Source organism: Paroedura picta, chromosome 5, assembly GCF_049243985.1.
Source record: "Paroedura picta isolate Pp20150507F chromosome 5, Ppicta_v3.0, whole genome shotgun sequence".
Taxonomy (NCBI): Eukaryota; Metazoa; Chordata; class Lepidosauria; order Squamata; family Gekkonidae; genus Paroedura; species Paroedura picta.
This window is the reverse complement of record NC_135373.1, coordinates 82,038,463-82,104,316: the sequence shown is the minus strand read 5'-3', so window position 1 is coordinate 82,104,316 and position 65,854 is coordinate 82,038,463. Positions and strand designations below refer to the sequence as shown.

Sequence of the window (65,854 nt, the reverse complement as noted above, 5' to 3'; positions counted from 1 at the left end):
ATGGCCCCACCCCTGGCCAAGCTGCTCACCCTGCTGCAACCCCTATGAAAGAGTTGTTCAACCCCCAAAGGGGTCCTGACCCCCAGATTGAGAAACACTGTTCTAAGATCTAACAAGACTGAGCTATCCTGGGCTATCCAGGACAGGGCATAGAGGTCTTAAAGTCTTGTAAAAATACTGTAATATATCATCATATATAATCTATCATTATATATCATATCAGTAAACATAAAGCTCAAGTTGACAACGCACTTCCTACCCGATTGGCCCTCCCTGGGGGTGTGCTGCCAATAGGGAGAGAGCACTGTCCCAATGAGCACCAGTCAGTTCAAATTGCACGCAGATAGGGAAGAGCACTATTCCAATGAGGGCCAGTCAGTTCAAATTGCGTGCAGATAGGGAGAAAGCACTCTCCCAATAAGGGCCAATTGTAGGGCTTAACTGCCTCTCTTCCTGATACTTGCCAGGTAGCAGAGATGCTGTCCTCTCTGAAAGGCTCTGCTGATGGTAAATTATCCCATCCTCAGCCTCTTCCTACCTTCCATCTCCCCCAGGTAAGAGAGAGAAGCCAGCTGCTTACTTTGCTGGTCTCAGGTTTCAGCTCTCTGCTGGAAAGAAGCACAGATTAGCTGACACAGGAAGGCAGAGAGAAACAGCCTTTCAAAATCAGAATGCCAAGGGACAGACAGAATAAAATGAATAACTCAGTCCAGGGAGTCAAGGGTTCATTCTGGCAGTCCAAGGGAATCAACAGAAGAAGCAGGTCTACAACCCAGGCCTCTCATCCACAAACTAATATAGGCTGCCAGCAGTCTCTGAGTCCTCACTCTGTGAAGAGTCACAGTTTTCTGTAGGCAGCAACTGCCTTCTTATATGGTGTGGTGCCTTTTAGACCAGAGCTCTCTTCCAGCACATAGCTGGCATTGCTTAATTGGCTCAGGTGAGCCAGATGAACTGTCAATGCAGGGAGCTGGAGCTGGGCAGAGGAATGAGGCTGCTTCCCCCATTCATAATCCTTGTTTCCAAGCCACCACCTTCTTCTCCCTTCCATTCTTCACTCCCAGCTTCTCCCTAAGCTTATGTTACCCCCATATCACATTATTCTCTATTTCCCTTTCCCTATCCCATAAAGCATGGCAACAGTTGACCCATCCATTGTTAAGTATTGCACTGTTAGAACCTGTAAATATCTCTGGGCATTGAGTTGTCTAATTTGTGGTTTAGCCTTGCAAGTTTCACCCACTTGTACATATCAGACTTTGAGTTCAGTGGCACCTTTAAAACCAACAAAGTTTTATTCAGGGTCTGAGCTTTTGTGTGTATGCATTCCTTGAATCAAACTTTTTTGGTCTTAAAGATGTCACTGGGCTTAGACTTTATTCAGACCAACACAGTTACCCACCTGAACCACACTTGTACATAGTTACTAGATTCCCCACAAAGTCAATCAGCAAGGATTACATGTGTCTAACTGAGCCCCAAGCTGCTGTTTTAATATTGTAAAGCTGTTAGATCTAACTCATGCAGCAAGGAAACTTTACTGTCTATGCTAGACTATAATGTAAGGTATATCTATTATTTACGAAGCCAGTTGGATGCAATTTTAAAGGTTTGACAATGGAAGCTAAATATCAAATATTTGTGTTTACAGAAGTTTGCTGGGCGGGCGCTGCCTGCGATCACGGCGCCGCTTCCTCCAGTGATGGCGGCTCTTCCGGCGCCACCAATCACGGCGCCGCCGTCGATCGCGTCGCCGCTGCCGACCGCATCTCAGCTGGGTTTGCGTTGGTGGGCTGCTGGGTCGGGCAACTTGCCAGCAGTCTTTCGGCGGCGGCGGCCTGACGTGGCGAGAGGCGCTTCGCTGGGGCTGGGAATCAGAGAGACCAATCGGCAGGTGATTGTCTGTCATGAGGAAGGGTCCAATCCGGACCCTTCCTCATCCCGGAAACATCCCGCCCCAGAACAGCTTACTCTTTTATTTAGTCCATGGCGCCCATGGCGCCACGGGCGGTGTACAGATAATCACAACATTCTATTCTAAAATACAAGTTTTAAACAAATGCATTTCCTTCATTTGATTGGCCAGACAAATCTCTCTCTCTTTCTCTCTCTCACACACACTTCTTGTCAATTTAAACTGATCAGTTGTCTAGGAATTGATGACCTTTAGTAAGAAAAATCTACTTTGAGGAAAAAGGTTATTGAAGAGCATCTCATGTCACAAGCTTTAAGGGCTCTCACTAGGATTGTTTGATAAGAATTGACCATGGGCACTTTACAGAAGGTGTGATTACTGGGAAAGGAATCGGACTGGCTTTCAAAAAAATTGTCATAGTTAGGATTCCTACTTGTTTGGGTGGGAAAGTAAAAACCAGAGTTCAAAAGGAAATGTCAAAAATGGATAAGAATTATTTGAGTGCATATTTCAAAAACAAAGAACTGCAAAGTCTGAACCATGGACTTTAGGCTGTTGTCTATTGGAGGAGGTTATTTTTATGACCAAGTTAGATATGAATCAATGCATATTTCTGTCATACTCCTATGATGACATTTCACTGTTTACATTCTGCATAAAACAAGTTTTCTGTATTCATTTTAGAAAACTGTAGGCAAAGAATCCAGAGCCATAAATTCAGGGAGGATATTTTCACGAAGACGTCTGCCTGAGACACTGCAAATTGCCTCCAACGTAAGCTGGCTTCCTTCATTTTTACCAGCTTCATTGTTACCTGCATACGGACCTTAATGATTATAATAACATCAAACTAGACACTTTCCTGATTGGATTAATAGTCTTAAAGTACTATTTGCTGTGGTTATAGCTGATAAAATCTGTGTGCATTTAAAAAACACAATGAAATCTTTCATGCATGACAGAGATGGAGAAAATGAAATTCAAAAGAGTGGGCATTGTTCCCCCACCCCCTAGATGTAAATTCACTGTGAATTTGGGTCAAGGAATGTTTCAATTTTCCCCTCAGATTAAAGAATCTGCGCTTTTGGATATAAAATACAACTATATATCTGGATTTTACAATGAAGGAAATTCAGGCAACATTTGAAGAGACATTCCCAGAACTGTTGCATAGTTGTAGCAAATGTTACTGCAGCTGTTGATGTATTTCCCCCTAATTCTAGGTTGTATTTGCACATCATAAAGAAGCAATAAACATTTAACTCTTATTAATTACTGAGACTGGGAATCTGTTAAAACTGATCAAAGATGACTTAATTTTGATGATCATCAATGATATTGGTCTGCCCTAGCTGTCTATACTATCATAGCTTGGTCCAGTTTTAAGACATTTCCCATGTTGCAAACTGCCCAAGTAACTCCCACAAATCAACCTGCATTGAGTTCTTCAGTTTCTAATAGCCTGACACCACAGGCTAAAAATGTACCCAGTCAGATTCTCCAAGAATGTTAACCCCCCCCCCCCCCCCGAGGAGGAGGCTTGTTAGCTTGTTGGTTTTATTATTTTAAACTTAAATGTTTAATATTATAATTTCATTGTATTTATATTCCATGTTTAAAATTATAGTGTATTCTTGCTTCTATTAAAATGTGTTGTGATGCCTCAGAATACAAGTGGAAAATTACCCCTCCTCCCTGCATTTTCTTGGTTATCAGTTCTCCCCTGGGCCGAATATCACCTGAGATCAACTATAGAACAGGGAACTGAGAACGGGAGAGTTAAGGGTAGAGTGGAGGAGAGCATATGTTTACCGCCATCAGTGCTGTTGTAAGTCACTTTAAATTGTAAATTGTGTTTTGGGAAATTGTATGGGTCAGTTTTAATGTGGGTGTTTTTAATGTAAACCACCATGAGCTGGCTGGGCCAAGAGTGGCAATATATGTCAAAGAATAAATAAATAAATAAATTAAAACAGGTAGTTGTGACAAGAATCTTCAGGTCATATTATTCTTACAGCACTGCACTCAATTTTATTTTAATACATCAGAAACCCACTACATACTTTTGATTTTGCACAGTGGATCTGATTTGGGAATAGGGATGGAACCCAGAGGCCTGGGTCATTTTGGGGGGCTGTGGCACAGAAGGAACAGTATAGTTAATGAAAACACAGGCTCCTAGAGAATGAAATACAAAATCTCACTAGTGCAGCAAATAAAACTGCTCTCCCTTGAATCTGGGGATTTTTATCTAAAGTAGGCCAGATATCCCTTTATGTACACCATCTTCTAATGACAAACTAATAGAATCTTCTTCCTGGCCAAATGCAATGCCCTACCCTCAGCAATTGTTTTAGGAAGATAACAGAAAGTGCTCCATTTAGATAGATATTGGCCATGTAAAATAAACAATTTTTAATCTGTCCTGCATGTCCTTTTTGATCCCCTTTCTGGTGAACAAGTGGGAATTTTCTGACCTTTTTAAAGTTTCCTCTTTTTTTGGTGATAATTCCAATACAGAAATAACAGGAAATGTAGCTAAATTTCTGCAAGGTGCCATCATGTGTCAAGACTGTTGTTAAGGACAATGTTTATATACTTCTTAATTGTTGTGGTTTCTTTTTAGTTACTCTTTTGTTTCAATCCATTTGTTCTTATTTTTACCCATTGTAATTCTAAATGTGATATAGTTTTAGATGCTGATAAAGTATTTGGATTTGGAAAGTATAGTCAGTGACCTTTTTATTGATTGGGAATAGGCTTTCCAGGTTGCCTCTGGCTCCAGCTGGGGATGGGGATTTTGGGTTGTCAGATCTAGTTTGGGAAACTCCTAGAGATTTGGTGCCTAAGGAGCACAGGGACCCCTGTGTGGAGTCCATACTCCAAAGCATCCATTTTCTCCTGAGGAACTGATCTCTGCAGTCTGGGGATGAACTGTAATTCCAGGGGACCTCAGGTCCCACAGGGAGGCTGGCATCCCTAATAGGGAAAGAAAGAGTGAGCTTGAGCTGGTGACTCTCTTTGACCCTTACCTATTGTCGTGAGGATAAAAATTGCACTGCTCTGAACTGGAAGAAGGTTGGGATAAAAATGTGAAGCACAGAATTCCCCCACTTCTCTCAAGGACTCTCTCTCACATGTTAAGCTGCCTTATACTGAACCAGACTCTTGGTCCATCAAAGTCAGCACTATCTAAGACTGGCAGCAGCTCTCCAGGGTCTCAGGCAGAGGGCTTTCCCATTAACTACTGTCTGGTCCATTTAGATGAAGATGCCAGGGAGGGAACCTGTGCCTTTCTGCATGCCAAGAAGAGGCTCTTCTAATGATCTACAGTTCCTCCCTCAGGTACACCTAGCCTATGAATGCTAAAATGAAGCCAGGTGTCTTGTTTCTGATGTTTCGGTTTGTGTCTATTTTGTGTGTGTGTGTGTGTGTGTGTGTGTGGCTATGGGGACTCTTGGCAATCGTGCTAGGAGCGCACAGGATGCCACCATGCAGACAGTCCATGGTTTATTTTTAAAATGAACAACATTGTTAAAGTTACGCTTGATGTTTCTCTTATTATTACTTTTTAAAAGAATGTATTGCATTCTAATTTGTTAATGTATGGTGTTAAATCAAAGTGTAGACGTATCCAGCAGAGAAATTCTTTAATGAATTGGGAGCTTTTGAAGATGTAAGGAAAGTGCATAGAAAGACATCAAAGCTGGCGGAATAAAAATAGCTTAAGGAGGAGAACCAGCCTTTTAAGAAAAGACTCGGATCTTGCCGAATGATCCAGGCGTTTGCAGCAAATAAGTGATAACAAATAGCATCAGGAACTTCAAGAAAGTGCAATGGAAATGACTTAACCATGAAAGCACATTAATGCAATGCTTACCACAGATACCATTATGTAATAATAGATACTCAGGAAGTGGCTGGAAATTGGGCAGCGTATGGCTCATATCTAGTTATGTTTGTCAGGAAATAATGCAGTGGAAACATTTATATGTTGGTTCCAATGGGTAGTTAACCTTTAGTTGTGAATAAATTAATTATTTGAATTTTAAAACCCCCAAACATATATAGCTAAGAGATTTGCAGAAGCTGAGACTCACCAATATTTAATTCTAGTTTGCATAAACATTTTCTAAAAGCAAGTCATCATAGTTTTGTTTCCTAACTGTCCTGTACCAACATTTGCCTGTATTGCTTCTCCTCTAGCTAAATAGGGTGGGAGGAAATGGGGGGCAGAATAGTTTCCCCTGTGTTAGCAATGGGTCTAGAATTAGCAAGGTTGTGGAATTAGCAAGGTTTCCAACCACTTTTCATAACTGGTATCTTGCTCCATGTTCTGCATATACTTGCCTGGCTGCCAGCATATAACCCATTATTAGGGTTGCCAGCTCTGGATTGGACAATACCTGGAGATATTGGAGGTGGAGCGTGACAAGTGAGTGGTTTGGAGAGGAGACGGACTTGGATGGGATTTAATGCCATAGAGTACATCTTTCAGAATGGCCATTTTCTCCATGTGAACTGATGTTGCCTGGAGATCAGTTGTAATCCCAGGAAATTGGGATTTGCTGCTGCTAAAACGATGATTTGCTGCTGCTAAAATGATGATTTATCTGCACATTATTTCTAGTGGGGGTAGAGATGGGCATGAACTGGTGGATGAAGCAAAATTCATGCTGAACTTGGGTTGGTTTTTTTTGGGGGGGGGGGTTGTAAAGCTTTACGTATGAAAGCATGTGTGTCCCAAACATTTCATGAACTTGGAAGTTGGTTTGTGGTGGTTTGGAAAACAAATATGTTTCCTAGACAACTCGGCATTAATCAGTCAAGCTCCAAGATAACAGTGTTGGCAAAATTGTCTCCAGCCTTGGAAACATCAATAGGGGACCACCAAAGCTTGATAGACATTTCTGACTGCCAGTTAGGAGAAGAAGAGTTGGTTCTTATATGCCACTTTTCTCTATCCGAAGGAGTCTCAAAGCAGCTTACAATCACCTTCCCTTTCCTCTCCCCATAACAGTCACCCTGTGAGGAGGGTGAGACTGAGAGAGCCCTGATATCACTGCTTGGTCAGAACAGCTTTATCAGTGAGCCCAAGGTCACCCAGCTGGCTGCATGTGGTGGAGCGAGGAATCAAGCCCGGCTTGCCAGATTAGAAGTCCGTGCTCCCAACCACTACACCAAACTGGCTCTTCTTTACAGAACCCCCACTTGGCTCCATGGGAAAACTCTATAAAGCCAAGCTACAGTCTGGCCTTCCTTAGTTGGATTGTGGAGCAAGTTGGAGAGGATCGAAATATAGAGAGATGGAACGAAACTGATCAGCTTTGCTGGGCAGGGGATTGCTTTTTGCTCTGTGTTTGCCACTCAGGCTTTCTGCTCACATTGAGTAAAGGGGCATTACTTCTGGTGTGGGTTCCTCTGAAGAAGGCCCACATATATACACCCATCCCTCCTTTTTGTGATTTTTGGATCTCCTCTTTTTTCAAGTTCTCAACACTGTCGAGTCTGGGTCATCTTGGGGCCCTGAGTCACCTCCATGTCTATTTTCACTTTTCAGTGTACTTTGTTTTGGGGCCCAAGGAAGGATGGGGTTTACTATGCCTAGCTGTCCCCTTGTCCATGGACAGTGAATGGAGCTCAGGAATGGGTTCGGGGAGGAAGGGAGTTGGCCATACCCAGCTATCATCTTTTCCATGGATATTGAACAGGACTCAGGGACATGGCCACCCACAACAATGCAGGTGACTCCTGGACCCAGGGGAAGAGGTGGATTGGCCATGGCCAGCTATCTCCACCATAGATAGTAAATGGGGCCCAGGGATGCAGCCACTTGAAACAGTGTGGGTGACTCCTGGGCCTAGGAAAGGAAGGGGTTGGCCATGGCCAACAATCCCCTTGTCTTCAGGTAGTGAAAGGGGCCCAGGGATGTGGCCAACTGCAACTGTGTAGGTGACTCCTGGGCCCAGGGGGGAGAGAGAAGGGCTGATCATACTCAATAATCAAGTCACATTTGTGGTGGGTAATTGCTGCAAGAGCCTGGATGACTGCTGGGGGGGGGGGTTGTGCTCCTCTGGGTGGCGCAGCTGCTTTTTAGCACCAGGCTGGGAGGGGACATGATGGTGTTCTATGTAAACTGCCCTAAGCTACAAGAGAGGGCAGTATAAAAATGTAAGAAATAAAATAAATAAACTATGTAAAATGAGGCAGCCACAGGGAGTTGGGATATGGAAGGGGAAGATGCTTCACCTCTCCACCCTCTGGATCACTGCTGCCATGCGTGTCTCAGGACAGTGCTGAAAACTCTGGGCCATTCCGCACCGGGATCCATGTAGCAAATTGTTTGCTGAACGAAAAATTGCCATTTTAAATAGTGGAATTCGTCGTTATGCATACCTGCCTTTGTAGTGGCATCCAGTTGCGTTTCTATTGTTTCCCACAGGGTTCCGGTCTCGGCAAAAATCGCTAGAAAGGAAGCGCTATTGCTGAGCTGTGTCCCGCCCCTGGCCGTCAAGCAGCCAATGGGTGGCCGTTATCATGCTCCCAAACAGCCCCTTTCCCTTTAAGAAAGATTAAAAAACACCCCCCCCCATTGCAACGAATATGTGTTGATTCGTTGCAACGGAGAGACCCATCCAGCTAGCAGGTGATGTTTGAGCTGCCATTTCATCGTTGCCACGCTCCCCCCCCGAGTGAAAAAAAAAATCCCCCCCCCACGGGCGCGATTTTCGGCCGAAAACAGTGTGAAAAATAAAGTGAAAATAAACCAGCAAACGGGCCTCTGCGATGCTTGTGCTTGGTGACTTTAAACAGAGGGACTGCAGCCGGGGAAGCCTCACTGGGTAAACGGAGGCTTGCCGGTGCGTTGATCTCCGCTCGCTCGGAGAAAAAAAAATGGCAATCGCTTTGCCGGAAGATCAGAGGAGAGAGCCAGGGGGAGGGACTTTGCAGAAACCGCAACAATGGTAACGCACATAACTTTCCCGCTAGTGTTGCAGATTGGTTGCAGGAGTGTAGCGCTTTCCGGAGGGTGAATCCACTTTTTGGGATTTCCCTGAAAGCGCTACAATGAAGCGCTTTTTGCGGATCGGTTTCAGGAGTGTTGCAGATTGTCAACGACGTTGTGGATAACGGCAAAACTGTAGCGATTTCAATTAGTAACCATTGTGCTATTTTGGACGAATGTGGAACGGCCCTCTTTTTCCTCTGTGGAAAGCCCCAGGAACTGATCAGTGGAATGAGGCTTTTAGTTCCGTGGTGATGCCCTGCTAGAGCTGGCCTCCATTAGCTTAGCAAGGTTGGTTTGGTGTCTGTGGACTGGAAGCCTGTGACATGGGGGTTGGTGGTCTTAGAGGATTCTTTCCCCCCACATATTGAACTACCTTTGTACCTACTTTCAACCTTTGCTCACAGTAGGGTTAATTCAGGAGGGATGGATAAAAGTGAGAAACTGTTTATTTTTTTGGGGGGGGATTGGTAATATTTCTATTCTACTGTAAACTGCACTGTGTCCCATGAAATATGGTGGTTAATAAATAAAATGAGAGATTATAGAGGAGCAAGTGGCAGGATGAGATTCCCTGTGCATTTTGTGTGTAGCTTGCACAGGGTCCATTCTATACAGTCCTGAAGTTGTGCCTGATATTTCCCCAAAAGCACTTTCCTTGGCCACCTTCTTTGGGGAGCAGTAACTTGGACCCCAAGTCCACTCCATACATAACTTGGATAGCACATAGGGGAGGTACTCTAAGAGTCTGATGTCTTTAGTTTGTACAAGGTCCATTCTATGAACTCTGAAAGCTGTGCCTGACATTTCACCAGAAGCACTTCCCTGGGAGCACATTATTTGAAGGGCTATAACTCAGATACCCCCCCTATAAGTCCAATCTATACCAGACATGATGGGATGGTAGAAGAAAATCAAACAGAGATCACCTGCAAGTTTGGAGTTTCTAGTACACTGGGGGAGGGAAAGGTCTGCTTAATTAACCGGTTTAATTTGTATGAGGCCATTTTAGTTCAATTTTGTTTGTGGTTCAGTTCATGGTTTGGCTATGAACGACAAACTGAACCAAACAACATTTTCTTGGTTCATGCCCATTCCTATGCATGCATACAGAATGCAGCTTTCCCCTTTGTAGTTTTCAGTTCTAACAAGCATGTCCTTAAAACTGGATGTTGCATTATTATGTAGCTGCCCAAAATTTTATTTAGGTTATCAGCAGAGGACCTATTAAGACACGAATTGGAGATCACCGATCCAGAATTAAGACATGGACATTTAGACTCTCCTCTTGTTCCTCACTTCACAGAGGCAGGACATACAGTAGATGAACTGAAGTTCTTCATTATCTATGTATTTCAACCTTAACATGATATCCATTACAATGTTACCAAACTACTCTTACAGCATCTTTAATTCATCATCTTGGAACTTTGGTTCCCCAAGGACTTAATGCAGAGATTGATTTAAGTTGTTTTTTGTAAATGGTATGTTATTGTGATGTCTGCTTCTTAGTTATAAATATCTTTTTTTGCAATATTGGAGACCTGTTGAAGAAGATCTAAAACCTTTGAAAATAGTCCTGTATCTTGACAGTGGTCAAAGATGATCTAATGACAATTGGTCTGACAATTTGATTGCAGTCAAAAGATCAGGTAATTGGCATCAACTGTTTACATTTACTCTATACAGCTGGGAACTATTAGCAAAGATGTATTTTACTATGGTGGCTTGTGGGTCCATATAATGCAACTGACTGGAACCATGCAATGCAGGTTACTATACCTCTTGGAAGCTACAATTTTTGTCTGTGCTGTTAAGCATTTGGAAGATATTAAATGCATGGGGAGTTGTTCTTTTAGATGTTATATTGACTCTGTATTTTCTGTATTTTTCATATTTCATATCTTTTCAGATGAAATATGCTATGACAAAGTTAAGGCGAAACAAGATATTCAATATCAGAACCTTGTCGCATTTTGGAATAAAAAGGAAGACAACTTTTATATGCACCTTTGAAATTTTTGGGGGGTTGGTTTCGCCAGCTATGCCACAGCGGTTTTTCATTCACTGATGTTGAAACCATTTCCTGTGGCTACCTATAATTATTTGCTTATGCTGGAATTTTGTACACATGGTTTTTCTGTTTTATAATGTTTTGCAATGGCCTAAGATAAGAGCAATAAAATTGATTGATAGATTGAACAAAACTTTGGAACTCTCTCCCCAGGGAGATTCACCAGTCCCCTTCAGCTGCTGTGTTCCACCAGCTGGTAAAGACCTTTTTGTTTATGGGCTGTGTGGCCATGAAATGGTAGTTTTAGTTCCTGATATTTTACCAGTAGCTGGGGCTGGCATTTTCATAGGCAGGGAACAGCAAGATGGGAATATCTGTGCAAAGGTGTTTTGTTTTTTTGTTTCATTTGGCATTCACTCAATGACCACCCTTCCCAACCAATGTTTTATGTTTTGTATGCATTTTTTACTATTTCATATGTATTTTGACTCTTCTAAAAATATGTTTAAATAAGGTTTATTAGGGAGGGGCATTATTTTGATTGTTTTATAAAGTGCTTTATCATGTATGTTTTAAATTGTTAGTAACCTTGGTGGCCTATGCAAATAAATAAGTAAAACAATATTATTTACTAGCCATGCAATACAGTAAAATTGGTTTTTCAGAGGCATGCTCTTACACAGCCAGTTTAAAAGAACGCTACTGGTTTCCTATCAGCTTTTGGGTACAAGTCAAAGTTCTGGCTATCATCTTTAAACCAGTAAGTTTTCTGGAATCAGGGTACTCAAAGGGCTATTTATGTCAATATGATCCTTTCCAACAATGTTGAGCCAGTTTGGTGTAGTGGTTAGGAGTGCGGACTTCTAATCTGGTATGCCGGGTTCAATTCTGCACTCCCCCACATGCAACCAGCTGGGTGACCTTGGGCTCGCCACAGCACTGATAAAACTGTTCTGACCAGGCAGTGATATCAGCGCTCTCTCAGCCTCACCCACCCCACAGATTGTCTGTTGTGGGGAGAGGAAAGGGAAGGCAAATGTAAGCTGCTTTGAGACTCCTTCGGGTAGGGAAAAGCAGCATATAAGAACCAACTCTTCTTCTTCTTGAAGAATATGTATTGAGTACTCCAATTTCTGCAGGCAAGGGAGTGGAAACTGAAGACAAGATCTGTAGTGGCACCCCAATTGCAGAATACCCTCCCCCCACTGCTATAAACCCAGCACTGTGCCTTCTGAATATGGTTCCATGTTCCATGCTGTTCACTTAGGTTTCCAGTTGTATGTGTGTTATGGTGTGTGTGTAATTTTGTTTTGGATTTGGGGCTCCTTTAACATCTTGAGATCTTGGTGTGTGTATGTTTAAATGTTTTTAACGTTTGTTCTTCCTGTGTATAGAAATTGATTGGTTCTTCTTGATGTATTTGTAATTGTTAGTTGTTCAGACTGACTTTAATAGTTTTTAGTGATCGTTTGCATTTTAAATGAATATTCTGAACAGCCTTGAAAATCTGAGATGGATTATACATCAAATAAACAGAAAAAGTGACTGTAACAATGTTATTGCCTGATAATTATCATTGCCTAATGCTTTTGTAACGCACTGAAAGTCAAATATGAAACCCAACCATGATTCCGTGTCAGTAATATTGCCTGGCCTTTCTTAAGACAAGTTTCAAATAAGGGAACAAACCATAATCTCTGGACACTGAGTGGGAAAATTTTAAGTCTGAATACACTGATATGTAGCCAAAATAGTTTGTAAGGAAATGACAAGGCATGTGCTCTCTACCATATGGGCTCCTTGATTATCTTGAGTTTTCTATTTTGAAGCCAAAGATGTGAGTGAGGCAGGCTTGTGAACAAGAGACACAGTTGCTGCTATCATTTCTAGCTTGGGCCTAATGTCATTAATTGGGTTTTTGTCTTGCTTTGTTAAGCTGTATAGTTACATCAGTGTAAGTGTCAACTAAGTTGGTTTCTGCTCATTCTGAAACAATGGTCTTCAAATTTGCTACCTTCACATCCTTGGGTATATTTTAGGGTGGGACTGTTGGATTTAAAATTTCCCCACACAGACTGAGAATGCTATCCTGATTGTGCCTCCCCCCCCCCCCCCCATGTTTGTACATTGGAGGGAAGACCAATGAAAGTGGGGGAGTTTCAGGGAAGTAACTATTTTTTCATTGGAGAACGTATGATAAGCTTCCAAGGAACCCTCAGTTCCCCACTGGAATAGTCTGACAACTACTGAGCTAGGGAATTTCCAGATGATCCTAATTGTGGGGATCAGTTAAACAGCTTGAATGCTTTTTAGCCCCACAGTCCCAGTGTACGTGTGGCTGTGTATGTTTCACTGAGCATTTAAAATTGCCTTAAATCAAGTCTGCTATTGATCTTTCTGCCCCAATACAGTCTGTTGATTCTGACTGACAGTTGCTGATCACTATTTTAGGCAAAGGTTTGTGGACAGATGCATGGACCATTCACATGACACACATGATTAGAACAGGTGTATGACTGGCACAGGCTCTTCAATCCGCATGGTTTGCACTTTGTGATTTGAGAATTATGAACTGGATGGCCTAGGTTAGTCACATCTTATTAGATCTTGGAAACCAAACATAATTGTCCCTGGTTAGTACTTGGCTGGGATACCACTGAGGAATTCCAGACAGGAAATTCCCATTTTTCTTTTAAAGTTTGGTGATCACCATAATAAGATGCACTTTTGAAGTCTCTCCAATATGATTAGGAAATAGAACTCAATATAATTTGGGAGATAAATTAGATTAATTTTCTTGAGAATATAATTGCTTGCAAAAAATCAAACATCTACACTTTTATTTGGAATTTTATTTTTTAATATTCCAAAGAACAGATGTTGGCAGAGCTGTACAAAATTAGAGTGGGACAGTACTGGAACTGATACTTAACATAACATTTCAAACTAACAATAAAGTTTAATTTTTTCACATGGTTTTTCAAAATAACATGAATTTCAAGCGTTCTGAAATTTTGCTAAATGATGGATTTGTGCGAATTTTACTTCAGTTTGAGCAAGTAACTGCAATATAAAGGTAAAGGTATCCCCTGTGCAAGCACCGAGTCATGTCTGACCCTTGGGGTGACGCCCTCTAGCGTTTTCATGGCAGACTCAATACGGGGTGGTTTGCCAGTACCTTCCCCAGTCATGACCGTTTACCCCCCAGCAAGCAAGCTGGGTACTCATTTTACCGACCTCGGAAGGATGGAAAGCTGAGTCAACCTTGAGCCGGCTGCTGGGATTGAACTCTCAGCCTCATGGGCAAAGCTTTCAGACTTACCACTCTGCGCCACAAGAGGCTCATAGTAACTGCAATATTCAATAATAAAATAAAATAGCATTTGTAACTCCTAAGTTGCCTATAAACAATGGTGGCTCCAGGGCCTTGATGGCAGAGCCGCATTTCTGGGTGGCAAGGGAACCCAGCAGAGGTCCACGTCTCAATGGGTTCCCAAAATTCTGCCACCTCCCTGATAAACAGCCGATCATTGGGAGCACGGGGAGCCTGATGGGGTGCCAGAGGGTCCCTTGCTAGCCTGCTGGAATAATAACTTGGCTGCCTTGTGGCTAGAGGGCCACAAGAGGGTTGGTTCCTTTCCCCCATGCTGACCAATGCCCAGCAGTTATTAAAGTTGTGGCTATTTTAATGCCAAAAGAAGTTGACTCCACGTCTTTTGTAGCGAAAAAGTGTTCCACTGCAAGGCAATAGAATAAAATAGCACTGTGACTCCTAAGTTGCCTATAAACAATGGTGGTCCCAAGTAATGATGATGAGGAGATAGCCCAAGGCTGCCATCTTAGGCACACTTTTGGGAGAGTAAGCCCATTCAACATAGTTTACCTTCTAAACAAACAAGCACTGGTTTGGAATGTATAGTTTGAAGCAGGGGTACAATAAATAGAACAATAGTTATTTTGTGTAATCTTAAAATAGTATAGTATTAGATATGAACAACCAAACTAAGTACATTCCCTCTAGAATTTCTTTTACATCTTATAAGCAGTTATATCTGTGGCAGTAAGTGTGGAAATATAGAAAACTACAATTTCATTACTTTCCATTTTAATCTGTACCGGGCAAAGTGGCACCGAAACCTAAGCGAGCAAAAGGAAAAGTGATAAAATAGTGACATAAAGAGTCACAGATGCCAATGGCATAGGATGAATTTTAACAAGTGTACACAGCGGAATGTGAAAAACTAATAGATTAAAGGAGCCAGAATAATTAAAATGTGTTCAGAATTTAATGAGTTATTTGGTTCAAGGAGCATGTCCTAGGTATCCTCTGTTAGAGGGACTTTGTGGGAGAGGACAGGGACATATTTTGCCTTTTCCAGAAAGGCCACTAAATGGCACTGAATTCTGGTCAATGCCAGTAGCATTGGCAGAGAAGAAATACTGTGCTCTTTCTACCTATTGAACATCTACGCTAGTGGGCATAACGATGGTCAGCCTTTAAAAGCGAGTTAGACAGATTCATGGAGAATAGGCCCCTCAGTAGGTACTAGCCATAATGATGAAAGAGATCTCCTGCATCCAGAGTCTAAATATCAGTGTTAGGATGAAGGCAACATCAAAAAGAAGGTCTGGTCTCTACATTTTCCTTGTTTGGCCCTCTAGTTCAACTGGCGGGTAACTGTGTGAAAAGGATGCTGGACTAGGTAGGCCACTGATCTGATCTAGTTGGGTACTTCTTACATTCCCATGCCAAGTTGCAACAAAATAGCTAATTAACTGAATAAGCCATCCTTACACTGTGATTCTTCCTTTTTGCCTTCTTTCCCTGACCAAACTGTAATTATTATTGAAGCCAAGATAAATCAGTACATGTAGCAAAGTGAGAAGGACTTAATGTTTAGTTGCTACTGAATACACTGAATTGTTCTTCAGAATAGGAATAGAATTTTAAAAACTCAACAGTTTGTGTATGTTATACCACAGTACTTCAGGAACATATGTATGTTATACCACATTAGCAATCACCATCAACAAAAACAGCTGCATGTACTCTTGTGGGGGATATTCTGGGAGATTTGGGATTGCAGCCTGGGGACAGTTCAATTTGGGGAGGGGAGGGAATTCAGCAGAAATGTAATGCAACAAAGCTGCCTTTTTCTCTATGGGAACTGATCTCTTGGAGATAAATTATAATCCTGGAGGGTGGCAAACTTTGGTGGCAATAATTTGCCAATACAAGCCTCGCTGTGAAAAGGACTTGCTCACTTTCCTGAAATATGGGGCACGGTGCCTGAGAAGACCCACAGGTGTCATGTCAAAGTGCCATATGTGGCTCCTGCACCATTGAGTCTCACTGGGTCACACTAATTTGTTCCACTTAATATTTCTGGTAAAGCCTAAGAGGAGGAGCTGGTCTCATGGCTTAAGTGCCACTCACCACTGAACACCCACACAGGGTGGCTATCCCACCCCTGAGTGCCTCCTCCAACCAGGTTGCCTGTCCAGCCACCAGCCAATCACCTTCCGTCCCCTTCCCCTCCCCTCCCCCTTCCCTCTGAGGCTCAGTGGCTGCAGATCCCTGCTGTGTGAGAGCTGCCCCTGCGGGTGAGTTCCCTACCTGGGGATTTCCAGCCTGCAGCCTTTCCAGGTCCTGGGGGGAGGGAGAGACAATCTGCCGAGTTCTTCCACCCCTCCTTCCATCTTGCTCTCGTTGTATTCCTGATTGAAACAGGCTTTGTCCCTAGATAAATCTAATTCTGAGCTCAGTTACTATATAAATTGGAATCATTTTAAAATTCTGCAGAGTTGTCGGGGAAAGGAGGTGTAATAGGGTGGTACCCACTGCTTGAGCTTCTTGTGGCGCAGAGTGGTAAGGCAGCCGTCTGACAGCTTTGCCCATGAGGCTGGGAGTTCAATCCCAGCAGCCGGCTCAAGGTTGACTCAGCCTTCCATCCTTCCGAGGTCGGTAAAATGAGTACCCAGCTTGCTGGGGGGTAAACGGTAATGACTGGGGAAGGCACTGGCAAACCACCCCGTATTGAGTCTGCCAAGAAAACGCTAGAGGGCGTCACCCCAAGGGTCAGACATGACTTGGTGCTTGCACAGGGGATACCTTTACCTTTACCTTTACCCACTGCTGCCCCTTTCTGTTTAAGGCCAAGGGAAGGCACTTCAATCAAATTAGGCCTTGGTACTTTTTAGCTAGAGCCTCTTGTGGCGCAGAGTGGTAAGGCAGCCGCCTGAAAGCTTTGCTCATGAGGTTGGGAGTTCGATCCCAGCAGCCGGCTCAAGGTTGACTCAGCCTTCTATCCTTCCGAGGTCGGTAAAATGAGTACCCAGCTTGCTGGGGGGTAAACGGTCATGACTGGGGAAGGCACTGGCAAACCACCCCGTATTGAGTCTGCCATGAAAACGCTGGAGGGCGTCACCCCAAGGGTCAGACATGACTCGGTGCTTGCACAGGGGATACCTTTACCTTTTTACTTTTTAGCTGGGGTTGGATTCCTACAGTTCCTAAGTGTACCTTGATTAAAAGTCTATTGTCTTCAGTTCCACAAGTTCTATTACAACCAATACTGATTAACTCAAGTTTACTGATTAAAAGTCTAAGGCTTCTCTGCCTCATCTAGCCATGAGTGAAATGTTACAAGTATCTACTATATGTTTTTTTTCCCCCTTTTGAGTGTCTCCCTGCAATAAACCAAACCCCGGTAGTGATCTTGAATGATTTAGACTTCCTTGTGATTTCAGCCTTCCATTATGTTAATGCCTTTTGACTTAAAAATACCTGGAATAATTTAAGTAAAATATTAACTCATGGGTAAATCCTACTGATTTCAACAGAGTTTACAATGTAGCTCAGAATGGAAAATAAAAGAAGCTGGATGAATAAACATTTGGTAATCAGGTTATCTTGGCAATTGTTCTGTGGATACCAATAATACCTCTCAAACTCCTTTGAATGTTGGAAAAAATGAATGGTGAAGGTATGTTGCATAAGTTTGGCTGCCAAATACACAATTTGGACTTTAGGCTTCTTAAACCAGAGATTCTTAACCAGGGCCAGTCAGTCTTAACGAGGGGTGATTTCAAATTTTGAGTAAATTTTAGGCAGCCCTTCCTTCTTACGAACAATGATTTCTAAGGAAGGCAGTTTGTTTTATACTGCTGAACCTGCCCAACGAATAAAATACAACATCCTAGATTTCTCATTCAGATCTTTAAATAGTGCCCCACAGTAAATAGGAATCAAACCTACCATTAAAGATGTGCCTGATGGTCCCCAGGACAAAGGTCTGCTTGAATATGTATGGTCTACCTATAGGAGTATCCCCATTCCACCATGAAGATTAGCTAGTCTCTCTCTTTTAACTGAATTTTTTTACTTCATAAAAAGAAAGCATATGCCATCCTAGACTCTTTGAAGGAAGAGCAGAATAAAAATATGCTAAACAGTTGCCATAAACCTTATGATGTAAATAAAATGGTCTTTTAGGGAGCACTGTTTTATGTCCTAATTTTTTTAAATTATAGCTTGATAGGAAAGCATGTGATTATAATGTTACATTCTTTGGGGGGAGTGATGGATTATGGTGAATGTTAAGAATCACCATCTTAATAAGTTTAAATCTTCATTTTTGGCTATTTTAGTTCCAAAATTGGAATTATTTCTGTTAATAGCCCAAAATCTGCTATTGCATCAATAGTCAATATTCTTGATAGTTTCTTTTATTTTATTCTGCCCCTTATTTAATAATGTAGCGGTTAATTGGTCTGGGTAAGAACCCCATTTTTGGAGCAGTTCCTCCCTTGTCTCTTCTTCTGTTGAGGGTTCTGTTTCTCTGAGGTCTTAAAATAACTGGGAACTTTGAAAAAGCATAAAATGAGTTGTGATGAACTTGGTCAGATTTGTTCTGGGTGCTTTCATTAATAGAAGTTTGTAGGCACAGGTGAGAGTAAAATGTGGGCGGACAAGCAACTGCAGGTCACCAATAAGCAGACCTCCATATGTGAGATGATGCACATAAAGCAATTCTATGGGAGATTAATGAGACTTGGGCAGAGAACAGCTTTCAGTGGAGTTGAACTTGTTAAGACCCCACCCGTATGTTCAGATTTATAATCCTGGGTGGGCTAGTGGATCTTGTTTTTGGGGGGAGGAAAAAAACTGCCTGGTTGCCATTAACCACCCAGAAGCATAAAATTTGGAAACACTTCTTGTGCATCACAGTCAGTGTAATATATACTGTGCCAGCATCTTAGCAGTTAAGAAAAGGAACAGTGAGATGAGCTGTTTCACATAGCACCTCAGGCATGGCTATCATGAAGTGTTTTTAAAGTGAAAAATAGTTTCCTGAGGGAAAATAAAAACAATAATAAACTCTCGCTACTAAGGCAACAGCTTTCCAACAAAATGTCTACATGTATTTTTAGTGCAATCATAAAACTAAAGCTAATTTTATTTATTTATTTATTTATTTATATGGGAAATGCATATATTATTAATACTACAGTATACTTTATAAATTCATTAAAAACTGAGTCTTTAGGCCACTATGTGAAGGAATCTATATCTTAGTTTGCAATGTAAGTTGGATTAGAGAATTTCAGGATGAAGCTGGGAGTGGGTGGAATTTGGAGTGGGGAGTATAATGTAATGGAGTCCACCCTCCATAGCAGCCACTGACTCCAGTGAAACTAATCTCTTTAGTCTGGATATGACATAATTCTAGGGGATCCCCAGACCCCGCCTGAGGACTGCTTCACTACACGTAAGATAGAGTGAGGGTATTCCAAAATGCTCTCAAAGTGGAGAGCAGTCATCATCAATATATTTTAATGTACAGCCAACATATGCTTTGGAATTGGATACCTAAAAAGTTGAGATTACAAGCACACATAAAAAAGATTAATAATGCAGTGTAAAAATTCATTAAAACCAGAATGAGCTTTTAGGCCATAGAGGTCACACACTGTGCAGTACACATTACATCCTGAGGGGTTTTAGTGGGGTGTAATGCTATGGAGATCACCCTCCAAAGCAGCAATTTTTCTCTAGGGGAACCAATCTCTCTTCTCTGGAGATGAGCTATAATTCCAGAGGATTCCAGTTCCCACCTGGAGGTTGTTGTTGTTAGGTGGGTGTCCGACCTATCGCGACCCCATGGACAATGATCCTCCAGGCCTTCCTGTCCTCTACCATTCCCCGGAGTCCATTTAAGTTTGCACCTACTGCTTCAGTGACTCCATCCAGCCACCTCATTCTCTGTCGTCCCCTTCTTCTTTTGCCCTCGATCGCTCCCAGCATTAGGCTCTTCTCCAGGGAGTCCTTCCTTCTCATGAGGTGGCCAAAGTATTTGAGTTTCATCTTCAGGATCTGGCCTTCTAAGGAGCAGTCAGGGCTGATCTCCTCTAGGACTGACCGGTTTGGTTGCCTTGCAGTCCAAGGGACTCGCAAGAGTCTTCTCCAGCACCAGAGTTCAAAAGCCTCAATTCTTTGACGCTCGGCCTTCCTTATGGTCCAACTTTCCCAGCCATACATTGCAACTGGGAAGACCATAGCCTTGACTAGACACACTTTTGTTGGCAGGGTGATGTCTCTGCTTTTTAGGATGCTGTCTAGATTTGCCATAGCTTTCCTCCCCAGGAGCAAGTGTCTTTTAATTTCTTTGCTGCAGTCCCCATCTGCAGTGATCTTGGAGCCCAGGAAAATAAAATCTGTCACTACCTCCATTTCTTCCCCATCTATTTGCCAGGAATTGAAAGGGCTGGATGCCATGATCTTCGTTTTCTTGATGTTGAGTTTCAAGCCAACTTTTGCCCTCTCCTCCTTCACCTGCATCAACAGGCTCTTTAGTTCCTCTTCGCTTTCTGCCATTAGAGTGGTATCATCTGCATATCTGAGTTTGCTATTTCTCCCTGCAATCTTGATCCCAATTTGTGACTCATTTAACCCTGCCTTTCTCATGATGTGCTCCGCATACAAGTTAAATAGGCAAGGCGATAGTATACAGCCTTGCCGAACTCCTTTCTCAATTTTGAACCAATCAGTGATTCCATGCCCAGTTCTCACTGTTGCTTCTTGACCTCCATATAGGTTTCTCAAGGGACAAATAAGATGCTCTGGTATTCCCATCTCTTTAAGAACTTGCCACAATTTGTTGTGCTCTACACTAGCGATACCCAACCTGTGGGCTGCGGACCACATGTGGTCCTTCGACTAATTAGAGGTGGGCCCCGAAGGACGCCTTCTCCCCCCTGTCATGAGTTAAACTGTCAGTTTAACTGTCATGTGTTAAAATTTCCATGAAAATAAAATGTTCCTTATGTTCATTGTTGTGGCGTGTCTGTATCTTATTTTGAAGGGATGTTTAAACATTACCATAGCGATCAGAGAGCGTTAGGGCAGTGGGTTGAGAGTAGAGGAGTAAACTACCCCCCCCCACCGGGCCTCAGTAAAAGGCGTTGAGTGGTCCCCAGTGAGTGGTCCCCACTGCTTGAGTGGGGACCACTGCTCTACACAAGCTTTAGCATAGTCAATGAAGCAGAAGTAGATGTTCTTCTGGAACTCCCTAGCTTTCTCCATGATCCAACGTATGTTGGCAATTTGATCTCTAGTTCCTCTGCCTCTTCAAAATCCTGCCTGTACTTCTGGAAGTTCTCGGTCCACATATAGCTTGTAGGATTTTGAGCATAACTTTGCTAGCATGAGAAATGAGTGCGATGGTGCAGTAGTTTGAACATTCTTTGGCATTGCCTTTCTTTGGGACTGGAATGTTAACTGACCTTTTCCAATTCTGTGGCCATTGTTGAGTTTTCCAAATTTGCTGGCATATTGTGTGTAGCACTTTTACTGCATTGTCTTTTAAGATTTTGAATAGTTCAACTGGAATGCTGTCACCACCACTAGCTTTATTGTTGGATATAGGTATAGTCGTTATCAGAAGACAGTACATTATATATTTCAATGTGGTCTGTGAATGCTGATGTGTTCAAAGTCTGTCCCCCCACTTTAAATAACTAGCATGATTAATGCATATTTTAAAATCAGGATGTGTTGATTGGCTTAAAAATAACATAATCGCCTACTTGATTGTAACACAAAGACTTCTGTTAAAACCATCATATTTCCAGTTATTAATATACCTTTTGGCCGCTATAGCAAGTTTTCAATGTCAATTAAAAGGAACCAGATAGTAGCAGGACTTGTGAATGGCATATATAAGTAAATAAAAAGTCCTGCAGACATGTCAGGAGGGATGTTCATAAGACAGTGTTCCTTTACTCCTGCTGAAATAACAGAATTATCACCCACTGGCTTCTGTTCTCTTTGTGACTAAAGCGACAATTCATTTCACTGGGGTGCCGGAATTTCTCTCTCAACAGATTGATCTTTTTGTACAGGATCAGTTCAACATAATTTGAGTGGCTCACTTTGATCACAGTGGCTTGTGCGGAGCTGACTTCCAAAATGCCAACAAAATATCTGCACAAGAGAATTCTACCAGGTTGGTGACAGAGGCAATAGACTGCCAGGACCTGAAGTTCAAAGGTCAGAGACAGTAAGAAATGAGAAAATGGCTGCTTAAGAACTGTTTAAATAAAGAGTGGATCAAAAATGAAATAATAAATAGTTGGCTGTGATCACCATCAAAGCAAGAGGCCCTGTTATTTCATAGCAAGGTACCTTGAAGTGGGACTTCAAAGTCCAGAAATTAAAGTGTTTACTGCAGAATAATACTGAAGTCTTTTATTATGTAAATGACTATGCCTAAATGCAGATGGTAATGGCACCCTTCGAAAAATAAGTGCACCCTTTAAAATAGACTCCAGATCAGGTCATCAGGGACCCTGATAAATTGAAGCCCATCTCCATGCAACTACAATACAGCATAAATATTGCTTGGGGTTCCATGGTTCCTTTTCCAGTCAAATCACACATATATAAATGTCACTCAGTTCATCACTTGATTAGTTCAGCCCTTGAAAGATCTGTGGAAGACTGAGTGAACTGCCTTCATAGAGAGTGTTGTGCTTGAGATGGTGTCAAGTAATATAAAAACTGTGTCTACAATGTCACTCGTCATCTGATGTTGCAGCTCATCAAAGATGTGAACTATCTCTTGGAGTTTCTTTACATGCTTATCCTGGCTATGGGCTTTACTAACAGCTGCATTATTGTTGCCAAATTGCAGTCATATAGCCAGTGATGCTGGAAGTGTTTCTTTTGGGTGAATTAGACTTCAAATATACATACTGGAGACACAGAGAGAGAAGAAATTGGGCAATAAAGAAATACTGATAGGTACATTTCTTCTCATAGTGTAATTTCCAGACGACCATATAGTTGAAAAGCAAATGGTACCCTCTTTCTATTTAATTTATATAGCATGAATATCTGATAGAAGGAGAGGTTTGTTTTCATCAGGGACCTGCCAGTACAGCAGATACTTTAGTTCTGTTTAAAAAGATCTAAAAATTGTAAAATATAACTGGAACCTATCTTTCACAAGGCATTGCATCTATCAATCTGCATACAATATAGTGTTGATGGCCTGCCACCTACTGGCAATAGCTAATGTTTGTCATCCTATTTATTTAGATTGCCAATTTTATTTGGAAAGTGAAAAAATACTATTGAACTATGTGGAAAAAGCTTCTGTGCAGATGAACCATAAATAATTTTATCAGGGAACCCCAAGAAATGCATGGGAAACATGGGGAAAATTAATGATGCAATGCCCACAATTTCCCATAAACTCAAAGGTGAGAGTGCAAGAACAGGGAACAAAATTATACTCATTTCCTATACAATTATATACTTTAATTTTCCATGTTGCAAGTCCATCATGAAACAAAAGGGTACCTTGACAAACACTTGCTTCATAATATTTTATGCATATATGCATATTAATATTTTATGCATATTAATATCAATTTACATGTATTAATGTCCATTGAAACTTTAGGCGTTGTAAGCCACTTACTCCACAGCATTTACAAATAAAAGACAGTCAATTTTCACACTCTTTTTCAAAAACTAGTTTTGCTTTCATAGGTGGTTAATTCCTTTGATTAGTAAAAAGTCTTTTGCAAAAGTAAATAATCGCATATACCTGGGAAAGAAATTCTAGAATAAGTTTATTATTGTAACTTGTTTATTAATGATAATTCTGGTTTTCAATGATTTTATTGTAGTGTTTACGGTGCATGCTGCATCGGGCAGTTCTCTAAAGAGACAGTATATACATTTATAAATGAAATGGTTACTATTTGTACATTGCATCAGACATCTTTCCCACCCATTTTCTCAGTCTTTTTGGTTTACCCTAAATAAATTCATTATGACATACATCCCTATTTTGCACACAGAATGTATTGTGGACTGTGGCCAAGGTATTTGCCACTTTTAAATTTGTTATTGATAAAACTGACTCTGAAATAATGAAACAGGGAACAAATCTTTTTGGGCAAGTTTTTGGGACAACATTTGTAAAAAGCTGGATCATTTATCAATGATGATTTCTCTCTTTCATGTGTTTATTTATTGACTACTTGTTCAGTTTTAACTGTTTTTTAAAATGTTCATATATTTTTAAAATCTTGCTCTAATGTTATTGTGCACAGCCTTGGGGATTCTAAGTTGAATGCAAAGGCAGCTTAAAAATTGTTTAAATACATGACTTTGATTAATCAAAAAGAATCTTTGCCCAACATCTCTCTTGCACAATTAAATAATCACAGTAACCCTGGGTAGTTCAGTTAACCCAAGAGACTAATGTTAGATCCTTTCCCCATGACATCCAAGCACTCTGTGTACAGTGAATTTTTATTTGTTTGGAGGAATGTTTAATCATGAAATCCACACCTGCTGTCTGAAATGATAACACTCATAGTCTTACAACCTTAGTGAGAAATAAATCAAATTGTTCATAGTGTTATGTGGGTGTGTTAAAGTGCTTAGTTGGTGTCACTTGGCCTGGTTTCCTTTTCTCTTTTGTTACATTCTCAGTTGGCTGGAACAAAAAATTATGCATGCTGACAAAATCACTTACACCTTGAGAATTTCTTAGTCTATTATTTGTGGCAGCCCTGCACAATTTCCCATTGTTATCTGTGAATTCCACTTTAAAAATTATTATAATTACATTATGAGGCATGCAGTGAATAAATAATGGGAGAGCATGAAGGTCTGTGTGAATAATAACCTGGGCCCCTGACCGGCAGAGTGATTGTATGTTTACCACTTCGAAATGCATATATAATGAAGGGCAAGCAGCTCTTATTTTGCTGCTGTCCAAAAGCAAACGTTAGCACGATAAATGACACATCAGTTACATTTTGTTTAGTAGCCTGAGTAGCCTGAAATTTATCCAGTTACTACTTTCTATTGGGACAAGGTTACAAATTTGACTGATGCATGATTGAATGACACCATGAAGTTCTGATTATTAAAAATGAAAGAGAATGTTATAAGACACGCAGACGGTGGGGCCTGGTCACTGCATAAAAATGATATGGTTTTCCACTCCTTAAGGGTATGAGTTACGCAGTGGCCAGCAGATAGAATCAGAGGGTGTCATAGAGGTTTCTGATACTAATTTCTGATAGTAGTTTTTGTTACTGGGGTAGCACCTATAGCAACCACCCCACTATGGTCAGTGGAGGCCGTGTGTGGAGTTATAAACATGAGTGTAGAGTTCCATATATCTGGATTTTGCCATACTTTGCTTTGTATAAACTTGTTGAATTCCAGCAAGTGGCACCACGATGGTCAGAAACAATCAGGGGCCTTGTGGCGAGAGGCTGGAGTCCAGTGTCCATATCAGACAGAGGGTGGAGAAGGTGGGCCCCAGGAGTTCTACAGGAGTTTTTGCGGGAGTGTTGCAGGAGTGTTGCAGATTGTGTACGACATCATGTGGAACGTTGAATTAGTAGCATTTACCAAAGTTAAGACTTCTGCTACATTTAAGTTGTGCGGAATGGCCCTGCTTATTGTCAGAAGGGAACAACTCTTGTCAGCAGATCCAGGCACCTGATAGTGGGGAAGTGGTTTGAGCTGTCTGCCACATAAGCATTCACAGCTGCCTCACTGCCCACACAGAGCACTGGGTCCCCAAACAGCATAAGGAGAAGGGGAGGCTGACATTTTACTGTTCACACTATTTATTATTGTTGTATTGTTATTTATGGATACTGATTTTCTCTGAATTGTTCTTGTTCCTGTTTCATGTGAATTACCCTGAGCCTTAGGGGAGGGTAGTAAACAAACAAACAAACAAACCCCCTATGCATTTATAATTTTTTTATTATAGCCAAGGGCATGCTTACCAGAGGGCATGCTTCTCAACAGTCCAGCCACATTGCCAAGGGCACTCCTGCACCACCTCTGCCAGTTTAAATGGGGTAAAATACCAGGACCAAAATGTGATTGTAGTACAGCCTGTCAAACTATCTTCTATCTGTCACAGAAATGTGAGTGTTGTGATTTCCAGGGTGATGTGACAGAGCTCTTTGAATTCTCTCCAGCTGTGATTGAGTAGGTTGAAAATTTAGATATTAGTATTTGTGAGGACTGCCCAATATCTGAATATCCATTCTATCAACTTGGCTACATATTTTATAGTATTATATTGTATACTAGATCTAAAGCCCATTTTAATTGAAAATAAAATGGGCATTAGATGGCCACGGACTCCCCCCCCGACTCCCAAAGGCTTCTGCGTAGCCGTGGACGGGGTCCTTGGGGCCGCAGAAGCCTTCTCCTCCTCCCCCCCAGCGGATCACAGAAGGGTGAAGCGGGGCCGGGGCTGGATTTGGGGGAAGCAGCCTACCTGTCTTCAGCGCTGTCGGGTCCTCAGCGGCTGGGAGCTGGGGGGATGCTGGTTCTGGGCGGGCCTGAGGCGGGCGACCACGTGGCTTTGCGCGCCTCCCAATTGGACACTTGGCCCTGGAGTGCCACTCGGAGGAGCGAACCAGGAGCCGCAAAGCTTTAGTTTTTATCCTGGACAGAGCCTGCCCTAAGTCCTCCCCACCAGTCCTTACTGTTTTATTTAAATAAGAAGATATATATGCTTTCTGTGTGTAACTCTACCATACAATAAATAAATAATGCCATAGCACGTGCTAACCTAATGTATACTCTTTAAATTTAAAGTCACCAAAGACTCCAAAGTGTTCCTATTATCTTGGGTATTGGGAATATCGTTGTACTCAGTGTATCGCCACTCAGTTCAAGGTTGGCAAGACTGTTGTCGAGATGGCAACAGGAGCATTCTCTTTTTTCCTGGACTTGGGATAAGCAACCATTGAGAGCAGTAGTCAGCCAAAATGTCAAGGTCCCTAGTCAGTATTTTGTCATTCCTTTCAGTTGATTTGTGCCTTACTGCAAGGGGCAAAGAAATATAAATAAACAAACAAACAATAATGTTATTGACATAAGCAAACTAGGGCACAAAATGTGTTTACACTTTTCTTTTAGAGAGAGTGTGTGTGTGGGCATTTTCTTTTTAATAAACATTTTATAACTTTTAATGCTGGTAGGTGTTTTCTTTAATACATAGATCTCCACTCTTTTGAATATGGTCTTTTAAAACAAGCTCCAGCAGAAGGGTAGGCGGTAATCTGGCAAAGTGCTATTTCTTTAGTTGTGCACAGGTGCAGCAAGCTGTCGCTGTGATAACCAGATGCTTGGTAGCAGGAGACACAGGCCTGAGGTAAGGTCTTAGAATGACAACACAGAGAAGGAAATCAGGAAGCCCTGGTCGTGGGCAGCACCTACAAAGGCCAGGTGATGACTGTGGCTGAAGCAAAGGGTTGGGAGGGACAGGTGGGTGGAATGCACCCAGCAGAGACCTTGGATAGCCACTAATGCTCAGATACGGGGGGTGGGGAATGATTGAGGCTGCAAGGGAATGGAGCTGTTCTAAACCAAGACTGCTGGGTTGGAGCACCTTTCCGATTATGAAAAGATGGAAAGTCTGGGCTTCTTCAGTCTAGGGGGTAAAAACTGCTATTGTTAGAGAAATAATAAGGGATCCATAAATGGCTATTAGCCATGGTCACTGAAGGGAGCCTCCACCTACTAAGGCAACAAACCTTTGGGTATCCATGCTGGGCGGCAGCATGCAGGAAGGCCTCTACGTCTTCCTTGTTTGGCTTTCCAGGGCAACTGGTTGGCCCCGTGTCGAAGCGGATGCTGGACTAATGGGCCACCAGCAGCCTGATCCACCAGGCTCTTCGTAAGCAACCCTTCCATTTCAAGACGCAGCGGCTCTAGTCCACGAGCGCAAAATGATTTTATGAAGTGCCCGGGATCCGCAAAACTCTTGTGTTTTTTGAGGGCGCCAAGGCGAAGGTTCGAAGGCACTTCATGGAAAACGAAGGGCCCGCAAAGGAAAAGCCCTTCCCACCCCGCAGCAGATCAGCAGCGCCTTCAGCTAATCCCTCGGGAAGGGCACGGGCCTTTCCGTGCTGTGCGGGGAGGGTGGGGGCGGTTTCCAGAGCTCGGCGGCCCCATAGCAGAGGCCGAGCGCGGCTCTCCGCTAACTAACCCCAGCGGCAGGCAGGCAGGCGAGGGGCAGGGCGAGGGGCCGGGGCGGAGCGCTGATTGGGCGGCGGGGCGGGGCGGGGCAGGGCAGGGGCTTTGCTAAGGAGACGGGCTTGTTGACAGCCTCCGAGGAAGCGGCCGTTGGGGCAGAGCCGCCTGGCAGGCGCCGAGGGGAAGCGGCGATGCCGCTGCGCTTTAAGGTGAGGCCGGCGGGGCCGCCGTGCCGCTTCAGCCGCGGGGCTTCTGCCTGCCTGCCCGCCCGCCCGCCCGCCCGCCTGCCTCCGCGTGTGTGCGCGGGCGTCTCCGGGGAGAGCCCCCCTGGCCGTCCTGAGGCCGAGCGGAGCAGCCCGCCTGCAGTGACAAACGGCGAGCCCCACTGGCCGCGGGCGGGCAGGACGGGAGGGATTAAGGCGCCCGATTGGTCCCGGGCGGTTTAAGTCGGCCACACGCGCTCTTGGCCGTCCTGGGGGAGGGGCAGCCTCCCGATCCTGCTCCCCGGCTGGCGTCGGAGAAGGGGCGCGGCGCAGGCGGCGGAATGAATGGGCGGACAGTGAGTGTAACCCCCCCCCCCGCCCATCTGAGGATGCGGGGCTGGCCGGAGGCGGTGCGGGAGGCTACCTTTTCTCTCCGCAGGCAGGGCATTACCCGGGGTGGGGACGCATTGATAGTGCAGGTTTCACGTGTGGATTTTATGCCTGTCACACAGTTTTAAAAACGACATCTGATCCCTGGCCACAGTCCCTTAGGAAGTTCCCCCTTGTGAGCTGATCAGTGTAGTAAATAATGTTTAGATAGATATGTGAGTGTGTGTGACAGAAATTTTGGATTATCCGTACTGAGCACCAAAATATCTTTGGTAGAACTGCTGATGTTGACTCTGACTTTATGGGAGAAAGCACAGGATAAATCAGATTTAAACTTTTCTGCTTTGGACAGCAAGAGAATAAACAATTGATTACCAGTGAAATGGTAAAAGAGAAAGCGAGAGGCAGAGCAGATTTTTTTTTTAAGTAACACAAAAATAATGTTCAGGCATGCATTGTGTGTTTTCTCTCTGAAAGATACTTCACACAAAATAACATGTAAAAATGCTTCCACATAGGAGTTGGCGTGAAACACAAGTGCAGTTTTTTATCTCTTGTCATATACGTGGTTTATTTTATTTTTTTCCTCTTGATTTTATTGGCCAGTTGTGCTTTCCCATTTTGTGTGGCCATCATACAGGACAACATAGTTGTGCTCTTTGTGCTACTTCTTGAATGAAACTTCTTTCTTCGTAGGCTCAGAGTGACAGGCCTTTTGCACTGGGTCTCCCCACTTACAGTATGACACTTTAAATACTACACCATGTAATTTTGTTCCTGTACTTTCAACATTGTGAAAGATTTCTTTCAAAAATACGTTCCAGAGATTTAGCTTTTAAAGTCTTTAATCCCACCCTCTACTGTGAATGCATTTTGTGATCTTGGGTAAGTCACAATATCCTAGCTTCAGTTAGCTGTCTCTAAAATGGTGGTCCTTCAATCCCTGAGTTGTTGTGAGGACAGAGTATGGATCTGAAATAGCATGCATGCAGATGAAAGCTTATGCCTTGAATAAAATTGTGTTGGTCTTAAAGGTGCCACTGGACTTAAACTTTGTTCTGGAGTTGTGAGAGTAAAAGAAGGTTTAGTTTTGATCCATGTGTTTGCTCTTAGTGTGGAGAAACAAATCCTTATATTAGGTGAAGTTTGGGGATATATGTTGAATTATAGGTATTCCCCCATGAACTACAGTTGAGGGAACTCTTCTAGTGTACAACCTTTCAATATCAGTCTGCTGCTCATTATAACAAGGATCTGTTATAATTTATCAAAAGTAGTTCTTAGTTCTGTTTAACATGTAGGAGTCTTGTTTGTGTTAAAATAATGAGATGGATACTTTGAAATCTGGATCTTTTTTCATTTTCAGGATTCTCAAAATAAAGTTGAAATATGGCATCAATCACTGTTGCGTGTTTTATCTTGCTCTAGGGGTTGAGTGAGTACAGGAGGAACTTCAAATGGAGAAAAGCAGATCAATCTAAGCTTTATAGCCCCACGCATGAGCAAAAATGCCGATGGGCTGGACTTCGATCGGATCAGCTTGGTAAGCCTGGTTAGGTCTTTGCTTGTTTTCAGGCTCTGGAGCACTTCAGAGAGTAGGTTCTGCTTTTGTGTTAATTATATAGTGTTAAGTGATATAAGTTGTATCATCAAATATATATTGTAAGCTGTATAATCAAAAAAACATGGGTGAGAGCTATTGCTAGGAGTGCCTTCTTTTATCTGCATTTAATTCAGAAACTATCTTTCCTCCTGAACTCTGCTGACCTGGCCTCTCTGGTCTGCACTTTTCTAACCTATAGATTGGATTACTGGCACATGCTGTATGTGGGGCTGCCTGGACAGCAACCCAGGAACATCAATTAGTGCAGGATGCAGCTGCTCGCCTACATGTGGGGCTTAGCTGTTATGCACGGGTAATACCAGTATGAAAGGATTATTGCAGAACAGACTGCCAGAGGCAGTCTGTAAAGGAACCACTTTTGATATCATGTCATGTTTCAACAGTGAAGAACACAGGAAGTTGTTAGGTAGGGTTCTTAAGCACTGTTACCAAAATGAAATACGTATTTATTTTATGAAATGTCCATTTGCATCTTTTATTTCTGCATCTATTCTAACTGCTGTATAGAAGCAGCTGAAATTTTTGAGACTCAAAGCCCTCAGCAAACTTTTTAGGCTGAATAGATTTGTTATCATGTCTTTTACAGGAATTGCAAAAGAACCAAATTTTATTTCCAAGAGAAGAGTGCCATATCACAGCACACAGATTTCAGAATCCTTTGAGTGGAACAGAGATAATGACTGTGAGACAATTCAAGCATCAGAATGTGAAGTTCCTCCACCTGTGGAATTGCGTACAAATCACAGCAATGATGATATAAATCAGGAAAACATTAAGACACCTGATGCTCCCAGGCTCCCTAAAAAAACGCATCCTAGCTCTGCAGGTTCTAGACTAAAGCCAACTGTAGCACTTTCAGAAAACAAGAAGAAACCATCATTCAAAACTCCAGCGTTTGGCACTGGAGCATTAGCACCTACAGAAAAGGACTTAGGAAAAATAGACAATGGGGTAGGCAATTACTAAAACTGTTTGATTTTGTTAATTTAAAGTACAGCCTATGTATAAGTATTGTGTTCAATTATGTCTGTTCTTTACATTTTAAATCAAGCCCTGTTTGCATGTCAAAATGAACATATGTGCACCCTTCATACTGCTGTGTACATCTGTTTTTAAGAAAGAGCCAATGGCATATTCACTTTGCAGTTGAAATCAGGGATCAGTACTTGAATAAAGATGGGGTTTTTATCACAAGTTCCAATGTCCATACACTGAATGTAACATGAGAATTGATCAGCAGATGTATAAAGAAAAATCAAATTGTACACTGTACATAGATTGTACATGTGTTCATATAAGGTGTGAACATGGCTTCCATGTCAGTCTTTATTTTAGATATATACTATAAGAACTAATGCTAGAAGTGGTGAAATCTCTGGCAGGGAATTAGAGAAGCTCTGCTGACATGACAGAGAGATATGGTGGACAGAAGGATCTTGGGCTGCTATTGGCTTAGCAGCTCTGACTTTAATAAGGGGTAAGGCTAAAGAAGGAGGTAGCTGAGCTGTAAAGGAGGAGGCTGGTGCACCTAGAGAGAGTGGAAGCAGGATAGTCTGGGAGAAAACATGAACCGAGTCTGAAGGAGGAAATATAGCTGGTATAGAAAGAAGATGGTACATGTAAAGTAAGTTAAAGCTGATATACTGATGGAAATTAACTAATCAAATCTTTGATAACAGATTTGTAGTTTGATGTTTATGCTGAGCAAACTATATTTGTATGACAAGCCCTTCTCTCTTTTAAAAAGGTGGTGGATTTACCACTGAAATTAGCGAGAGCAGAATTAAATTTAGCATTAGGCTTTAGAGATGCTTGTAAGATGGGATGGCATATTTTGCCTTCATTCACTTGATCCAAGTTAAGAATACTCATGCTAATTGTAAAACTTCAAATGTTGGTTAATGGAAATAGCAAATGGATGTTTTCCCGAATTCATTGTCGGTTCTGTTGACAGCTTAAGAGACTCTTGCAGAGGAAAGCAGGCATGAATATTTCACGGTCAAGTAGCTTCCCTAGAAGTTCTGAGTATCAAAGGCAGTTTGTTTGGAAGACCCCGCAGAAAATCTCTCCAATACTTACAGCCGATCAGGTAACTTTTAAGGGCTTGTCTTTTTTAATAACATTTGTCCGACACTTTGTAAATCATGAATATTGCTGTTTCTGCAGTACTGATAATTTAGATTTGAAAATAACCACCCAAACATATTTTGTAAACCCAAGGTTATTCACAGTGCAAGTAAATCCATTCCTCCACACAAGTCTCCCGCAATTATTCCTGAAACTGAATATGAAAGATGTTTTAAAGCTTCTCCCCCTATGAAAGACCTGAGAGAAACAACTAATTTGGAAGAGAAAGAACGTCTTGTAGAATCATCCCCCAAAGAAAAGGTAATTAAATTCTAAGGATCAAATTACTTTTTCACTTAATTTTTACATGTGAATTGCCAGATCTTTCAGGATCACTTGGGATTCTCAGTCTGGTGAGTGAATGCTTAGCAGCCATCTTTATTAATCTTTCACATTTTATGACTTTCTTATTAAAAAAGAGAATGCTGGGTACATTCTCAGCATTACAGTATATGGGTCACTGAGCACAGTTAATCTTGTTTTAACTAAAATGGGTGGTAGAGAAAATTTCGTAATGCAGATATGCACAGCATCAATCATGGCCTAAAATTAGAAAGAAATGACCTGCATTTGCTCTGAGATTAGTTTGTAATCTCTCTGCCTTTACAGTGATTTACCATCGTGAAGGGCAACAGTAATTATGAGTGGAATTGCCATTTTAGGCTCCATTTCTTAAACAGTGTCACATCATTTAACATTTGGGTCTGTAGAGCAGACTTAGGGACTTGCTGCCTTTATCTCCTGGTCAGGCCAAAGTGTCGATTCATTTGAGTAATTGAGAGCCAGCTTGGTGTAGTGGCTAAGAATGGCAGCTTCTAATCTGCTGAGCCGGGTTTGATCCCCCGTGCCCCCACATGCAGCCAACTGGGTGACCTTGGACTAGCTGGAGCTTTTCTTAAAGACCAGTCCTGTCAGAGCTCTCTCAGCCCCACTTACCTCACAGGGTGCCTGTTGTGAGGAGAGGAAGGGAAGGAGATTGTAAACTGCTTTGAGACTTCTTAGGGTAGTGAAAAATAAGGTATAAAAAGCAACTCCCTCCTTCCCACTCCAGAATAAAATCACACAACTGAATACTAAATTGAGAAGTAGCAGGTAAATCAGAGGATTTGGTGTAATTATGGTTTTTATTGTATTTTAAAATGTTTACATGTTGTAAACTCTCCTGAGCCTGCTCATAGAGAGGGGCGGTATAGAATAATAATAAATAAAGAAAAATTTAGTATTTATACTATGGGCAATTGACCAGTAAATATGTTTTGAGTCTTTAAATAAAAGAGCTGCTGTTTCTGCAATTATTTTTTGCTTTAGAAAGAGAAAAAAACCTCACTGTCAAAGATCCCAGAAGATTCACCGAAAGAAGACAAGTCAGAAATGGAACAGAAACATCAAAATGAGCAAAAACATAAACCACACTACTTACATAGAAGTTTTAGGTATGTGTAGTGCATTAGGACCACCTAATTTTGTATTTTGTTCTTAATATTAAAGACTGGCTACATTCAGACATCACAGTAAACCACTGTTTATAAACCGTTATAACTCCAGTTTATTGTGCTGTCTGGATGGAGACTGCCTAACAAACTATGCTTTTTTAGTAAAGGCTAAACTAGGATTCTAAGTCATAGGCCGTTTGTTTATTCTCTGGCTAACTGGTGTGACCCTCAATTTGATAAAATGGTACAGATGGTTACGATAACGCAGCTGGAGGCATCTCATTCAGTATGGTTCAGCCATACTTCAGTACTCACTGCATTCCCAATAATGTCCATACAGATTAACCAAATTGTCATTGATGTTGCACAGAAAGAAGGATATTAACAAGGATTGGATCCAGTGCTGCTGTGAACTGAGCAAGTTCACAGAAATGATTTCTATGGGCTCTCCTGTGTCCCATCAACAGCTGTTGGGCAGTGTGCTTCCAGGTAATCAAACTATGTTGTAGTGAGGGGTTGCAGTAAGGAGCTTTGCAGGTTTTGCTCTCCTTGGCTTCTTTCTGAGAACAGGTGTCTGATAGTTTAGTTGAAGCAGTTGTCAGGAACTGCCCCTCTTTCTGAAACCGGGCCCCGACTTACCATAGAAGCTGTAGATATCTCAGGAGAGAGAGTGGGGCGACGACAGTTGACAGACAATGTAAGAATGAGGAAGTCCCTGGCCAGAAAGAGAGAGGAAGAGCCAGGAGGGATTTCTCCCTTCTCCCAAAGAGTCACTAGGAGCCGACAGACAGCGCCCAGGAGATCAGAAAAGACCACAACGACGGCTCCAGTACCGGCCGTGTCGAGGGGCCGGGCCCGTGTGCAGCTGAGGGCAGGGCGACCAGGGAAAGATGCCAAGGACCAGAAGGACAGGTGGGCTTTTGAAGGCTCGGGGGGTGGAGGTTGGGAGAAGGAAGCTACTTAAACAAGAAGGTCGGCGTCTATGAGGAGGTGGGGTTCATCAGTAGTGAGATAACTACTGTGAACCCAGGGGAGTGATAGAGGAGACAGATCCGAAACACCCCGTTCTGAGATACTGCCCTGGAAGAAAAGCGCCTTCCTAACCCAAACATCACCCTCTTGACACTGTGGTGGAGAACAAGTGGCAACAGGACCCTGCGGGCCTTGACAGCAGAGCAGGATTAGATTATGATTAGTCATGCAAGACAGCCCAACAGTCCTTTTCTCCCTTTTCCACTGTAGTTTCATAACATATATAGAGAGAGGCTTCATTCTGCTACTTTCCATTGATAGCATCTGTTGATAATAGACTAAAATCTGTGCAGTAAATTAGCCTATCATCCAAGTTAAAAAGAAGGTTGCAAACAAGCCATCTTGATGAAATTGATACACTACCTTGGGGCACCTTTATTAGAAAGTCCCACCATATCCTGCTGAGTGCTAGTGCAAAAACAAGTCTGTTGCTAATTCCCCACAGGTATGGAAAGGCCAGGCACAGAGATGCCACTTCTTCCTGAGCTTGCTTGCCCTTCCATTGTAACTCTGTCACATAACTGAGAAATCTAGGGGCTCCTACCACAACTTTCAACAACCATAATTAATTTTGTAGCACCTTTTATGAAATTACATAGTCCTCTTGTTTAGGGGTTATTAATTTAAAACTACTAAATTTATAAATACGGTTTAATAAAAAAGGCTTGTCAAACATCCAGAATTTCGAAATAGGTTCACTGCCTTCCCTCCCAAGCAAATAACATATAGTATTTCTATAGAACTGTTGAGTGTTCATACATATTATCCTGTAATCCTTACAATAGTACCCTGTTTAAAGGTTTGAAGCTGGGAATATGTGGCTTATCTAAAGTCATTTAACGAATTCACAGCCGAGATATGGTTGCACATGTTGCACACAACTCCCCTGATTCATGATTTCTGTCACATTTGTTTAGCTATTAGGTTGCACCAGCTGGTGATTTATCATATATTTATTTACCACATGGTGTGTGTAGTGTAGCTGGGAGATCTGAGAATTGTCTGGCAGCCAGGCAAGGGATGTTTGGAGGTGGTTTGCCATTTCCTGCCTCTGCTTCTTGACCCCTAGTGTTCCTTGAAGGAACTGCCACCCCAATACTTAGAAGTCTTCCTTCCAAATACTACCCAGGGTCAGCCTTGCTTAGTTTCTGAGATCTGATGGGATTGGGCTAACATGGGCTGTCCAGGTAAGGGCAGCTGGTGAGTCTTAATTAAAAACTTCATGAAGCTGTATAGCAATATTGATTTCATTTTAGAAACTCTATCTAAATGGTAATTCATGGGGTCCTTAGGTGCTTTCCTGCCCTGGCATACCTAATAAGAGGAAGATGTGCAGAAGTGCAGAGGTTGTTCCTAGTGGATTATGCATTTTGTTCTATGTTCCATGGATTAATTTGAACCAGGAATCACTGAAAGCTTATCCTTAGAATCTGTTTTGGTTGCTAGCTGTAGAATATGTGGAACAATGTCATAAAGACTAGAATACCTCTAGCATTCTTCATCCATTAAATGAATCCAGCCCCTCCCCCCTTCTGAAATTTAGCTAGAAAGGCTTCCAAGGATAGCTGATATGGCTTCTAAGTAGGCTTGAAACATTATTTATTTTTAAAAGATTGCTTTTCAGGGGGTCGTTCTTACTCATTATTACCAATGTTTGTTTTCCTCTGATTTGGCTAAACGCATATCTTGCATTATTATGTTATTTCGGGTGAGAAAGAATTCAAGTCACAATCATTAGCGGTTTCCCAGATAATTATGAATTAATCCTTGTCTCCCTCCACTCCCAATTCCCTTTTTCTAGAAAAGTGAATACTGAATACAGATCAAAATTTTTGTCTCCAGCTCAGTACGTATACAAAGATGGAGCTTGGTTGCGTATCAGGCGAAACACACCTGTTCAAGTGAGTATGTATTTAAATCTTTCCAGTAATAATAGTTTGAAGGTACTAACATAGCTGTAGTTTCTGATGGAACTGAGCCTTGTGAAGGTAGTTGAGGTATAGTCTCTTCTGCTATAAACACTGTAAATGAAGTCATGGAATGCTGAAGTGTGAAGCAAAACAACTTTATTTAACATTGTGCAGCATTTACTGGCTTACAGTGGCTGCTGATGAACACCTGTTCTCCATGCACTGCCTTATGAAACACTTAGTTATTTGCTATCATTACATCTCCCCCACTGCTTCTGTTTTCTGTTTCTGATAGGGTTTTCTTCCCACTCTGCCTCTTCAAGCAACCGCAGGCATTTCAGAACTAAATTCTTCTCTGATTTCTTGTTGTCTTTTTGTTTCATCCTAAGATTCTTGCTCGTCTGAATTTGATAGTGGTGGTGGGGAGTGTTCACCTGCTTTTTCAGTTGTTTCATCCATTATTGACTTATAGCACTATTCTGTTTATCTTCCTGTGTTTGAATCATATATGGTTTTAGACTCATATTCAGTCTCTCTTTCGGATTTGTACACGACTGCCCTGTCTTCGTTAACATTTCTTTCTTTACCTTTGACATAATTTCTACAAATATTTCTTGTTAAATTGCTAGTTTGAATATATATATAAAGTCCTATTATTTAAACAAATATTATTTCTATATTCCTCTCCTTAGGGTTTTCGAAACACCCTAAATTACATGTGGTATATGGAGGTTGGTTGCATCTAAGTTCTTCCTTCTTGGAGCAATTGTAGAATTAATAAACCTTCGAAAAGAAATAAAACCTACTACGCATATGCATAGTCGCTGTGCTTTTTGTGCTTGTTGAATCATTTTACTGTTAACTGTGCTTTGGCTGGACTGCTTAGAACAGTAGAAAGGTATCCTCATTCTTTGCCTCTGGCTCACAGTATTGCTCCTTTTGGCATCACTGCTATGAATGGTCATGTGTTGTATCTGCTATCCCATTCGGTGCTGTTTATTATAGCTTTAACTGACCAATAGTTTCCAAAAACATTACAATTACTTAAAAAAAAATCCCTGTGAAATGTTTACACTCAGGTAAAAGAGCTACGAGAGAAAGCAGAGGCTTACAGGAAAAGGATACAGGGAACTCACTTCTCCAGAGACCATTTAAACCAACTTCTGTCTGATAACAACAGGCTTTGGGATTTGTCTTCAGAGTCGAGTTCAGAAGAAGCCATTAGCAGCAATGTCAGAGCTCTAGATCTGGCTGGGTAAGGGAGTCACTGTGGTTGCAGAAATGTTTGTCCTGCCATGTTTTAGCAGTGTAACATTTATTTAGTTATGTACAAGGTTATCGCTTCTACAGTACAATCCTATCCTATGCAGAGTTATTTTAGTCTAAACCTACTGAAGTCATTGGGCTCAGACTGGAATAACTCTGCATTGAATTGCGCTGCTAGAATTTCAGTCATGTAGACTGGAGTAACTAGCTAGAGCTGCTTGAGGAGAAATTTACCGAACAATCCTACATTTTTTCAGCTTTCTACCTTCATAACTGTAGTGATAGAAGGAGAAGCATAGTGGGTAAATTTGTTCTCATTGATTTCTGTATATGTTCACTGAACTATAAGGGAAACCAAGATCAGTGATATTTGTTCTATTAACTTATTTATTTATTTCTATTAACTTATTTATTTCAATTGGATTCAAGTGCACAGCACTCTCAGGGTTGTGCATGGGCAGGTTCTAATCCAGAAGGCTTTCCAACTTTTGCATACCTTTTCTATATGCATTTGTAGCAGCAATGATATATGATTGTTTTTAAGGTATCTCAGTTACCTATTTTGTTGAGAGATCATTGATGTAAAGTTTTCCACAGTTTCTCTTTTAAGTTTTTTTAAGTGCAGTACTATCCAAGTAGATTTCCAAGTGAAGCTGAACTGTTTGTACTTCTTAAGTGTATATAGACTAGGTAAGATGGCAAATTCTCTTGTGGAAACAAGTTTCTATAGTGAAGTCTGCTATACTTGCTGCATAAAACAAGTTGCATGTGGGAAGCAAGAAAGGCAACATTCAGTGGTATCCCTATAGGGATACATCTTAGAGTGTGTAATAGACACTGTGAGTTCACTAGCATGCAAGAACAATATGCTTCCTTTCCAGGTCTCTGGGCATGATTTTAAGCCTTCACAAGTTCTATGTACCAGTTCAACAGTTCAGACTCAAGAAAGTTACTTGAGATGTTTCAAGTCAGATTTTATTTTCTTTGAGGCTGTCATTTTACAGAAGGTCTTTGAAAACATCCTTAGTTCCAAAAGCATTTTGCCAGGAGATCTGTTGTTTGAGAGACACAAGCCCAGAGGCTGCCTAGGTTGGATACTGGCTGTAAACAATAATTTAATAGGACAACCAATTACTATATAAGTTTTATTGAAGTATAAATGATATCAAATGTGATACACCATGCATGACACTAAGATCCAGGCTCCAGCAGTGTTGTGTATAGCGTATTACATTTGATACACTATACATGACACTGCTGGAGCCTGGATCTTTTATCCCCAGGAGCAGCATTTTGTGGAGATCAGTGGAAGAGGTGACACAGGAAAGTCGCATTCTGCTGATGAAAAATTTAATCTGGATTTGACACATGTTTGCCCATTTCTGGGAATATAGATCATAAAGTAATGTTCAGTGCACCATCTGCTTGCTGTTCATACAGGGTCTCTGAGAAGCAGATCTCTCTAAGTCCTGAGGCATTGCTACGGCCTGAATTGTCAGAACAGCTAACCAAAAACAATACAGAGAAGCTGGGTGTATCAGATGCTGCCACTCTTCCAATCAAACGGCGCCTAGTTTGGGGTGAACCGGGCAGTGCTGAAAAGCTGGAAGATCTTCCCGTTGAGGAAGAAAAGGAAAAAGCAACTAAAAAGGAATCAGAAGACTTTGAAAAAGAAAGTGATAAGGATAGCAATACAAATAACCAGCAAGGGTAAATATTGCTCTATCTCCCAATACAACTTACAAAGCCATTTTAGTAGGCCAGTTCAACTGCCACTGAAATGACTGGGAAATCTGATTGGTTACATAGTGGGTTTAGGATTTCCCCCCAGGTCAGTTTACAGATAGTGAACTGCTGGTAATTTAAGAATGTATGTGTTTCTATTTAGACAGAGGATTGTGTGTCACTGTTAGTCATTCTGTATAGAGATGTTAGCTGTCCTGTATGGAGAATCTGCCCACATTTTCTGACTAATTCACTTTTATTGAGATTGTTTTATTACATTTAAAACCATCTTCTGTGCTGCTTTCCCTTCCTCAATAGGCTTTATAACTAGTACAGAATAAACTGGAAAATGGCTGAAAACACATCTTAACACCTCCCGCGGCGCCGCGGGCACCACGGACTAAATAAAGCGGTAAGGGGTTCTGGGGCGGGATGTGTCCGGGATGAGGAAGGGTCCGGATTGGACCCTTCCTCCGGACAGACAATCGGACAGACCCTTCCTCCGGACAGACACTGCCGATTGGTCCCTCCGATTGCCAGCCCCGAGCAACTGTGAGCCGCGCACAGTGCGGCTCGCAGTTGCTCCTTTGCTGGTGGCCTGGTGCGTCAGGAGGCGCAAAGCGCCTCCCGGCGCGTCAGGCCACCGCCTGCCGCTGCCGCCAACACTTGGCCCCCCCGGCGCAGCCAGCCAGCAGCCGCCGCCAAAGGAACCTGGGGGACCGCCGCCGCAAGCTCCGCTCTGCCCCACGGAGCACCAGCCGCCCAGCTCCTGCGACTCCACCCCAGGTAGGCACCAGGCCCACACGACGCCCCCGCCCTTGCCAGGCAGGGCCGCACAGCCCCGCCGCCCTCTTCGCGCACCCTGCTAGCGCCCGCTGCATTTTGCCTACAGCGGGCTTATTTACTAGTGGTTTTATAATATGGGAATAATCAAATATTAACATTTCACATTACAAAGACAGACATTTGTGATTATTTTCAAGCCACCATTTTCCAGGTGTCTGAAAATTGCAAATGGTGAAATTAACAGGGCAAGCCCCACTCCTTATACTGGCAAATATGTGTAGGTGCATAGCGACTGTTTTGTAGACACCAATATAGGATGCATTTTAGTAAAGAGAAGACAATCAGGTAACTAATATTACCAGATGATAATACAGGATTTTTCAAAATTATTTACTAATAACCTTTATAGCCTACTTTTCTCCAAAGATAATGGACGCAAAGAATCATGATCAGGAAGAAGGAAGCCGTTTAGATTACAGTATTTGCTGGTGTATAAGACTACTTTCCCCCCCTGAAAAACATGCCTCCAAGTGGGGGGTCGTCCTATACGCCGGGTGCACTTCAGTTGGGATAGACATAGCTGCCCATAGTACTGTAATGTAATGTAACAAACTCTATATTTTGAGTGGAAATGTTGGGGGGTCGTCTTATACGTCCAGTTGTCTTATATGCCGGCAAATACGGTACTTTAGGACCAAATCATAATGGATACAAATTGACAATAATTTAGGCTGGATGTTGTTATGATGGTTCTGTCTGCTAGAGGCATAAAATTCAGATCATCTCCCTGAAACAATTTTGTGGGGGGCAAAACATCACAAGACCGAATTGTATACATTTTCAATAGATTTCTTGTGACTTCTGTTGTTTTTTTCTAGCTCATTCATATTGCTTTTGGCTGTGTGTTTTTAGCTATCTTTTTATTGCAGAAGCAACCAAGATAAGCTTCTAGTTTCAGTAACTGGTAATGATGACTGCCAATAAAATATAGGGTAATTATTTTTCAGTATGTATATTTTTGTATGTTGTGGCCTAACAGAGGTTATGTGTTTGTATTTTTCAGAGGGAATGTTTCACTTGTGAGTCCCTCAGGTGATAGGTCAGATTGTTGTTCCGTATCTTCCCGAGAAGGTGGTAGGGTTTCTACACCACAGCTAAGACTTCATGGTGGATCCCAGAGAACTCATCATGATCTTACCACACCTACTACTGGTAAAAAGTTTATAGTTAAAGAAACCTATACTAATAAAAGAACTGGAATTAATGTATTCCTGGAGATCTTGCATTAACGTCAATATTGCTCTTTTCTGTACTTTAGGTGGTGCTGTTTTAGTATCTCCTTCTAAAGTAAATCCTTCATCCTTGGTACAAATAAAGAAGGGGTCTTCAGAAAACCAGGTATCAAAAGAATGCACAAAAAGGGTAAGTAGGGTAAGCTGTGGTGGAACTGTGAAAACTGACTATATAAAGTGACAGGTTTCTTTTTTACACACACCATTTAGTGATTTACAGAGATTCAAGGAGTTGTAATTTTTGTCAGACAAGAAACATAGGAGTAGAGCTGGGAACCATGTATGATTATTGTGATATTTGTAATAGCTATGCAACTTTTTAAAAATTCTGTTAATCTATTATTCAATTTATTTAGAATTATATTTTAGGCTGTCACTCCCAATCTGCGGCTCGCGGCAGCTAATGACAATAAAACAACAATAAAAGCACAACCCCCCCACCCACAAACCTACAACTAATAATCACAGCCAAAGACCGTCCCCCACCCCACTTCTCTCCCCTGCTCTACTCAGTCTCCAGTGGTGGTATTATGGGAAACCTCTATTAGCATAGCCCCAACCATAAGCCTAGTGGAAGAGCTCCTGCGGAACTGTGTTAGTTCCAACATTAGAATTTGTGTTACTCATCAGATAAATTGGACTAAGGGGTTGGGGTATGTGAGTGAAAATGTTCATTTCTCCACTGGACATATGGATAGTACAGGAATAATGTGTATAACCTGATGTCACTGTTCCTAGCTAATTTGTGTAGTATTTGGGAGGACAGGTATGCAAAGTTCATGTGGGAGAAGGGAGGATACAAGGTTCATTCCACATTGCCTGGGATCCAAAGCATTCACAAGTAGCGATGTCACTTTTTGACTGCCTGAAAAATGTCTAGAGGTTATATATGAAAGACTAGTTGCCACAGGCTGCTTTCAAACCTGGACTGATGGAGGATAAAAAGAGCCCCAGAAGGTACAAAAGGAGGAATGTTGCTGGTCACTTTTTCTGTTATGGATCCATAGTACTCTTGAGGAAGTGCCCATGGTAATATATCTTTCCTTAAAAATAATTTTAGTATCAATAGTATGGAAGAATCGGATACAGAACAAACTACTGGGAAATATGTCCATGCAAATACTAAGGGGCTTTCCGCACCGGGATCCTTGTAGCAAATTGTTTGCTGAACAAAAAATCGCCATTTAAAATAGTGGAATTCGTCGTTATGCATACCTGCCTTTGTAGTGGAATCCAGTTGCGTTTCTATCGTTTCCCACAGGCTTCCGGTCTCGGCAAAAATCGCTAGCCAGGAAGCGCTATTGCCAAGCTCGTCCCGCCCCTGGCCGTCAAACAGCCAATGGGCGGCCGTTAGCATGCTCCCAAACAGCCCCTTTCCCTTTAAGAAAGGTTTAAAAAAAAAAAACCACACCTGTTGCAACGAATATGCATTGATTCGTTGCAACGGAGAGACCCATCCAGCTGGCAGGTGTGTTTGAGCTGCCGTTTCATCGTTGCCACGCTCCCCCCGAGTGAACCCCCCCCCTCACGGGCGCGATTTTCGGCCGAAAACAGTGAGAAAAATAAAGGGAAAATACATCAGCAAACGGGCTTCTCTGTTGTTTGTGCTTAGTGACTAAACAGCTCTGGGGAGGGACTGAAGCCGGGGAAGCCTCTAAACGGAGGCTCGCCGGTGCGTTGATCTCTGCTCTCTCGGAGAAAAAAAAATGGCGATCGCTTCACCGGAAGATCAGAGGAGAGAGCCAGGGGGAGGGACTTGGTAGAAACCACAACAATGGTAACGCACAGAACTTTCCCGCTAGTGTTGCTGATTGGTTGCAGGAGTGTAGCGCTTTCCGGAGGGTGAATCCACTTTTGGGGATTTCCCTGAAAACGCTACAAGGAAGCGCTTTTTGCGGATCGGTTTCAGGTGTGTGGCAGATTGTAAACGACGTTGTGCATAATGGCAAAACTGTAGCGTTTTCAATTGGCAACCATTGTGCGATTTTGAAGGAGTGCGTAAAGCCCCTAAGATACTGAATTTCCTGTGAACAATTCTGCAGTAGTGGTGTCTGGGTAATACCTCATATAGCAGTTCTTTACACATCTTTTCCTTTGCATTTTAGGATGAAGTAGAAGCTACATGGCGGCCTCCTCTTTTGTCTGCTGGGCTGAAAACTCATGACTCTTTGCCACTACGGAAAGATCAGTGGCCTGGACTAGATCTTTCTGGTGTAAGAACCTCTCCAATTACAATGCATTCAGAGCATACACCTATATTTCCTGCATTAAAATCAGCAAAGGACTCTGCTTCATCCTATTGGAGTCCATCACGGCGAATTCAAGGAACTCTCAGGGATCCAGAATTTCAGCATAATGGTTGGTTCTCTTTCCTTGCTCTTCTTTAGACAGGCACACCTTCCACTTGAAGTTACTTTGACTTCTCTATTTTCTTGATAGCAACCATAATTGCAGTGCAGTTATTTGCAGAGTGATTTCTATGGACTTTGCCTGGAGTAACTCTGTCTAGTGTAGTACTGGTTATGTTCTAATTGGAGCAAGGCTATGTTAGCAGCTCCTCTTATTTTGAATTGATTGCAGTGTCTTTTTGTATGCTGCCTTCATGGACCTAATTGGACAGAAAGGAAGCATACAAATGTTTCATATAAACAGTGTCAAAACGTGATAATTTTATCTTTATTGGACAGCTACAGCCAAATTGTTTTAAAACAAACTGAGATAATACTGTTCACTATGCCTATGTTACTGTGATCTCAGGATAGGAATCCTTTCATTGGGGGTGGTACTTTCCTGGAATTCATCAGACAAATATATTCGGAACAAGAAGCCAGAATCTTAATAAATGGAATGCTTACAAAACAATCCATTAAAATAGGTAAAGGCACCAGACAAGGATGTCCTTTGTCTCCATTGTTATTTAACCTGGTACTGGAAATGCTGACAACTAAGATAAGAGCCACAGAGGAGATCATGGGAATCAAAATAGATGATCAGGAATTCAAATTAAAATGTTATGCTGATGATGTAGTGTGTACTGTCATGAACCCAAAAGCGTCAATTCCCCCTCTCCTGGAACTATTGAAAGACTTTGGACATTACTCAGGGTACAAAATAAATAAGGATAAAACAAAAATCGTTTTACAGGGAGCCACAGATCTCGAAGTGCAAAATATCAACCGAAAAACCGGATGTGAGACAAATCCCAAATGGGTGAAATATCTGGGAATCTATCTAGACAAAGAATTCCAAGAACTCTTCATTGGTAACTATGAAAGACTCTGGAAGAACATGCAACTGGATATCAAAAGATGGAACGAGTTAAAACTGTCCTGGTCAGCTCGAATGGCTACGGTCAAGATGAACCTGTTGCCTAAATTCAACTTTTTGTTCCAAATGTTACCAATAGTGGTCCAGGAAAAAACGCTAAGAAAATGGCAATCAGCGATTAACAAATTTATTTGGAGTGGAAAAAGGCCAAGAGTTGCTTTTAAAATACTTCAAGACGTGAAGGAGAGAGGAGGCCAAGGTGTACCCAATTTAAAACTATACAAAGACGCAGCAACACTTACATACATAGTGGACTGGATACGGGAACCGCACTCAAGAGAATTGGTATTTGAAAGAAAAACTATGGGTAACAGTTTTCATGAAAGACTATGGCCAGCAGGGAAACAAAAACAAAAAGTAGTAGCAAATACCTGGACTAGTGGGCTTATGAATGTATGGTCAAGATATAATAAGAGACTTTCCCCCACACCATCAATATTGAAATCGCCAATTGAGGCACATTTTGGTAAAGCTCAACAAAAAAGGTTGACCTGTATTCAGTACAAAGACTTAATATCAAAGACTGGTAAGCTTAAGGATATACAAACAATAAAGGATGAAGGAGTAGAAATTCAATGGTTAGAGTACAACCAACTAGTATCCAGATTTAAAGCAGAGTTCCAGCAACCGTTAAATCTAGAGGCCCCAATACCAGAGTTTGAAAACTTAGTAATCCAAGATAAACCACATTTACAGGGCCAAATATATAAACTGTTATGTGATGATAAAGTAGGTTCTTTTTTTCATATGTGGTGGAGATGTGAAAAAGTTTATAAGTTTTGGGCAAAAATACATACTATTATGCAGAAAATGTGGGGTCTTAGATTCCCTATGAAAGCTGAAGCTATGTTATTAAGTGTTCCTCCTCAGTGCCTCCCAACCCACACACAGAGCTTCTTCTTCTACGCGACGACGGCAGCAAGACTAGAATTGGCCAAGAAATGGAAAACGCAAGAACTACCCTCGACAGAAGACTGGCTGAACAAACTAGCTGACTTTGCCAAGATGGCTAAACTGACACTGATAATTAATGGAAAAACAGAAGAGGCCTTTCAAGAACAATGGGGCCCTTACCTGAACTATCTAAAAAAATAACACAAAGGGAATTGAAACAGGGAACCAAATGTATTAAATGAAGAGCATAGTCCTTTTTTTTCTGTATTGACAACATAGATTGCATATATCTTACTGTCTTTAATTTTGGAAAATAAAAATAAAAACTTTAAAAAAAAAAAAAAAGGAATCCTTTCATTGGGGAAAGGCTCTGTTGAGATCAAAATGAATTAACCTGTTGGCTGTTAAGTATTTTTTTCAAATTACTTTCCTGATAAGAGGTAATTGACTGCTTTCTGTTATTCTTACTCTACTCTAACCTATGGCTCTTGAGTAGTATCTGTCAGACCCAGTAGGAAATAAGAGGTGAAAAAGGAAGAATTCAGGCCAGAGAAAACAAGGCCTGAACATGTCTCTTACAAGCTGTCTGAATTATCATGGCCTGAACAAGAATTGAGCTAAAAACCTGTTTTTTTGTAATAAATCTGTTAAAAATTTAGTAACTAAATATTTGGAGGACAGTCATTCCAACTGTTGTATAAGGAGTGTAATCAGTTTTGCTGTAGCCTCATTATACCATGGATGGATATTCAAACAGTACTTGGGTCACGGTTTCTGACGTGCCTAAACCACAACCTGAGAATGGTATCCCTGACTTACGTCCTTCAGAAATTGCAGATGGTAATGCAGTTAGTCTTGCAAACATAATTGCTCATCTATACCTTGGAATTGTGCAATGGTACTATTATTATCAATCTCCATAATTGGTGGCTTAATAGTCTTATGTTCTAAAAACTAAATCCTTTGTATGCCCCCAAATATCATTTTTTCCCCTGCTGTAGTCTGATTCTGTGAACTGGAGAAATTATTTGATTTCATATAATAAAGCTCTTACCCTCAGAAAGCATTATTTCGAGTTTCAAATATAATGGCAATATTCAGGCTGTGGTTTCGCCAGAATGCTGATCTAGTTCCAGTCTAAGAATGGACGCAAATTTTGGTAGCTCACAGATTTGTCATAAAAATTGTATTAGCGGCCAATCTTAGTCTTGTTTGTTTTATGGACCCAGACTGCTGCACAATATAGTAAGCGTTAAAGTGAAACACATGTGTGCTGTTTCTTTTAGGAAATGTGGCAAGCCCCCAAAAGAGTTGGCTGCAATTACCTCTCCAGGAGAGAAACTATGACGATGAAGGTATTTTTCTCTATATTTAGATATTTAATTATATTTGACTTTAATCTGTTTTTCAAATTCCTGCTCGTATGTTCCAGTCATATTAAATAAATAAATAAATAAATAAATAAATAAATAAATAAATAAATAAACAAATAAACAAACAAATAAATAAATAAATAAATAAATATTCAAACATAGCTCAAAGTAGGGTTTTTAAAGAAGATACTAGAAATGAAATTCCTGATTATAATTAACTCTGAACTGGTTGGCAGCATTAAAGTGGAAAGTTTACATTCATAAAATCCACTAAGAGTTTAAATTGAAATGTTTTATGAATTCTGTCAAATTATAAATTGCATGAGAAAAGAATAAGTGAATTATATTTTTAGCTCAGAGGGAAGAGAATTAAGATGACAGTTTTAAAATGATAAAAATAATGAGAAAGGAAATTGAAAACTGTTTTTGTCCAACAGGTTTAAATTTTAGCATTGTATATTTATTTTGAATTTTAAATTTGGCAATTAGGTTGTAGAAAACTTCTCTGCCAGTGTTGCCTTTCACGATTCATGTGCTAAATATTGGGCAGAGGGGGCTTGGGTTTGGTGATGGCTGCCACAGCATGCCTGTAACTTTTTCAACTCTACCCTTACAAGATGCTAAGCACCCAAAGATGGCTTATTAACACTGTTATAACTCAAAGGGAACATGTTTCGAAGCTCTTAACACCAACTTTGTTACCAGCATTCATGTAGTCTAACTTCTGTTTGCCATCCTTTTTCTCCCCTGTAATGTCTCTTGAAAATGAGCTGCGTTTTACTTCAGCTTCTAGCCATTCTTGGTCGTTGCATGATTACCTTGGGATGGGAACATATATCAAAAGTGCTCACATTGTATGAACCTTCCTGAGTACATGTTAGATTGAAAATGTGACTAAAGATCACACAATAATAAGCAGGTGATGTGAATGGCTGTGCTAAATGTCATCAAGAGACCAGAATAGGGAGATGATTAGTCTCTGCAGCTCTTGTGAGATATATAAATTACAGGGAAATAGGTATTTGAGAGTCAAATTGCACATTTATTTTTCTGGTGATAAAGCTGGTACATGCCAAATATACCACACTACTTTGACTTAAGGTGTTTGTGTAAACCCAGGAAATCATATATATCATGTTTTAAAAGTGTTTAAAATACACTCTCCATGTAACATTGTAATTTGGCAGGCTTCCATGTGGTCTCCATTTCATATAAGTGGTTTTGGGTATGAATAAGAGGCGGTAAAGCAGCCTGAGTTGTGGCACCATAGTGCTGACTTAGGCAGTTAGTTCTAGCACTAATAAAGATTAAGTGCTTAGAGTCATGGCCTGTCATTTTACCAACTGAGAAGTGGGCACTTTGGCACTGTGTGCTGACAATACATATGCACTCTCGCCTCACACACAAACTGTAGTTGGGAAGGTCAGAGAAGGAGCTCATTCTTTTGTAGAAAATGACTGTACCTTCTTAGGGAGGGTCACCTAATATGTTGCTGTTTTCATAGCTTGAGAAAACTGCCAGGACTGAAGATTATTTGAGTTGTGCAAATTGCTTAGCAAACCAGCTATAAATTATAGAACGCATAAAGCGTTCAAAACAAGCAGGTTTTTATCAATGTTCTGCAAATTCACCACTTTCTTTAAGATGACAGAACATTACAAAACTGTGCCTTTATTACAAGACAAGAAGCAAACCATGAGAGCAGACAAAGCTTCTGAAGTTCTTGTGATTGTGTTACTCTGCAAGACATGGCTTGTGAGCTGTAGTACATAACGAATGTACAGCTTATTCTGTTTGTTTGTTATTTTTTCCTGTATGTATGCCTCAAGTTGCTATTTTGTCATTTAGAGGCCCTGTCTTTTGTGATCTGAATACAAAGATTAAGATAGTCCCCAAACTAGAAAGTATTTTGGAATAAACTGGGTGTTGTTTGTTATAAACTGGGTCTTTTTTTCTCAAAAAGTATGGGTTGCAATTGTCAGGAAAAGCAAGTTCTTGAAATGTGTATTTTTTAAAAAAAAAACATATATTAGTAGAAATGCTCACATTTGCTTAAACGGGACTAACACAGACTTATTCACAGGTGAATATGTTGCCACCTGTCAGCCTTTATGACTTGCTATTGGCATTGATTTCTTCCCATATAGGCAGCTCACCAGTTGCATGATTATTATAGGAAGTGGTGTGCTGAACATTTTAGGGGCTCATGCCCTATTTTCTGAAAACAATATATGAATCAAGATCTGGACTCCAAATTGCTTTGCACTGTTGCAGAAGATCATATTTTTGGGCTCATGTTTGAGTTTATTGGAATCAGCAGCCTGCTATTCTACAAAATCCCCTGTAGTCTCACCACTTGTGCATATGGGGTTATATATATCTTTTAAGTTTAAAGATATTGTATGCAGGCCCTTGAAGTGGTTTGACTTGTGCATCCTCAGTCAAAAGAATAGCAACATATTTGGGTGGGGTCTGCACTCGGGCCTTTAAGATTGATTCTTAAAAAATGAAACTATGATCTTTAAGCACCATGTCGTTAATAAATTGCTCAGAAGATGTGCTGGGCGTATCTCACCTTGAACATTTCTTCAACTCTGCATAAAACTATCTTCAAAATCCATCTAATCTCTCAACCAGCTCCTAACTAGATATTGAAAATAATATGTTGTATATGTGTATGTGTTTACAGATGATGACAGATTGTCCCAACTCTCTGCTCGATCAGCTGCTTCTAGTTCCCTGGCATCTCAAGTTCTAGAAAGAGCCCAAAAGAGAAAAGAGAACTTCTGGGGCAAGATGTGATATTGTTTTCCTTGGACATTTTAATACCACTTTTGTGAAATATGTGTTGTGTTAGATGAGAGCCCAGAAACTGTTAAATCCATCTCTACCTCACTGTGCTGTTCTTGAGCTATAATACAAAATATTTCTGTTCCATGGCAATTTGTATGGAATTTCAAATGGATTCAGTATCTCTTGTAAGTGGCAGTATGGTTTGTTATGTCCTTGAGCTGCCCAGCATTATCACAGCTGTTTTCTTGGCACTCATTGGGCCCAGGACCTTTCCCAGGATATTTATATGCACATTTTACATTCCTTACATTGAACCCATCAGTACTATCCTTCTACTCCAGGGCAGCCTTGGCACTCATTCAGTTCTACCAAGCAATTAGTAGTGATTTGTGGAGGACCCTAAAACATTCTTGACCTACCCTTGGTTACTCAGTAATAATGGGGTTTATATTATGTTTGTGACTCCCTCCAGAGGCGATGTCAAACTCTCTATTTGTAGGCTGAAATTACCGAGTAAACTATATGCACAAATGTTAATGTCATGATCCTACATAATAGCAACCTGATTGGCTGATCTGCTCAGTTCCAGGATTTGCTTCTGTCCTTTTCTAACTTTTTAGAGTCCTTAGTTACATGCATTATACCCATCAAGTGAAGACTTACAACCAATTTATATCTCAGTAGAACACAGTTGAGCATATCTACAGAATTTTGGTATAATGAGGTAATGAAGGATGTTAAGCACTTCTAATGCATCACAGAAAAATAGAAACAGAGTTTTAGGAAATCATTTTTGTTGTGTTTAAATTGCATATTTTTTCCCTGTCAAGATAACTGAGTTTTATACATGTAATTTCTGTTGGACTTGTCAAAAATAATCATACTGATGGTAAGATCATTGAATACTATCATGATGTGCTATTAACTTCACCACACTCTGTCTTTAAAACTCAGGTATTTAAGAACCAAACAGTGGAGTGTTGTCTTGAGTGTTGTCTCTTCCAGTTTACTATTTGGGGATATTTTATAGTGTGTCAAGAAGTGGTGGGAATTAGGTTTGTTTCCTGTAATAGTCCCTATAAATTTCCTAAATAAAAAAATTAAAACTTGTTAGATTTCTATGATGAAAAAGATACACTTTTGTATGCTTTTAAACAAAATAAAGATCAAGTTGTGTTTTGGCCTATAAGGAATTTTAATTAATTAATTCCTAGTTTAATTCAAGAAACAAGCACCAAAATTGTTTAAAATACTTTGTAACCTTAACAATAGAAACCACTGTTGATGGGTTAAATTCAGTCATCACAAAGATTGAGAGCAACTTCAAGGATATATTTTATACGAGAATGTGTGTGGGTGAATTTAACAATTGGTTACAATTGCTTAGGATTGACCAGTTTGATATTCCTGACTTCCATTTTAAAAGGGCAAATTCTACTGTATGCCAGTGATGCAGTAACCCTCCCACATGCTTCAATCAACAGAGGTGTTTTTCATACGGCAGCTGCCTTTCATGTTTTCCCTGTAATCACTGTGGTTCTGGTGATTGCACTTTCAGACTCACTTTTATTATTCTCCACTAGAGTTCCATCTGTTCTTGTTCATATTTGATTAATATTCTGTAGGGTTTTCACTCTTTTCCCCCCTTGCACATGCACTGGGGCTCTGCAGGGACTCAGCAGGCTTGAAGGGTCTGCGTTAAAACCCGATCACTGTCCTTCATGTGTCATCTAATGTTTGCACCTGTTGTGTGTCCCTGTCCTTATCGGTAGCCTCTTTTCCCATGGGAGAATGTGCTCTACAATTGGTTCCCCCCCCCCCGCATTTTTAATTTGGTTACCTAACTCACAGTGCAACACTAAAGCAACTATCATGGCTGACCATAGGTCTGAACTTATTTGGTTCTGTAAACTGATCATGATTGTTGTGCATTAATTATCAAAGCAGCACGCACAATAGGTATAGGCTTCTGCAAAGAAAATGGACATGCATGTTTTTCTCCAAAAAAATCCTGAGGCAAATTTACGATGAAGCAGTGCCATGTCCGGGCAGATGTCAATGTTAAGATGAACATATTGCTTCACTTTTGAACCAACCAAATTTTTTTGATTCAAATATGTATTCTAGGAGAGGTCTATGGGCACCATCAATGCTGGGTTGTCCCCCAGCACAGAGTGGTGAGATCAATTTGTTGTCTTTACATGGCCTGATGAACAGTGGCTGGAAAACGTATAAATGACCATGGCATTTTTAATAAGATTGTGGATATGCTAACGCCTCCAGTAAAACACCATCCAATTGAGGTGCACGAACATGTGGCAATGGCAATTTGGTTTCTGTCTGACATTTTGAGAGTACAGTTTAGTTTTGACCTCTTTCCATAGTGGTGGAGCATCCAGACAGGCACTCCACCCACAATCATATTGCAGTTCTACCTTTAAACCAGAAAAATGGCTTTTTCCTAGATTAAGTGGCAAAGCCTCAGAAACATCATTTATTTATTTATTTGTTTATTTGTTTGTTTGTTTGTTTGTTTGTTTGTTTATTTATTTATTTATTTATTTATTTATTTATTTATCTATCATGCTTATATACCGCCCTCCCCGGAGGCTCAGGGTGCTTTACATAAGGACAAGGAACAATACATAAAATGGTCTATAAAAACATGTGAATAACCTTATAATAATAACTAATAGTTGTAACCAGATAACAATGTAACAGTACAATATAATAATACAACAATGTAACAGTACAAACAGGTCCAGGGCTTATTGGTGGAATTCTGAGGGGGGGCGAGGGGAGCAGGGGCCCTTCGGTCACTGTTGATTACGTCTGGTCTCAGCCAAATGCCTGGCGGAAGAGTTACTTTTTGCAGGCCCTGCGGAACTGTTCAAGCTCCGTAAGGGCCCTGATCTTCTCCAGGAGCTCGTTCCACCAGGTGGGGGCCAGAACAGAGAATGCTTTGGCCCTGGTCGAGACCAGACGGACTTCTTTAGGGCCAGGGATCCTTAGCTGGTTGGTGGCGGTGGAGCACAGAGCTCTTTTGGGGGCATAGGCGGGGAGGCGATCCCTCAGGTACACTGGGCCCTGACCGTGTATGGCCTTGAAGGTTATTACCAGAAGGTAATTACAAACCATGGTCTGAATGAAAAACAACCATTGCCTAGTATATAGCAGACAGCCCAATAAAACAGGAAATACAGAAATGTCACTGCCTCTTTTCTCAACAACTGAATAAGTAGGTCATTTAAATGAAGTATCGCAGCATGAAACTTGCTTTCCTGTAAAAATTCAAAGGTACATAATTCATACATACTTCAGTATGACTAGAGAACCAATGTGGGCAATGAATCATCTACCCTAAGACAGGTAAAAATTTGACTACTTTCGATACTAGCTTCCCCCTCACATATGAAGTTGCCTCATACTGTCAACCCATTGGCCTACCTGCCTTAGTACTGTCTGCTTTTATAGTCATTTTCCAACGTCTCAGAAACAATCTTTCCCAACATCAATTATTTGAAATATTTTAATGGGAGATGTCAGAAATAGAAACTGAATATTTTGCATGTTAAAAATCCACTGTTATACAAAACTATGACAAGTCCCAAAAATGTAGTAAAAACAGTAGTAAAGGGAAAGACTCACAGATAGACTGACATGAAGAGGCATAATTTGATGCCATTCTAATTTCCATCTGGAGACCCCTTTCTTCTTGTGATTTGATTTGTTCACAGCCTCGTTTTCAGAAATTTGTTGGTGGATAAGCAAATATCTAGTGTCATTTTACCTACAAGTAGAAAACATTCCTATTCTAAATCATAGTTGGAAGCGGCCATACAAGCCATCTAGCCCAACCTCCCGCTCAATGCAGGATCAGCCTAAAGCATCCAGGATAAGTATCTGTCCAGCTTCCGCTTAAAGACTGCCAGTGAGGGGGAGCTCACTACTTGCTTAAGCAGTTGATTCCACTGCTGAACTACTCTGTGTGAACATTTTTATTATATAACTCAAGGTACTGCTATTAACCTTTAAAGCCCTGTAGAACTTGGGACCAGCATACTTTAAGAACAGTCCATTTCCATGTGAACCTATGTAGCCCCTATGGTCCTCTTCAGGGATCCTCTCCACCAGCTGAAACTAGTTGGATGGCAAACTAAAAAAGGTCAGAGCACCAACATTATAGAATCTACTCCCCCTAACAATTTGCCTATGCCCCTCTATCATTGTTTTCTGCCAGTGGGCAAAATCTTTTCTCTTAAATCTGGCATTCCCCCACTGATCAGTCTTTTCATTTATAAAATCATAGAATCATAGAATCATAGAGTTGGAAGGGGCCATACAGGCCATCTAGTCCAACCCCCTGCTCAACGCAGGATCAGCCCTAAGCATCCTAAAGCATCTAAGAAAAGTGTGTATCCAACCTTTGCTTGAAGACTGCCAGTGAAGGGGAGCTCACCACCTCCTTAGGCAGCTTATTCCACTGCCGAACTACTCTGACTGTGAACATTTTTTTCCTGATATCTAGCCTATATCGTTGTCCTTGAAGTTTAAACCCATTACTGCGTGTCCTCTCCTCTGCAGCCAGCAGAAACAGCATCCTGCCCTCCTCCAAGTGACAACCTTTCAAATATTTAAATATTTATGCATTTTGTTCTAGAGCTTTAAGCCAGTGTGAAATTCAAATGAAGAGAGAACCATGTAAGCAACCTGAGCTTGGAGGATGTGCTGAAGAAAAATAGCACAGACAAATCCCAGACACTAGTTTAACAGTTTAAGGCATATGAATCCAACTTAAACATGGAGGTTACACTGCTATGTGGTCTCATTCCATCTAATTTTAAAATCTCTGACATGTGTATAAATCCTACAAAATATTTCCTCTCAGTTCAGGACCCTAACAGTTGATGTCTCTAAGGGCCAAGATTACTGAGGGAAAGGAAAATTAGTAAAACTGAAATCCCACAGGGGTTTGTTGGCTCCCTAAGACATCCCAGCCTGAGAACACTTTCCAGACCTGGGGAAGCCCACTGTAATAAGAAAAGATTTTTCAGTTACGTGAGGAGCAAACGTAAAGTAAAGGAGGCAATAGGCCCGCTGTTGGGTGCGGATGGACAAACTCTAACGAAAGATGCAGAGAAAGCAGAAAGGCTTAGTGCCTATTTTACATCTGTTTTTTCCCACAGGTCAAAGTGTTTAGGCACGTCTAGAGATGGCTGTAGCCAAAGGACAGTGTCTGGGTGGCAGGTTAACATGGATAGAGAGGTTGTCGAGAGGCATTTAGCTGCACTGGATGAGTTCAAATCCCCTGGTCCAGATGAAATGCACCCGAGAGTACTCAAAGAACTTTCCAGAGAACTTGCACAGCCCTTGTCCATCATCTTCAGAACCTCTTTAAGGACTGGAGATGTCCCGGAGGACTGGAAAAGAGCAAACGTTATTCCGATCTTCAAAAAAGGGAGGAAGGATGACCCGGGAAACTATAGACCAGTGAGTCTGACCTCTGTTGTGGGGAAGATAATGGAGCAGATATTAAAGGGAGCGATCTGCAAACATCTGGAGGACAATTTGGTGATCCAAGGAAGTCAGCATGGATTTGTCTCCAACAGGTCCTGCCAGACCAACCTGGTTTCCTTTTTTGACCAAGTAACAGGTTTGCTGGATCGGGGAAATTTGGTTGATGTCATTTACTTGGATTTTAGTAAAGCTTTTGACAAGGTTCCCCATGATGTTCTGATGGATAAGTTGAAGGACTGCAATCTGGATTTTCAGATCATTAGGTGGATAGGGAATTGGTTAGAGAACCGCACTCAAAGAGTTGTTGTCAATGGTGTTTCATCAGACTGGAGAGAGGTGAGTAGCGGGGTACCTCAGGGTTCGGTGCTCGGCCCGGTACTTTTTAACATATTTATTAATGATCTAGATGAGGGGGTGGAGGGACTACTCATCAAGTTTGCAGATGACACCAAATTGGGAGGACTGGCAAATACTCCGGAAGATAGAGACAGAGTTCAACGAGATCTGAACACAATGGAAAAATGGGCAAATGAGAACAAGATGCAATTTAATAAAGATAAGTGTAAAGTTCTGCATCTGGGTCAGAAAAATGAAAAGCATGCCTACTGGATGGGGGATACGCTTCTAGGTAGCACTGTGTGTGAACGAGACCTTGAGGTACTTGTGGATTGTAAACTAAACATGAGCAGGCAGTGTGATGCAGCGGTAAAAAAGGCAAATGCCAATTTGGGCTGTATCAACAGAGGCATCACATCAAAATCACAAGATGTCATAGTCCCATTGTATACGGCACTGGTCAGACCACACCTGGAGTACTGTGTGCAGTTCTGGAGGCCTCACTTCAAGAAGGACGTAGATAAAATTGAAAGGGTACAGAGGAGAGCGACGAAGATGATCTGGGGCCAAGGGACCAAGCCCTATGAAGATAGGTTGAGGGACTTGGGAATGTTCAGCCTGGAGAAAAGGAGGTTGAGAGGGGACATGATAGCCCTCTTTAAGTATTTGAAAGGTTGTCACTTGGAGGAGGGCAGGATGCTGTTTCTGCTGGCTGCAGAGGAAAGGACACGCAGTAATGGGTTTAAACTTCAAGTACAACGATATAGGCTAGATATCAGGAAAAAGTTTTTCACAGTCAGAGTAGTTCAGCAGTGGAATAGGCTGCCTAAGGAGGTGGTGAGCGCCCCCTCACTGGAAATCTTCAAGCAAAGGTTGGATACACACTTTTCTTGGATGCTTTAGGATGCTTAGGGCTAATCCTGCGTTGAGCAGGGGGTTGGACTAGATGGCCTGTATGGCCCCTTCCAACTCTATGATTCTATGATTCTATGATCTTTTTGAATTAAAACTCCAGAGTCCAGTTTTCCTGGAGAAAATAGCTGTTTTGGAGGGTATACTTTATGACATTATAAGTCACTGATGTCTCTTCATTCCCAGATTCTTCCTTTCCCAGACTCCACCTTCAAATCTATAGGAGTTTCCCAACCCAGAGCTGGCAACCTTAGGATATATATTTGCTGCTGTGGATGGTAGTCATGCATTGAATCACAGACAAGTAAGTATAAAAGTATAACTGAAGGATGGTTTCATACTGAAGGAAGGAAGAATTTTTAGGCTTTAATGTCTGGACCCACTTTTAGGCTTATGTGACTAGCATCTTTAATGTACAAGTGAGGCCTACTCATTGCTGTTACTTGCTATAACTGTAGCTATTTATTTGTAATGAGGTTGTGTAAAAGATACACAATTCCCTACACAGAGGGAAAATACATACAATTTCCCTACACCGAGGGAAAATACATGGGGTTCCCAGGTATCCCATAGACCAGGGGTAATCAAACTGCGGCCATCCAGATGTCCATGGACTACAATTCCCATGAGCCCCTGCCAGTGTTCACTGGCACGGGCTCATGAGAATTGTAGTCCATGGACATCTGGAGGGCTGCAGTTTGACTACCCCTGCCATAGACTGTCTTAGCATTTCTTATCACAGGCCTTTGGGTTGTCTCCAACTCCTTTATTGGTATATTCTGCCCACTTGTGGGCTTTTTTTTGGTGTGGGTGCTCCAATATTATGGAATACTCTTCCAGAGGATATTAATATGATCTATGCTAGTCTTGCCATTTGAGATATTTCATAATATAAACTCTTTCATATCTTTTTAGGATGATTTATTTATGGATGTCTTGAATTACAAAACTTATTTTCCTGATGGTTGTTTTATTTATGTTGTTTTTATAATTGTTTTTATATTGTTTTACGTGCCAATTAGAGCCTTTTGTGGCGCAGGGTGGTAAGGCGGCAGAAATGCTGTCTGAAGCTGTCTGCCCATGAGGCTGGGAGTTCAATCCCAGCAGCCGGCTCAAGGTTGACAGCCTTCCATCCTTCCGAGGTTGGTAAAATGAGTACCCAGCTTGCTGGGGGGTAAACGGTAATGACTGGGGAAGGCACTGGCAAACCATCCCATATTGAGTCTGCCATGAAAACGCTGGAGGGCGTCACCCCAAGGGTCAGACAAGACCCAGTGCTTGCACAGGGGATACCTTTACCTTTACCTTTACCTTTATGTGCCAATTACTTAGGACAAATATGGTTTACAAATGTTTTAAACGTAAATACATTTATTTATTATTTGACAGTAATACATATGCATAAACTGTGTAAAGAAAACAGGTTTAGAAAACGGAACTAAAACAAATTCTAGCGTTTATGATTTATAGTGTAATACAAATCATAACAGTAAAAGCCTGTTGAGGTTTATAACCCTGAAGCTGCAATTGGTAAGGTAACAAAAGTCCCTTTCTACCCCCAGCATTGTCAGTGGGGTCACTTTATAAGAAATCGAACAGTATAAAGACTATGAGGTTGCGTCTTGTGGGTTTTACATAGTGGTTAGATGATTCTCAGAAGTGATAGTGGAAAGTAATAGAATTGCTGATGTCATTTAACATCATTAACTACTTTGAACAAGGTGATAATGGATGTGTATATATATATACATTATATATATATGAGAGCCCTCAGTTCTATCATAGTACAGCCAAAACCTTCAGGCAGGTAATATGCTCAGTCTTTTATATTTTATGTATAATTGATTGATTTGATAATGTATAATTTGATAAATATGTTACTTTTATAATGTGTTTTTTAATTGAGTGATTTCTCTTGTCTCTCGTAGATTTAAACATTATAACCAAATCTTTGTTGAAATTACTGCCTTTTATGGGAGTCATGAATTCTCTTCAGGATTGGAAGAAAGGTTTCCTGTGGATGGTCTGCTTCTGTTGCTTACATCTCTTCTTCCTTGCAAGTCCTTTACCCCTGAAGGAAGAAGATGCACTTGCTAAAAATTTCTGCAGGCTCAGAAAAACCAGCTTCCAGCAATTCTACATTAGGAACCATACATATACCTTGGCCAAAATGGTAAAACCAGTAGGCTTAGGCAATGCAATATTCATATCTAAATGACTTCTCTTCTATGTATTTGCTTTCTGCCATTATTCTGTTTTTTAAAAATGCTAACCTGTGCCATAATACCGGAACAATAATACTGAATGCCACACATGCTTACCTTATACTAGATGCATATGTGCTTCCCACATATTTGACATTCATGGTAGCTGTGGGCAAACCCAACCAATCGTTTAGATATGAAGTAGTAGCCCATAAATTACCCCTCTTACCTACGCATCCTGAGATTCTGATATTTGTTTGATGATTTTAAAAATTAGTTGGTATGAAGTAAATTATATTTCCCCAGAGATTATTCTGTATGGTCTCTCCATCTGGAAGGTTCAAATAACTTTTGTAAGACCTATGAATTTTTGGTTTTTGCTGCAGTTCTTTGGAATAGTCTGCCATGAAATGTCCATCAGGTCCTCTCTGTCAATTTTTTCAGAAGGTGTATAAAACAATTCTGTTTCACAGGTCTTTTTGTTAGTGCTAAATTTACCATTTTAAAATGCTGAATGATTTTGGTATGCATTCTGGACAATTAAAATTACTGTGTTAGTTTTGTAGATGGATATTTTAATGATTTAATTTTATCTATTGTAAACTACTTTGATTTTTTGAGTATACAGGATAATTTTTAAAATTAAAAACATGTTTTTTTCAAACAAATGCATTAGACAGCAAGACAGATAGACAGACAGACAGATCTTTATTATGGTTCTAGACCAGCACAAACAGATATATTAGAAGGAGACTTCTCATCCTCCTTTCCTTGGTAGGTCACATTCACAATTTGAACACTAATTTCTTCCCTTGTGTCCTTTTCTGTATTCTTACAAAATTCTACAGTAGTCTTCCAAAGTGGAAGTCAAGAATCTAGTTGGGTCAGCCTGAAACAGCATTCAATTTCTTTAAAAGTCTACCCTTTTTGCAAGATCACTCATTCTTTTTTACTTCTTTTTTTAAGGCAAGACTTTCTGACAATGACACAGATAACAGGTTTGTGGGGCAACATCTGTACATTAACATCAAGGTGAGCTTCCTACTTTTCATATACAAATTATTCTTTTATTCCCTCTTTGTAAAATGTACCTGTTCTCTTCAGATTCAGTTTATGTTCCTTACCCTGATTTGCAGGAGAAAAATCACTGCTACGTAATGAAGAGAGTAACAGAGGTTGTGCTGAAAAATATCCTCTCTGAACTAAGGAACCAATACCCCATGATTGAAGATGTGGCAAATTTCTTGGGCCTTTTGCATAAGGAACTGAGCAAATGTGTAAGCATAAAATAGAACTGTTGTTCATCTCTGATATCTACTACCTTGTTTCTCTTGAAATCTCATCTTTTCAGTCTTCATCTTTACTTTTCCTCCCAGATTCTTTTTTTTTACTTTGTAAGCATGGCTGGTTCTAAGCAAGACCCTGTAGTTAAAGCAAGCTATCAGATCACTGATTCTGATAACAAACCTCAAATCAAGACAATCCAAGCATCTGAAGTAAAGTGTAAGTCAAGAGAAAGGTGTGAAATGAAAACCACATTGTTATGTATTGTGTTATTTCTTTTCAGAAACCACTGGGACATAAAGAACATATTGAAAATAATCTGGAAAAAATGAAAGACAAAATGAAACAGGTATATTAAAAATCTATGTATATTAATGAGGCCAAAATAGAACACTCTTCTTCCTCTGCTCATAACTATATAGGACAAAGCAAAGATAAAGCAATTAAGCCTGAAAACCTATTCAAAAGTATAATGCAGTTATGCAATTCCAGGCTGTATGTCAACAAAATGTGTTTGCAGGAAGAGTTCAGTACAACCCATTGTGTTAAGAAAAAGTGATTAAACAGAAAGAGGACCCCAGCAGAGTGTATAGTATCAAGCTTGTTCATTGTTTGCTCATATTCATTCCTTGGTAACTAGGCTGTTCTTACTTTACTCTTCTACAATAGTTTTCTCCACTTTGGCCAATATTACAGTGGAAGGTTTTAGAAGGAGGATATCTCTATCTCTCTGTCAGGATACTCTATCTTTTTAAAAGGTATATAAAGACAAGGATGTCTTCTGCAATAGGGATTCTTAATTTTACCAAGTAATTTATTTTTGCTTTGATTTTATAGCTAGGAGAAAACGGAAAGAACAAAGCAGTTGGGGAGCTTGATTTGTTATTTGACTACTTGGAAAATGCATGCACTAAAATAAATTAGCACCAGCAAGAGAAGCAACCAGAACTGAATGGATTATCAGAACTACTGGGATTTCCTCCAAAGAATGGTTGTAATGGAAAATACCAAATACCAAAGGGCTCAAGAACATCTTTTTTGATACTACAGAATATAAAAAGACTGAAACTACAATTCTCAAACCACTTTACCTGCAGTAGTGAATTTGAGGGTCATACCTTTTAAATGAATGTTTGAGAAACCCATTTACCTGAAAGGAAGAGTCAGTTCAGATATGCAGTTTCTCCGTCTGGGATCATGTATAGAATCAATGTATAAAATCAATTATTCCTTACCATTATGACAAAAGAAGGGTTTAAAACTGGTTAAATGTGGGAAAGTATAAGGCGGGGGGAAAGATGAATTAAGGTCTTGCTGACTGGAGCTGCTGAATTTTCAGCTGTGCTGGGCCTGCATTGAGATACTGTTTGTGTGAACTGATGCCTCCACCTCATTTCCTGGATGACAGGAGAATTCTACCATCCCAGGAAATGGAGTGTTTCAGATAAATAACTTGGGCCATTCAAACAAGGCCCCCATATGAACCTAGGCGCCCTGCATTGACTTGAGTAGTGTACATAGGTGGACACACCATTGAATAACCTGAAAGTAGCATCAGCTTCAGTGGAAGTTACCTCCAAGTAAAAGAGTTTAGGAAAAGAATACCAAGTATGAATTATGTGACCAAAAAGGATTTTTTTTGCTAGAATAGTAGCTCATTGGCTATGCAGAGCAGTAGATTTTCTGATAACAATACAGTAATATATGTTCAAGTTCCAAGATACCAAGAGGAATATGAAAGGAAGTTTTGCTTCTTCTCTGTTGATTTGTCTCCAGAGAGCAACTAGATTGTTATTTTTCAAAACATTTTAGCCAATGCTAATATTTAGTGATAATTTATTTAAACTAATTGTTTACCATGTTATAACTTATATGAGTGAAGATTTATTTATAACACTTATTCAGGAGTATTTTATTATTTGAATTAAGGATGATTTTGCTATATCAATAATTTGTTTGCCAGATTGTGTCTAAATTTTATTTATTACAATAAATACATTGGTTTTAAAATATATCCATTTCACATGTATGCATATTCATCACATGTAAAATCAATATAGGCCAATATTAGTATGCTAGTGATCAAATCATGTACCCCCAGCCTGTTATTGCCTTCTTAATCTGTATTTCTGTTCCACATTTTCCTGGTATCAGCCTTGTGGACATGAAACCAAAGGTGGAATGCTTTTGCTTTGTTTTTGTTCTGGTTTAAAGGTGAAACCACACTCACTGTGTTCCGAACATATATGACATTTAGGCTTGTCAAAGCCATCTTTGAAATTCCTGGAGATTTGGGGATGGTGCTTGGGTATGTTGAAGTTTTTTTTGGGGGGGGTGCTTTGGTGGGAACTTAGGGGCTTTTCGCATGCCTTCAAAATCGCACAATGGTTGCCAATTGAAAACGCTACTGATTTGCCATTATGCACAACGTCGTTGACAATCTGCCACACACCTGAAACCGATCCGCAAAAAGCGCTTCCTTGTAGCGCTTTCAGGGAAATCCCCAAAAGTGGATTCACCCTCCGGAAAGCGCTACACTCCTGCAACCAATCTGCAACACTAGCGGGAAAGTTCTGTGCATTACCATTGTTGTGTTTTCTACAAAGTCCCTCCCCCTGGCTCTCTCCTCTGATCTTCCGGCGAAGCGATCGCCATTTTTTTTTCTCCGAGCGAGCGAAGTTCAACCCACCAGCAAGCCTGTTTAGAGGCTTCCCCGGCTTTAGTCCCTCCCCAGAGCTGTTTAGTCACTAAGCACAAACAACAGAGAAGCCCGTTTGCTGATGTATTTTCCCTTTATTTTTTACACTGTTTTCGGCCGAAAATTGGGCCCGTGAGGGGGGGGGGATTTTTTTTTTCACTTGGGGGGAGCGTGGCAACGATGAAACGACAGCTCAAACACACCTGCCAGCTGATGGGTCTCTCCGTTGCAACGAATCAACACATATTCGTTGCAATGGGTGTGTTTAAAAAAAAAAAACCTTTCTTAAAGGGAAAGGGGCTGTTTGGGAGCATGCTAACGGCTGCCCATTGGCTGCTTGACGGCCAGGGGCGGGACAAGCTCGGCAATAGCGCTTCCTTTCTAGCGATTTTTGCTGAGACCGGAAGCTTGTGGGAAACAATAGAAACGCAACTGGATTCCACTACAAAGTCAGGTATGCATAATGACGAATTGCACTATTTTAAATGGCGATTTTTCATTCAGCAAACAATTTGCTACAAGAATCTCGGTGCGGAAAGCCCCTTAGAGTTGTCAAAGCTGTCTTCAGAAGTTTGGGATAGTGCCTGGGGGTAGCAGAGTGATTTGGGGGGGGGGAGCTGAATGGAAAGCAGTGCCATAGACTTCACCATGGAGGAGGAGTTGGTTCTTCTATGCCACTTTTCTTTACCAGAAGGAGATTCAAAACTGCTTACAATCTCCTTCCCTTTCCTCTCCCCACAACAGACACCCTGTGAGATGGGTGAGGCTGAGAGAGCCTTGATATTACTGCTCGGTCCGAACAGCTTTATCAGTGCTGTGGTGAGCCCAAGGTCACCCAGCTGACTGCACGTGGGGAAGTGTGGAATCAAGCCCGGTTTGCCAGATTAGAAGTCCGCACTCCTCACAGCTATGCCAAGCTGGCTCTCAGTTAAGAGTTTTGTACTGTCTCACTATAGTATCAGTTACCTTCTGAGATTTGACTTTGTAGATCATGTTCAGACAATATAAACATTTTACTCTTGTGTAGTTGAAGTGGTTCTCAATGCTCAAAGGCATATGAGAATGGGTCCCCCCATGGGATACACACAGATTGCCAGGCACTTTGAAGGGAGGGGGGTATCTCGGCTGTGGTGTATGCAATGATGTCAGTTAGGTAGAAGGAGGACTTTGGATCTGACAGCATTTTCAATGGGACACCTCCACATCACTAAAGTTTGAGAACTGCTGATCTAATGCAGCTTCTTCCTGCTGCTCTTCCTCCAAAGAGCTCATGGCATCATACATGGTTCCTTCTCCTCCTCCCCCTTTTCATCCTCACTCTTTGATGAGTCTGGAAGAGAAAATGAGTGGTTTAAGATAATCCAGTAAGTCTCCTGGGCAAATGGAGATTCGAACCCAGGAAACCCAGATCCTGGTCTGTCATTGTAACCATTACACCTCATGACTTCAAGCACTGGAACATTCCAAAGCAATTGTTAGAATGCACTACTTTGCAAGGTACTTTCAAAGCTGCTGATGCAACCCACCACACACTGTCCTACATGTTCTATATAGTTTCAGATGCTATGCTCTTTCAGTATGAGCATAGCATCCTTAAGACACCTTCTATTTCTAATTAAGCATTAAGCAATGTAGATTCAAGTGGGTAGTAGTGTTGGTATGAAGCAACAAAACAAAGTTTGAGTCTAGTGGTACCTTTAAGATCCACAAAGTTTAATTCTAATCTGGTGAGCCGCTACTGCACATGCAGCCAGCTAGGTGACCTTGGGCTCACCACAGCACTGATAAAGCTGTTCTGACCGAGCTGTAATATCAGGGCTTTCTCAGGCTCACCCACCTCACAGGGTGTCTGTTGTGTTCGATGATCAAGATGTTTTGGCCAGGGAAGCCAGAATTTCAGTATTATTTCAAGCCTCAACCATAGACCTGGGAAAACACTTTTGTTTTACAGGCCATGCAGGCCCACAAAACGTGCGCTCGCAGAAATTGGATCCTTGCTTTCTTTTTATAGAGCGCCCCCCTGTGTTGCCTTCCACATCGTCAATTCTGACGAACTGAAACATGTCCACATAAAACCTTTCTAATGCTCTTTCCCGTATCTTTCGGGACAGATGTAGCCCTGGAGGGTCATCAGCTGCATTGCATGTACTTGGAGGATTACGGATACCCCCAGTAATCCTTTCCTTTTTAACAAGCCGTTTTGCGTCCATGCGACGACTATATAACCATGGTGGCAACCCAGGGACATAAGCCC

At 41.2% G+C, this 65,854-nt stretch overlaps 2 protein-coding genes across 6 annotated transcripts; both read left to right on the top strand.

Annotated features, from left to right (window-relative positions):
• The first annotated feature begins 5,170 nt into the window (after positions 1-5,170).
• MDM1 (Mdm1 nuclear protein) lies at positions 5,171-51,838 on the top strand. 5 transcript variants are annotated; one of them, XM_077338750.1, is made up of 15 exons: positions 5,171-5,260; positions 30,496-30,610; positions 31,278-31,642; positions 32,646-32,780; positions 32,912-33,079; positions 34,127-34,251; positions 37,085-37,184; positions 37,886-37,924; positions 38,273-38,448; positions 39,900-40,169; positions 42,034-42,182; positions 42,289-42,392; positions 44,368-44,620; positions 47,770-47,838; positions 50,546-51,838. In XM_077338750.1, exons 1-15 carry the CDS (start codon positions 5,180-5,182, stop codon positions 50,656-50,658), a joined length of 2,262 nt encoding a protein of 753 aa, XP_077194865.1. In that variant the 5' UTR covers positions 5,171-5,179; the 3' UTR covers positions 50,659-51,838. The 5 variants fall into 5 exon arrangements, with proteins under 5 accessions (XP_077194865.1, XP_077194867.1, XP_077194868.1 ...); XM_077338753.1 differs by lacking the exon at positions 5,171-5,260 and adding an exon at positions 28,577-28,683; XM_077338754.1 differs by lacking the exon at positions 5,171-5,260 and adding an exon at positions 28,883-29,033.
• Positions 51,839-59,426: 7,588 nt separating this feature from the next.
• Positions 59,427-62,842, top strand: IL22 (interleukin 22). Its single transcript, XM_077340932.1, has 5 exons — positions 59,427-59,587; positions 60,585-60,650; positions 60,755-60,895; positions 61,186-61,251; positions 61,740-62,842. Exons 1-5 carry the CDS (start codon positions 59,435-59,437, stop codon positions 61,824-61,826), a joined length of 513 nt encoding a protein of 170 aa, XP_077197047.1. The 5' UTR covers positions 59,427-59,434; the 3' UTR covers positions 61,827-62,842.
• The last annotated feature ends 3,012 nt before the right edge of the window (positions 62,843-65,854 follow it).

Excerpts from the sequence above, each read along its gene's own strand:
- MDM1 (XM_077338750.1), top strand. The coding sequence starts at position 5,180 with ATGAAGATGCCAGGGAGGGAACCTGTGCCTTTCTGCATGCCAAGAAGA. Across the intron at positions 42,393-44,367 it reads CAAAAGAATGCACAAAAAGG|GATGAAGTAGAAGCTACATG; the intron begins GTAAGTAGGGTA and ends TTTGCATTTTAG. Across the intron at positions 44,621-47,769 it reads TCCAGAATTTCAGCATAATG|GAAATGTGGCAAGCCCCCAA; the intron begins GTTGGTTCTCTT and ends TGTTTCTTTTAG.
- IL22 (XM_077340932.1), top strand. The coding sequence starts at position 59,435 with ATGGTCTGCTTCTGTTGCTTACATCTCTTCTTCCTTGCAAGTCCTTTA. Across the intron at positions 60,651-60,754 it reads ATCTGTACATTAACATCAAG|GAGAAAAATCACTGCTACGT; the intron begins GTGAGCTTCCTA and ends CCTGATTTGCAG. Across the intron at positions 60,896-61,185 it reads ATAAGGAACTGAGCAAATGT|AAACCACTGGGACATAAAGA; the intron begins GTAAGCATAAAA and ends ATTTCTTTTCAG.